The 72089-nt window shown below is 39.8% G+C and overlaps 1 protein-coding gene, 1 long non-coding RNA gene and 1 pseudogene across 2 annotated transcripts; 2 read left to right on the forward strand and 1 right to left on the reverse strand.

Moving 5' to 3' along the window:
- The first annotated feature begins 33322 nt into the window (after positions 1-33322).
- Positions 33323-34249, forward strand: LOC145059405 (polygalacturonase-like; annotated as a pseudogene).
- Positions 34250-42499: 8250 nt separating this feature from the next.
- Positions 42500-43989, forward strand: LOC145070224 (polygalacturonase-like). The gene is made up of 2 exons (XM_079017166.1): positions 42500-42974; positions 43069-43989. The coding sequence occupies exons 1-2, from the start codon at positions 42504-42506 to the stop codon at positions 43834-43836; spliced, it is 1239 nt and encodes a 412-aa protein (XP_078873292.1). The 5' UTR covers positions 42500-42503; the 3' UTR covers positions 43837-43989.
- Positions 43990-46097: 2108 nt separating this feature from the next.
- LOC145070235 (uncharacterized) lies at positions 46098-47918 on the reverse strand. The gene is made up of 3 exons (XR_013689869.1): positions 47591-47918; positions 46457-47173; positions 46098-46234 (listed from the first exon to the last, which is right to left on the reverse strand). It is a non-coding gene; the product is annotated as an uncharacterized LOC145070235 (long non-coding RNA).
- Between the last annotated feature and the right edge of the window lie 24171 nt (positions 47919-72089).

The raw sequence follows: 72089 nt of genomic DNA on the forward strand, positions 1-72089 counted from the left end.
GCTTTATCTTCCCATCCTTGATATCTTGCAGATACTTCAGGAAGCTACGTTTCCAATGCCCTTTGTCGTGGAAGTAGAAGCACTCTGCATCCTTCGGGTTGGAAAAGGAAGCAACATGACCAGCTTTGGTTCTACTTGAAGAGGTACCATCGTGAGACTTTCCCATGTGGCTCTTAGAAGGAGCCTTCCTCTTCTTTCCTTTTTCTTACCTAATAGCCAAAACAGTGGCAAAAGTAGTAGGAGTAGATGTAACAGATTTTCCTTTTAGACTACTATCAATAGTCCTTAGCAGGCCTTGAAGCTTGCTTAGAGTGACTTCTTCCTTGTTCATATGGTAGGTCATACGAAACTGGTCGTAGCAAGGAGGTAAGGAGTGTAGAATGATATCTATGGGCAGATCCTCATCGAAGTTGACATTCTACTTCAGCAAGCGGTCCATGTATCTCTACATGTTCTGCAAGTGGGCCGTAATGGAATCTTCATCCTTCATTTTAGTAGTGATCATCGCATCGATGATCTCATACCGTTCCTGCCTAGCACTTTGATGGTACCTTTCCATCAAATCTTGGTGCATCTCGTAGGGGTAGTAGTCCTCGTACGAATTTTAGAGTTCAACAGTTGTTATTGCAAGCATGATGCAATAAACCTTCGTAGCATCTTGCTCGTGGGTTTCGTAAGCAGCAATTGTTCGGGAGTAACAGTGTTGACATTGACTTCTTTCAGCTCCTTGTCAAGAACATACTCCTTGTCCTCATAACGGGTGACCATGCGGATGTTGCGGATCCAATCGTTGCAATTGGACCCATCAAATATCACTCTCTCAAACAAGTTCATCAGTGAGAATGAGCCGGAAGGGGTCAAGCCATAAGCATTGTTGTTGTTCGAAGTAGACATTTGAAATAGAAAACGAACAAAGTTTAGATTAGATAAGAATCCCCAATTAAACACCAAATGAGAAATCAGGGCTAGGACCCAACAAAATTATTTACAATTTAGAAGAGGAATGTCGTAATCCAAATTGCAAATAACTTGAAGGTAGGTAAATGACATTTTACTAATTTCCACCATGAAAAATGAAAAGGACGATTAAGTTTTAAATGTATTGAAACTTCTAGATCTTTTGAGATTCATTAAGCTTTTCAATGACATGTTTAAATCTCGATATGCCTTCAAGTTTGTGATTGGGATACCGAGGATCACAAATAAGGCGTGAATAACCATACAAATATACTTGGTACCCTCGATGTCATTTACCACTTAATCAATGTGCCGGTTAACCACACACGCTCCATTGATCTATGATAAACATTGAGTCACCCTTTGCCACCTTTGCTAGTCCCAAATTATGTGTCGGTAATCCACACACGCTCCACTAACGACTTGGCAAGGGTGAAAAGTGTAATTTCATGGAATAACATCATTTCACATTTTCCCTAAAGTAACTAAGATTGGGAATTTTATAAAAACATTTAGTTACTTTATTAAACATTATACTTTTAATGAGGAATTAGTTGCCCTATCCTACCTGTTCGGCTAACGACCCTCTACCAATCAAGGAAGAGGTGGGTGAGAGTGGACACCTATTGGTATTCTTTGTATCCCCTTCTTCTCCTTCTTTGGATTTATCACAAATACCAAGTATGATGTGCATCCTTTAGACAAACATTTTTTTGGCTTTCATCGGGGAAATGATTCCAAAATTCACTCTACGTTTGTCCCCATACACCATAAATGACTCTTTTCCAGGTGGGTTTACTCTCATCATCTTCTTTCTGCATAGTATCTCGACATCGTTTGCACTAAGTCAATCCATTCCCAGTACAATGTCGAAGTTGTGCAACTCAACGGGCAACAAATCCTTGTGAAATTTATTCTCATTCAAGTCGATGACAATGTTTTAAATGCAATCGCTAATAGTTATGAATTTGCCACTGGAAACTTCTACAACTAGAGCACTGTCAAGTTTATGTATAGGCAATGCTAGACTTCCACCAAATTTATGCAATATAAAGGAGAAATTTGCTCCAGAGTCAAAAAAATATATTGGCGGGCAATCCATTTACAAGAAAGGTACCTGAAGTGTCATCTGCTTCATCCCTTGCTGCTTCCAGGGTCATCTGGAATGCTCTCGCCTTTGGCCTCGGTGGAATGTTAGGCCTTGCCGCCTCTTTCTTCTTCGCACAATCCTTAGCAATGTGCCCTTCTTCATTGCACCCATAACATACCCTCTTAATGGTTGTACGCTCATTGGCATAATGCCTAGTCTTTCCGCACTTGTAGCAAGTGACCTCCTCGCTACATTTTCCAGAGTTCTTCTTCTTGCACTTATAACACCATTTTGCTTCACCTCCTCCTCTTCCAAACTTCTTGGAACCAGAATTTAAGAATTTCCTTTTCTTGTTGGACCTTGAAGATACTTCAATCTCTCTTTTCTCGCCCATTTCAACCTTCTTGGCGGTTGTTCCCTTGATCATCTCCTCAACAAACTTGACAGCCCAGATGGCCGCCTCAAAAGTAGGTGCATGGCGTACTGGCACGGCGTACTCCCATGGTAGTCCCTTCGTATAGTTATCGATTTTTGTTAGTTTTTCAGGTACAATGCGTAAAGAAAACTCCATTTTTTTGTGAAGACATTGGTATACTCGTCAATGGACATGTTGCCCTTTTTCAGTTCCAACACATTTTGGGCTGAGCAAAACTTGCGTCTAAAGTGTACTAAGAACTCTGCCCATGTCAGTTGTAGTGGCTCATTGGGGCTTATGGTCTTCCCCAAGGTGTTCCACCAGCGAACAGCGCCACCCCTAAACTGACGTACTGCAAAAATGGTTTGTAGCTTGCCCTTGCAACCACACGTTATGAAAGCTAGCTCCATTTCATAGATCTAGTCCATAACTCCAATTGGATCTTCTTTCCCAGTAAAAATTGATGGCTTGCAAGTCGTAAAGTCTTTGTACTTGCATCCGTTCCTTTCGATCCCTTCATCTTGGTTATTTCCTCTACCCACTGGCGGTTCAGCTTGACCAACGTTTCTACTATAGTTCCCTTCTTCTAACTGACCTTCATTCAGTTCAGGTTGTTCAATGGGTACAGTAGGTTCATCCCTATTCTATTGAAGTAGACACCTTGTCTCTTCCATTTGACGATCCAACATCATTTGAATCATTGCTTGGACTCCTGCCATTGTGATTGGTTCGGGTGTAGCCGCTACTTCTGGTGCATGCTCAATCACAGGCCGCAGATTAGCATTTCCATTAGTGTTTTCGAATCCGCTTCGGGTTCTTTCCATGTTGATCTATACACCAAAGTAGGTAAATTTAGATGTTTATTTACCATAGACGTTTAATTCCTCCTTGTCACTCCGAAAATTTACATGCTAGTTCTAATACCGTAATTTATACATTTAGAATCCTTAACATATAAAGCTTCCAAATCGTGACGGAAACAGACCATAGATCCACACAAATAATAGCATATAAGGAATCTTTATAGCTATAACATAAATAATTTAGCAACATGATAACAATTTGGGCATCTTCCCTAAAATAAGCTAGTGCTTGTGTCTAAAATATAGCATACACTCATCTCACAATCATCACTTAGCATTCTAAGTTTAAGTCTAGAAATCTTTCAAAATCCTAGTTTGCTTAAACTAATGCTCTGATACCAACTGTGACATCCCTATTTTCACGGCTAGAAAAGACCGATTTTGTTTATGATTTATTTAAAAATCAGAGTATACTTTGAAAGAAATACATTGCGGAATTTGTTCCCAAATATATGATAAAGAATTTATCAAAGCATTTCCAAAGAAATGTATTTTCATTATATTAAAAACCTCAGGATGTCATTGTCAATACATATTAAAACCATAAACAGAAACAACACAGGCCTTACAACATCTATTTATTCTAGTTGCCTATAATCCATTGATCTCTCATCAGATCATCACTCCCGTGCTCCCTTAACACTACCTGTAATGCAATTAAATGAGAGGGTTAGGCTTGGGAACCTGATGAGCACATAGGGTTTTTAACCCACAACAATTAAGTTTATTAATTTCATCAAATCATTCAACCCGATTACCCATTTCCGTTATCCTCACTTTACGTCCCTAAGGCATCTATTATAAAGGACCTAGCCTAAGGATTTGCATCGGGGTGGACAACATTGCTCAGGGGATTCCTCAGCAATTTATGAAAAATAACGCAACCATGAGGGGGATGGAGTACACCTGGTGAACACGTAGTTCAAATAAACAACTGCAGGTTGCGAGCCTGCTAGCGTTCTACTAGACTATTTAGAATAGTCTGTGGGTGTCATCTATACTCAGCTAGATGATTGGATCATCGTAAACATCGAGGCCTCTCATCATTTTATTTCATCACGCATCAAATATTTCATCTTCCCATGTTTTCCCCAACATTTTCGTAGATATAAAATATATATATACAGTTTAAATCATTTAAAACTTGTATAAATCGTTCATCCAGCATAAATATCAAGAACACAGATAATATGCACACATAGCACGTAATTTATATTAAGTACTTCATATCTATGTTTAAGATGAAAGTAACTGTGCACTCACTTGTTAAAGTGGTGATTCTAACTTGCACAACACTTCGCTTCTAACAATATAATTTCCTTCGACGAAACCTAGTATTATTACCACTAGGTTTTAGTCTAATATTTATCTCAACTAATTATGAATGATTTTTGTTTTATAAGCATTAAAAAATACTTTTCAACCACTCTATACAGATAGGGGTCAGGCATGAAACACCAAAGGGCAGGACCATTTTGGCATTATAGCACTTCTGAAATCCAACAACCCTATACGGCCCTTCAAACCAGATTTCCCGTACCACGAGTAGTTAAAAGATATTATAATAACACTTTATATATTATATTTTATAATATATATTGTTTATAAGTTCATAATAACGACAATAAAGTTAAACATAAGCTATACTTAAAGTAGGGTAAGCATAACTCACTTACCGGGAGGTTTGGGTAGGAACCAGGCTCTGCGGGGTCGAACTTCCGAGCCGATTGCTCTTCTTCTCGGAGCCTTCTAGCGCTCTGGGACTCACCTCTTAGCACTTGGGAAGTACTAGAGGTTGGGGGAGGTTTAGAGAGAAGTTAGAGAGAAAGAGAGAAAAAAAATGGTTAAGGTGTGAGGAAAATGAGTGAGCCTCGCATGGTATTTATAGCCTGATAATGGCTCAAATCGGTGAGTTCTGAGCCTTCAACTCGTTGAGCTGGGTGCCAGGTATCACCATCTGGTGGCAAGGCGTTGGGAGCAAGGAATGGCTCAGATCGTGCCATATCACCCACTTCACATCAGACATCCCGACTTCTAATTTTCGTAACTTTCTCATACGAGCTCTGTTTTTGAGGTTCTTTATATCCATGCGTAGGTATTGACAAGATATACAACTCTCCTTTTGACTCCATCGGCTAATTCTAGACCTATTTTATATTTAATTGTATGAGAAGATTACACTGTTTAACGACCGGTAAAATTCATAACTTCTACATACAGACTCCATTTCTGAATGTCTTTTTATCGTTGAGCTCCTATTAATGAGATCTTCAATTCTCATTTAGGTTGTGTCGGCTAAAAATTGATCGATCTAAGATTCGAATTCTAGGTTGTGCACTGTTATGCTAAATCTTAGAAAAATCATAACTTCCCCATACGAAGTCAGATTTGGACGTTCTCTTTATGCACGTTCTAGGTATAACGTATACTACGGCTTTCGTTTAGATCGCTAAGGCTAAAAAGTATTTTATCGCAAACTCACTTTTTACTTCACACAGCGTCGTGTCGTTTTGTCGTGAAACTCCGATATGTTATAACTTCTTTGTTATAAGTCGGATATCAGCGTTCCCTATATCCCTGAAATCCTTGTTACGATTACTTCAACTTTCTTCATAGATATTGGATCTGTCTACTATTTTATTTTTGACGCTTATTTTTATTATTATTTTATTATGTCGTTATAGGCGAGTATAATGCACATAAATCAAATAATACTCAAGTAATTCCTCTTCACTACTTCTAAATAAATTACAATTGTTGACCTTAACTATTACATCATACTACTAATGCTTAGCCAGAAACACGGGTGTTACACTAAGAGTCCAGATAAAGACTCTGTAAAGAAACGCTTGCAGCAGACAACCCGACATTCGGTTTGAATTATTTTTCTTCTCTTTTTATTTATCAATTTTTTTTTCTTTTTAGTAACTATATCCCCTTACTTTTATTTACTTAAAGAAACTGAATTTAAAAGTAATAAATTGAATTTGAAGTCATAGATGAGGTATATATCAATAAAATTACGAAGATAAAACTTTCCAGAAGCCATAATGCATCGAGAAAAGAAATTCACGACAAGAGTCAGTGAAACCATATTAAAACCCTAATGCACCTTAAATAGTGCATAAATTTTAATGTTGAGCCACAATTCGAGTCACGAATAATTTCTATAAATACTTGGATGTTTTATTCTAAAAAGTTCATAAACTAATCTATTTATCTCTGGAAATCTCTGAAACCCTAAATTAATTCTTTCCTATACACCAATGCAAAAGTATGAAACTTTTATCCTTGATTCTTTGATTAGTTACTTATTGCTATTCAAGCATTTTCACAACTAACGATCAAGTTGAATGTCAACTTTGACGAAGAGTTGGCTATAGATATAGTCCTACACTCTTTTCCTCCTTGCTATGATTAGTTCAAGATGAATTATCATATGAGCAATGAGGAAGTCACATTGAGGAAGCTCCAAGGTCTGCTAAGAACTGCTGAAAGTGGATTGAATGGGAAAGTGTCGAATCCACTCTTACTCCTATTACTGCTTCTTTCCTAACTATTAGACAAGGAAAAGGGAAGAAGAAGATTGCTCCCTCGAAGAACTGGAAGGGAAAGTCTCAAGATGGATCTTCTACTAGTGGATCCAAAGCAAAAACTGGTTCTACCACTCCCTCCTCCGATCCTAAAGAAGCAACGTGCTTCTACTGCCATGATAAGGGGCATTGGAAGAGAAGTTGCTTGAAATACTTGCAAGACATCAAGGATGGGATGATAAAACCTTCCTTCACAGGTATTTACACTATTCTATCTAATAACTCATGACATGCTAGTTCTTGGGTCCTTGATACAGGATGTGGTTTTCACATTTGTTCTGATTTACAGGGGCTAAGAAGACGTAGGGATGTGGAGCATGGGAAGATGAACGTGATTATGGGCAATAGGAAGTCGTCTCATGTTACCAAGATTGGAGTTTACTCTTTAGTGCTTAGTAGTGAGTTAGGGTTAGATTTGAATGATTGTTGCTACTCGTTAGAAATGACGAGGATTATTATTTCTTTTCATAGTTTCTACAGACAAAGATTTAGATATTCATTTAATAATGAAAATGGTTCTATAAATGCTTATTATAATGTTACTTTTTATTTTGAAGCATTTCCTTGTAATGGTGTATCTGAAACTATGATGGTTGTTGATAACTTAGGAAATAATGTGTTGTATATTGATTCGTCTAATGGTATTGACAAGGCATGCTTATGGCATTGTCGTCTTGGACATGTCAACAAGAAGCGCATAACCCAAATCCAAAAGGATGGAGTGTTGGAGTCATTTGACCTAAAGTCAGATGACATGTGCGAATCTTGTTTACTTGGAAAGATGACTAAATCACCTTTCACTGGTTCTTGTGAAAGAGGTAAGGGATTGTTTGATCTCATACACACAGATGTGTGTGGGCCCTTCAGATCCACCACAAGGGATGCTAACCACTTCTATGTGACTTTTACCGATGATTATAGCAGATATGGATATATTTACTTAATCAAGCATAAGTCAGAAACTTTTGAAAAGTTTAAAGAGTTTAAGCAAGAAGTGGAGAATCAATTGGGTGGAAAGATTAAGATGCTCAGATCCAATAGGGTGGTGAGTATCTTAGTATCGAGTTCCACGACTATCTTAAGGAATGTGGAATTGTTTCACAATTGACACCTCCTAGGACACCATAGCTGAATGGTGTGGCTGAGAGGCACAATCGAACATTGTTGGACATGGTTTGTTCCATGATGAGTCGAGCTTTGTTTCCGATATCGTTCTGGGGGTATCCCTTAGAGATTGCTGCTCATATCCTTAATCAAGTCCCAGCTAAGAAGTTTGCCAAAACACCTCACGATATGTGGATAGGAAAGGTTCCCTCGTTGGCACATATCAAGGTTTGGGGTTGTGACGCTTTCGAAAGACGAGAGACTCACGTTAAGCTTGAACCTCGTAGTGAGCGGTGTATTTTCATTGGCTATCCACAGAAATCCTTTGGATATCTTTTCTATAGACCTAGTGATAACATGGTCTTCGTAGCAAGAAGAGAAGTTTTACGCGAGAGGGAACTCATATGCCAAGAGGATAGTGGGATGACAATCGTTCTTGAAGAGATTCAAGAATCAAGCGGTGAAGGAACCTCTAACACTAGCGCTCAACCTGGGGAAGAGATTCCAGTTGAACCCATTGACAAGTCATTACCTCTTAGACATTCCACTCGGGTTAGAATGGCACTAGAGTTTTATGGTTTTCATATTACTACGGATGGTTATACATTTATCAGTGATAGTATGCTGGTAAATTTAGGTGATCCTTCTAACTACAAGGAAGCCATGGCGGGCCCTGACCCAGCCAAATGGAAAGAGACAATGAATAGCGAGGTCTAGTCCATGTATGACAATCAAGTTTGGAACTTGGTTGACAATGTACCTGGTCGAAAGACAGTTGGGTGCAAGTGGATCTTCAAGAAAAAGACCAACATGGATGAAAAGGTGCATACATTCAAGGCACGACTGGTTGCGAAGGGCTTTACTTAAACCCTAGGGGTTGACTATGATGAGACCTTCTCACCAGTGGCTAAGATCAAATCTATTAGGGTTATGTTAGCCATCGCTGCATTTCATGATTATGAAATCTGGCAGATGGATGTCAAAAGCGCTTTCATTAATGGGAAGCTGGTTGAAGATGTTTACATGTGTCAGCCAGAGGTTTTTTGTGGATGCTAAATACCCCAATAGAGTGTGCAAGCTTGAGAAATCCATTTACATATTGAAGCAAGCGTCTCGTAGATGTAATCTTTGCTTCAATGAGAAAGTCAAAGAGTTTGGATTCTCTAGGAGTGAGGATGAGTCATGTATTTATGTCAAAGCTACTGGGAGTGTAGTTAGCTTTCTAGTTTTGTATGTCGACAACATACTGCTCATAGGAAGCGACGTTCCAACCTTGCAGGAGGTTAAGTCCTGGCTTGGGAAGTGTTTCGCTATGAAGGACCTAGGGGAAGCTGTTTATAATATGGGGATAAGGATCTTGATAAATAGGAGTAAAAGAGTAATTGGACTTAGGCCCCGTTTGATACGCATCTTTTCAGGTCCAAACAGATCTTTATGGCTGAATGGACCGGAAAGACTGTTTGATTTGCATAAAAGAAGGGGTCTTTCCCGGTAAGATATGTCTTTCCCAGAAAGCCCGAAAATCATATCTTTCTGGCTGAATGGGCTGGAAAGACAATTATACACCAAACCCCGCCTCTTTCTTTCTTTATTGGATTATTAATTTTTTTAAATAACTTTTTACATTTATTTTTTATTGAATTATTACTATTTTCATGATTCAGCACAGTCAATCAGATGTACAATCAAACAGCATGGTTTCTTTCCCAGTCAGAAAACTTTCCCAGACAGCACTTTACCAGACAGCACTTTCCCAGACAGAAGCTATCAAACGGGACCTTAGTCAGAGTACTTACTTGGACAAGGTGCTGAAACGTTTTAGCATGGAGAATTCCAAGAAATAGGAGTTAGCTATCCAGAGCAATACCAAACTGAGTAAGACTCAGAGTCCGAGTACTAATGCCGAGATAGAGGAAATGATTTGAGTGTCATATGCTTCCGTCATTGTCTCGATCATGTACGCTATGACATGTACTCGCCCTGATGTGGCTTTTGCGTTAAGCATGGTAAGCCGATATCAAGGGAACCCGGATAGAGCTCACTGGATAGCAGTTAAGAACATTTTAAAGTATCTGTGTAGGACTAAGCATTAGGTCCTTATCCTTGGTGGAAATGACGACTTGAGAGTGACAGGGTATCGTGACGCCAGCTTTTAGACCGACAGAGATAACTTCCGATCTCAGTCGGGCTGGGTGTTTACCTTAAATGGAGGAGCAGTGACTTGGAAGAGTTCCAAGAAGGACACCATGGCTGATTCAACGTGCGAATCAGAGTACATAGCTGCGAGCAAAGCATCAAAGGAGGCAATATGGTTGAAGAAGTTCATTGGAGACCTTGGAGTTGTGCCAGCCATAACGGAACCCATGGAGATTTTCAACGATAATTAAGGAGCGGTTGCCTTAATCAAGGAACCAAGGGATCATGGCAGATCCAAACATATCGACAAAAAATTCCACTTCATCAGACATCGTGTAGAAGAAGGACTCCACGTGGTCAAGAGGGTATCTGTAACATCCTAAAAATACGAGCCAAAAATTTCGTTTTTAAAACATGTACTTAGCAAAACATTTAGGAATAAATCATTCAATGATCATTTCATTTCACAAAATATGTTGCACGACGGAAAACATTGTCATAATCATAAAGAGGTCAGAGTACAATTTCCCAAGAAAATATCAGAATGCGGAATACAAGCAGGTGTGTGATGTACCGCTACCGCGCCAGCTCCTTCCCCTTCAAAGAAGAGGTACCTGAAACCAAAACTGAAAACTGTAAGCACGAAGCTTAGTGAGTTCCCCCAATATACCACATATACAATCACATATCATACATACTGACGGCAATTCTGGGGTGCCCGACCTACCCGGTACGGCCATTCTAGGGTGCCGACCTACACGTGTCAAGCCATTCTAGGGTGCTGACCTACCCATGTCAAGCCATTCTGGGGTGCTGACCTACCCGTCGGTCCTAACAACCAACCCTCGGGGACTATTCCCCTCCTACTACCACTATCACATATAACATATCATACCAGCATATATCATATCATCACATACTGTCAGACATATATGGGGTGTCTGACCTACCCTTCGGTCCTAACAACAGAACTCTACTACTATCACATATAACATATCATGCTAGCATATAACGTATCAGGTAGTAGCAAACCTAGATGATATCACAAAGACAATCATCCATCATACAACTCCTACTGGTGGGCCGGCATTGTGGCCATAGACCCACCGCTACTGGAAGGTAACTCACCACGAAATAGCTGCTGATATGTGTGGGAATTGACTATCCGCTGTTGTTGCCCCTCCGGAAATCCTCCGACTATAATTCCCACAAAATACTCAGTCAAATACTGCTAACCGACTTCAGGGTAAATTGACCATTTACCCTTAACAAATCAAGAGTCAAGTCACAGTCAACTGCCAGTTGACCAGACTCGCCGAGTTGGCTTACCAACTCGCCGAGTCCCTATCCCTTTGTCTGACCATGAGCCCGTCTCTACTCGTTGAGTTAGGCATTGACTCGACGGGTTTTTCCTTCCAACCAAAGGCCAATAGTCCTTCATCCTACTCGCCGAGTTGTATGAACAACTCGCCGAGTTCATCTTCATCCGAAGAACACTCTAAGCAGTGACTCGCCGAGTTGTTCTTGAGACAAGAAAATTGCCTGGAACTCGCCGAGTCATGGCATTGACTCGCTGAGTGACTTCATGAGTGAGTCTGGCTTCCGACCCATTGAGTCACACCTAATGACTCACTACTCCCAACCCGCAAATGCGAAAAAGGGGAAACTCGGGGACTCGCGACTCGACTCGCCGAGTCGGCCACATGCAAAAACTATACACCCGATTCTGCTTGGATCCATCTCATGCCATTCATAGATCTGTGTTTCTAGGGCATGAATAACATGTAAAGTTTCCAAGTTTACGTGTAAATAATCACCAATAAATGTTTTAGGGCTTAAAATGCACCAAAAGAGTAGATCTAGGGCTTTCATGCAATATGGCTCCATAAAGACAGTAGATCTAAGCTCCTGGAGCTCAATCTCACCTAGATCTAGAGGCTAACCACTTATTACAACCCCCAAAGCTTAAAAAAGCTTGGGGAAAGGCTCAAGAAGGACTTCCATGGAGCTAAAAGGGACTATAAGCATGAAAACAGTGGGGGAAATCGAGTTATACCTTAAGGAAAACACTGAGATAGCTCAAAGATGCCTGGCCTCCTCCTCTTCTTCTTAATCTACTCTCCTTCCCACTCCAAATCTTCAAGAAAACACACCAAATGCTTCAAACTCAAAAGGAACAAGGCTTGAACGAGGTATAGAGCTCTGAGGGTGAATGGGGGCGAGCTTGGGGCGGAAAAAGGGGTTTAAATAGGGTGCAAACCCTTGAAATTTAGGGTTTCATCAGACAACGGTGACTCGCCGAGTCCAGAATATGGACTCGCCGAGTCGCCAACTTAAACGTGTTCCGGATCCCGTCCCTACTCGGTGAGTCGGACCTACGACTCGCCGAGTCCAAGGCTAAAAAGAAAAACACTAAGATAAATTTTACGTACCAGGAACCAGGTTCTACAGTATCATCAGAAGAGAATCCTATGGATCCCCTCACAAAGGGTCTAAGTAGGATCAAGCACGTTCAGCATGCGAGGAGAATTGGTCTGAAGGATGATATTAGTTTTAGTGATTAGATGGATGTTTAAAAACTTGTAATAGATAAATGTAATTGACATTTGATAATTAAGTAATGGAGATTTATTTATGAGTAATGTTTACTACCTTATGTCAATTATTTACTATTGTTTCACTTTTTCATGTTTTACTTCCAAAATAATGGGATTATTCAAAGTATCCATAGTCGATCATACTTTGGAGGTAAGTAATGAGGCAAGACTGTCATGAATTGGCTTGTAAATTGTCTAAGTGCTTAGACATTGCAAAGTTTTGCTGCAACGTTCATGAGTACTCCTGAAATAGGATTTGAGTATTGGATTAGACCCATGCTCATTTGAATCACTTCGGGGTAATGCTCCATCATTTCTTCCATCGGCTCCCAAGTCCACTCGGACCCTTTTCGGTGCTGCCACTGCACCTTCACTAACTCCAGCCTCTTGTTCCTTAGATCCTTCGACTTCCGGTCGAGGATCGCGACTGGGCGCTCAATGTAATTCAGGCTGTCATCAACCTGTATATCTTCTAACGGCACCACCGATGAATCATCCACAAGACACTTCCGCAGCTGGGAGACATGGAAGGTGTTGTGGATCTGGCTGAGCTCGGCTGGCAGATCCTGCCTATATGCCACCTTGCCCACCCGGGCTACAACCCTGAACGGACCAATGTATCTCGGGCCCAACTTGCCTCGCTTCCTGAATCAAATGATGCCTTTCCAAGGCGACACTTTCAGGAGAACCATATCCCCGACCTGGAACTCTAGGTCTGATCAACGCCTGTCGGCATAACTTTTCTGCCGACTCTGCACAGTCTGAAGCCTGCTCTGAACCTGCTGGATTTTCTCGGTCGTTTTGAGCACCACCTCGGTGCTCCCCATGACCCTCTGGCCAACTTCACCCCAACATATCGGGGTCCTGCACCTCCGTCCGTACAACATCTCGAATGGAGGGCGGTCAATACTCGCGTGGTAGCTGTTGTTGTACGAGAACTCCGCCAAGGGAAGATAGGTATCCCAGCTACCACCGAAGTCTAGCACGCATGCCCGCAACATATCCTCCAAAGTCTGGATGGTCCGCTCACTCTGACCATCCGTTTGTGAGTGAAAGGCGTTGCTAAAGTGTAGACAAGTGCCCAACTCATCATGAAACTTCTTTCAAAACCTGGAAGTGAACCGCACATCTCGATCCGATATCACTGACACTGGCACCCCGTGCCGCGCCACTATCTCCCTGATGTAAATATCGGCCAACTTTTCGGCCGAGATGCTTTCCTGAATCGGAATAAAATGGGCGCTCTTGGTCAATCGATCCACGATGACCCAAATCGAATCTACTCCTCGCGCCGTCCGGGGAAGCTTTGTGATAAAATCCATCGTAATATCCTCCCATTTCCACAACGGGATATCCAACGGCTGCATCTTTCCGTGCGGTCTCTGATGCTCGGCCTTGACCTTCCTGCAGGTCAAACACCGCTCGACGTACCACGCCACATCCTGCCTCATGCAGGGCCACCAATAGTTTTGGCGAAGATCCCTATACATCTTCGTTGCCCCTGGATGAATAGAGAATCGGGATTTGTGCGCTTCCTCCATCAAGATTTGGCGCACGCCTCCATGATACGGCACCCACACCCTACAGTGTAGTGTCAATAACCCCCGGCTATCATAATCGAAGGAGGTGACTTGACCCACTATTTGCTCACTCTTCCGATGTTCCTCCTTCATAGCCTCCTGTTGAGCCTCTCGAATCTACTCCGATAGGGGAGTCACCACAGTCATCCTCATGCAAATATCCCTGATCGGCGCCGCCTAGCGGCTAAGCGCATCGGCCACCACATTGGCCTTCCCTGGGTGGTAAAGGATCTCGCAATCATAATCCTTCACCACATCCAACCACCGACGTTGCCTCATGTTCAGATTCGGCTGATCCATGAGGTACCTCAAACTCTTGTGGTCTGTGTAAATGGTACATCGAACCCCGTAGAGGTAATGCCGCCAAATCTTGAGGGCGAAAACCACCGCCCCCAACTCTAAATCATGCGTCGGGTAGTTCGCCTCGTGAGGCTTTAGCTTCCTCGAGGCATAAGCAATGACATGCCCCCTCTGCATCAATACTGCGCCTAGGCCTGAGATCGACGCATCACAATATACCACAAAATCCTCTATGCCCTCGGGCAGGGCTAAGATCAACGCCTCGCACAATCTCTGCCTCATAATCTCGAACGCTGCCTGCTGCTCAGGCCCCCAACGAAAGACCACGGCTTTCCTAGTCAACCGTGTCAAGGGTACGGCTATCTTGGAGAAATCTTGAATGAACCTCCGATAGTAGCCTGCTAATCCTAGGAAACTCCGAATCTCAGATGGAGACTTCGGAACCTCCCACCTCATCATGGCCTCCACCTTGGCCGGGTCTACAGAAATCTCGTTCTGGTTGACGAGGTGCCCAAGAAACTGCACCTCGCGTAACCAAAACTCACATTTGGAGAACTTGGCGTACAAGCTCTCCCTCCTTAGGGTCTCCAAAACCTCTCTCAGATGCTCCTCAGGTTCCTCCTGTGTCTTGGAATAAACCAAGATGTCATCACTGAAAACTATCACAGACCGATCCAACATCGGTCTACACACGCGGTTCATGAGGTCCATGAACGCGGCAGGAGCATTGGTGAGCCCGAACGGCATCACCACGAACTCATAATGGCCGTAACGCATCCGAAACGCGGTCTTCTGCACATCCTCCTCTCTGACCCTCATCTGATGATAACCTGAACGCAAATCTATCTTGGAGAACCAAGATGCTCCCTGCAACTGATCAAAGAGGTCATCAATCCTCGGGAGTGGGTAACGGTTCTTCACTGTTACCTTATTCAGCTCCCGGTAATCTATACACATCCGGTGCGACCCGTCCTTCTTCTTTACAAACAGGATCGGGGCTCCCCAGGGTGAACTGCTCAGTCGAATAAACCCCTTGTCTAGCAGCTCCTGCAGCTGCGTAGACAACTCCTGCATCTCGGGAGGAGCCAACCGATAGGGTGCCTTGGCTATTGAAGCCGCACCAGGAACTAGATCGATCCTGAACTCCACCTGGCGCTCCGGAAGTATTCCAGGAAGCTCTTCCGGGAACACATCAGCGTAGTCTCGCACCACTGGAACCTCGCTCACCGTCGCCTTACACGTCTCCCGGGTATCCATAACATATGCGACATACCCCGTGCATCCCTGCTGAAGGTAGCGCCTCGCTCTCGCTACTAAACATACTACAGGCCCACGCTGTGGCCTCTCGCCGTGAATCACCAACTCTCCCCCACTCGGGGTCCTGATCCGCACTAGCTTCTGTGCGCAATCTATCACCGCCCCATTAGGGCTCAACCAATCCATGCCTATAATCACCTTGTTCCCCCGCAACGGGATGGGAACCAAATCCACCAAATAGCGCTCCTCAAATAACCTCAGAACACAATCCCTGAACACTGCTGATGCTCCCACCGATCGATCATCGACAATTTCTACCTCTAAAGGGCAATCCAACATACCTGAAGACTCAGTAAACCTTTTGCTAAGCACAAGGGAAACAAATGACCGGGTGGCCCCCGAGTCAAACAACACCTGGACAGGAATACCATTCACATGGAACGATCCTAATGCATATACACAGAGCACATATCAATATTATAACATCATAAAAAAAGGTAGAGGGAAAAAATCATACCTGTCACCACATTGGGTGTCGCGCGTGCCTCCTCTGCCGTCAGCTGGAACGCCCGGCTCCTCACCATTGGAGCCTCTGCCTTGCCCTGTCGACCATCAGTAATCCATAGGGTAGCTGGAGTCGGCGCCTTAACCGGCGCTGATGCTGTCAACTGGTGGCAATTGGCCTTCTTGTGGCCCCTCTGGTTGTAGTGAAAACACAGCAACTCCGATGTCTGAATCACAGGTGCAGGGGCGGTACAATCCCTGCTGATATGCCCCAACTTTCTGCACTTATAGCAGCCTAACGATCCCAGTCTACATGCCCCCTCATGAGGCCTACCGCATTTCCTATAGCGGCTCGGTCCCGACTGGCCTTTTGGCCTACCATCGGATCCCTTGGGATTCTTCCCCGAAGCCCCTCCTGTCTGTCCCTCCTCTGACTTCCTCTTTCGTATGTGCTCCAAATCTATCTCCCTCTCCCTCGCCCTGGGAATCATAGAGTCTAGGGTAGGGCAAGCCGAAAAGCTGACCTGCTCCCGAATATCAGCGCGTAGCATGTCGTGGTAGCGGGTCCTCCTCATGTCTTCATCACCCGCGTACTGCGGCACCAACAATGCCCTCTCTCGGAACTTGGCGGTAATCTCCGCCATAGTCTCCGTCATCTGCCTCATGTCCAAAAACTCCCTGGCTAGCTGCTGAAGCTCGACAGCCAGCGCAAACTCTGCCCTGAACCTGGTCGCGAAGTCCGACCAAGTCATAGCCTCGACAGCCGACGCTCCCAACGAGTCCCCCACGGACTCCCACCAATCCCTAGCTCGATCTCATAAACACCCTGCTGCGAACCTCACCTTCGACCCCTCAGGGCAGAAGCTAATCATCTGTGCAGACTCAATGTCTGCAATCCATCGTCTTGCAGCTATGGGGTCCTTCGTCCCATGAAAATCCGGCACACCACTGCCCCGAAAGTCCTTGAAGGACAGCGTGCGAGATCCCGACATGCCAGATGCCATGTCGCTCCTGAATGCCCGGAGGCAATCCTCCATCAACTCCAGTATCCCTTCCTTGATCAACCCGAAGATAATGGGGGTCGACTCAAGGATGCCTCTGGTGATCTCTGACGAGATGAACTCGCGTAGCCCCTCATCTACTGGCTCGGAACCTGATCCCGAACCCGATCCCTCTCCTGTACTGCCAACTGTTGGCCTCGAGCGTAGTACCACCATTCTAAAATACAAAAGAAATAACAATTGTTAGCGATATTGATACTTTTGGACGGATCACACCTACTACAAGTTCCTTGGTCTTATCTTGGCCTTCCTTGATTCGGGTACGGATCCTCTGCTTTCAGTAGTACGGGCCCATACTACCTTCCACATCTATCCGTACCTTCTCCAAGGACTGCCTTGACTCCACCAGGTCCCTTTCACTACCGCTGATCTCTGCTACTCCTATCCTAGGCTTACCCTAGGAAACCTCTGACTCCACCCAACCCAGTCCTCAGCTGCTGAAGGTCTTTTAGTGATGCCAATTAGCTATTACCTGAATACAATCACATGCGACGAGGCTCGGATAATCCTTCAAGTAAGGGACTCATTCTACAATGGTTAGGACTCAAACAAGAGCTACGCAATAGGGTCAAATCCAACACTCTGAGATTATTCAACCCTGATCACATGTGACCTTAACGTATTCACCTAACAGCTAACTCCCGTCACTCAAAGCCCACATAGCACAAAGCAAACAACATTTGGACAAAAGGAAACAATCTTAAGCAACTCTATCCTCATAGAGGAAAACTGAACTAGCATACAATGCTAAACTTGTACTATCAGGCATAACCTAAACAGGCTATCCTACTACTGTCTACTCAGTTCTAGCATGCAACTTTTCATACACTAAAGCACATAAGCAGGCACATAAGGCATCACTCCTATATCCTTAGTCCTATTCTAGCATGTTGTTCTACTGAAACTGATAAACATAACATAAGCTTGTATGGGTACTTTGGGGAATACTTACTCGAGCTCGGCTGGTCGCGCACATCACACACTTTGTTCTTTCTTAAAACCCTTTACTTAGCCTTTTAGAAAACATTTTCTTTTTCCATAATCTTTTAGTCCCTCGATTTAAGTTCAAACACCCCCGAAGGTGTGTCCGAATCCCTCAAACCAGGGCTATGATACCAACTTGTAACATCCGAAAAATACGAGCCAAAAATTTCGTTTTTAAAACATGTACTTAGCAAAAAATTTAGGAATAAATCATTCAATGATCATTTCATTTCACAAAAGATGTTGCACGACGGAAAACATTGGCATAATCATAAAAGTGTCAGAGTACACTATCCCAGGAAAATATCGGAATGCGGAATACAAGCAGGTGTGTGATGTACCGCTACTGCGCCAGCTCCTTCCCCTTCAAAGAAGAGGTACCTGAAACCAAAACTGAAAACTGTAAGCACGAAGCTTAGTGAGTTCCCCCAATATACCACTTACCATACAATCGCTTATCATACATACTGTCGGGCAATTCTGGGGTGCCCGACATACCGGTACGGCCATGCTGGGGTGCCGACCTACCCATGTCAAGCCATTCTGGGGTGCTGACCTACCCGTGTCAAGCCATTCTGGGGCGCTGACCTACCCATGTCAAGCCATTCTGGGGTGCTGACCTACCCGTCGGTCCTAACAACCAACCCTCGGGGACTATTCCCCTCCTACTACCACTATCACATATAAAATATCATACCAGCATATATCATATCATCACATACTGTCAGACATATCTGGGGTGTCTGACCTACCCTTCGGTCCTAACAACTGAACTCTACTACTATCACATATAACATATCATGCCATCATATAACGTATCAGGTAGTAGCAAACCTATATGATATCACAAACACAATCATCCATCATACAACTCCTACTGGTGGGCCGGCATTGTGGCCGTAGACCCACCACTACTGGAAGGTACCTAACCTCGAAATAGCTGTTGATCTGTGTGGGAATTGACTGTCCGCTGCTGCTGCCGCTCCAGAAATCCTCCGGCTATAATTCCCACAAAATACTCAGTCAAATACTGCTAACCGACTTCAGGGTAAATTGACCATTTACCCTTAACAAATCAAGAGTCAAGTCACAGTCAACTGCCAGTTGACCAGACTCGCCGAGTTGGCTTACCAACTCGCCGAGTCCCTATCCCTTTGTCTGACCATGAGCCCGTCTCTACTCGTCGAGTTAGGCATTGACTCGACGGGTTTTTCCTTCCAACCAAAGGCCAATAGTCCTTCATCTTACTCGCCGAGTTGTATGAACAACTCGTTGAGTTCATCTTCATCCAAAGAACACTCTAAGCTGTGACTCGCCGAGTTGTATGAACAACTCGCCGAGTTGTTCTTGAGACAAGAAGATTGCCTTGAACTTGCAGATTCATGGCATTGACTCGTCGAGCGACTTCATGAGTGAGTCTGGCTTCCGAACCACTGAGTCACACCCAATGACTCACTACTCCCAACCCGCAAATGCGAAAAAGGGGAAACTCGGGGACTCGTGACTCAACTCGTCGAGTTAGATGAACGACTCGCCAAGTCGGCCACATGAAAAAACTATACACGCGATTCTACTTGGATCCAGCTCATGTCGTTCATAGATCTGGGTTTCTAGGGCATGAATACACATAAAGTTTCCAACTTTACGTGTAAATAATCACCAATAAAGGTTTTAAGGTTCAAAATACACCAAAAGAGTAGATCTAGGGCTTTCATGCAATATGGCTCCATAAAGATAGTAGATCTAAGCTCCTGGAGCTCAATCTCACCTAGATCTAGAGGCTAACCACTTATTACAACCCACAAAGCACAAACAAGCTTGGGGAAAGGCTCAAGAAGGACTTCCATGGAGCTAAAAGGGACTATAAGCCTGAAAACAGAGGGGAAATCGAGTTATACCTTAAGGAAAGCATTGAGATAGCTCAAAGATGTCTGGCCTCCTCCTCTTCTTCTTGATCTACTCTCCTTCCCACTCCAAATCTTCAATAAAACACACCAAATGCTTCAAACTCACAAGGAACAAGGCTTGAACGAGGTATAGAGCTCTGAGGGTGAATGGGGGCGAGCTTGGGGCGGAAAAAGGGGTTTAAATAGGGTGAAAACCCTTGAAATTTAGGGTTTCATCAGACAACAGTGACTCGCCGAGTCGCCAACTTAAACGTGTTCCGGATTCCGTCCCTACTCGGTGAGTCGGACCTACGACTCGCCGAGTCCAAGGCTAAAAAGAAAAACACTAAGATAAATTTTACGTACCAGGAACCAGGTTCTACAGTATCATCAGAAGAGAATCATACGGATCCCCTCACAAAGGGTCTAAGTAGGATCAAGCACGTTCAGCATGCGAGGAGAATTGGTCTGAAGGATGATATTAGTTTTAGTGATTAGATGGATGTTTAGAAACTTGTAATATATAAATGTAATTGACATTTGATAATTAAGTAATGGAGATTTATGTATGAGTAATGTTTACTACCTTATGTCAATTATTTACTACTGTTTCACTTTTTCATGTTTTACTTCCAAAATAATGGGATTATTCAAAGTATCCACAATCGATCATACTTTGGAGGTAAGTAATGAGGCAAGACTGTCATGAATTGGCTTGTAAATTGTCTAAGTGCTTAGACATTGCAAAGTTTTGCTGCAACGTTCATGAGTACTCCTGAAATAGGATTTGAGTATTGGATTATGCCCATGCTCATTTGAATCACTTCATGGAATTTATCATGAATGATTGTGAGACGATAATATCGTATAATCTTGAAATCGAGATATATTAGTTGTTTTTTACAAGTTGGCTATGCATTGATAATGCGTAAACCCATCAGTAACTTGATGTTATAAGTAAATAGTACAAGAATATAAGTCAAAGTTTATTTGCTCCTTTTTCCCTAACAGGAAAAGCGATATATTGGGCCCCTCGATGATTTTGTGTTGACTTATGTGTCGGGCCCGGTCAGGACTGAATTGATGTGTTCAGTTAAGTTCCTTGTCAAACAAATCAGATATTGAGAAACAAACTGATGGACATTGAGAATGATTTTCATCCATGTCTTTGCCCGCACGATATCTTGTAGAACGGAGGATTATATGATCCCTTATCTAAAGGACGCGTCATTGACTAGGTCAGAGTTCGACACCGGCTTTTGAAATTATGATTGCTAATCAGATTCTGAAGTCATAATAGCAATTTTAGTTATTAGACTTATCCAAGTAGGAGTCTGTTGGATCAGGTGTCTAAGCCCATAACTATAATTGGTATGTAATTGATCTGATAGTGGCATGGTCCTTTTAGGTTGTCTTCACCATAACAACTTGACAGTATGACTTTTGGAGAGCGAGGTTAATAAATGATTTATTAATATATTATAAGAATAATATATTATTTAGAAATCATATTATTTAATTAGTATTTAATCAGAAATTAATTTGATATTAAATTTGGGATTAAAAGAACTGATTAAATGTAAAGGGACTAGTTATGCAAATCATTGATAGTTTCAAACTGGACTGGTGGACTACCTTGGAATGGGTTGGATAAAATATATAGGAGGCCATATATAAATTATCCAAGCCCTTCTAGAAGGAAGTTCATGGCCTGCTTAGAGCCTAAGTATGGAATTAGGATTTTCCCTGGAAACCCTAGCAGCCAAAAGTATATAAGGGGCCCTAGATCTCATGGAATCGGCCACTGCTTCACAATGAGAAACCCTAGCCGATTTATGCCCCTCTCTCACTCATCCTTTTCTCTTGGTGTTTGTGATTCCATTAGAGGTGCAACACGTGAGGCACTCAAGCTTTCAAGAGTCAAGATCATTCGTGGATTACTTGTTATTACGAGATAACAAGAAATGTAACAATCAAACCCTAGTTTGCTTATTGATTTCTGAAATTGTATGCTAGTATTAGGGTTATTGCTTTGGAACTTCTATTTTCATGTATAACTAGAGAAAAACTTATATCCAAAGCAATTAGGGTTGCATGAACACATAGGAATGTTGTTATGCTCAAAACCCATCAGGAATGACATGCGAGTGAGGAGGTAAAGGTGATGTTCGATGGAGTACCGATGAGTCTATAAGGTCGAGGCTGGTGTGTCTTTTTTTGGTGACGATGGGTGTTCCAACCGACCATTATGTTCCCGACGAGAGATCGAATTTGGCTTCCTCTCCTAGGTATTGTGAGTATCATCAAAGATGGATGCTCTTCTGATTTCCAATGAGACGTATATACTTCTTTTTGTTTATTCCAAACAATTCAAGAATGCTTTTTTCAATGACAGTCTCTTTCCCCCAGTTTGAGCTTCACTCTGTTCTGGGTCACATGTTGATTCCATCAAGATCATGTGGTTTTATAGATCCAATGAATCAATTCAAGGTTTTGTCGGTTATCATGAATCTTAAAGGCATTTCAATGAGCAAGTTGCAAGGTGAGTTGATGGGGTTTGAATAAAGTCAAGGGTTTGTTAGTTATCATGAGGTTGTTTTCCAGCAAGCAAGTGTACACCAGTCTAGTTTTCTACAAACTGTAAACATGATTTTAGGTGTAAGTATGATTTTGGATGTAAATGTGATCTTGGATGTATACGTGAGAGAGAGAGAGAGAGAGAGAGAGAATGGAGCATGGCTACCCAATCCAGGTACCTTCTTTTACTAAGATGTAAATAAAATCTCTTTTTGATTTTGAAGCGTACAAATCATATAATCAATTGAAAATTTTAATTGGGCTTGTAGTAACGTCCCAAAAATACTAAGTAAATTTTTTTTATTTTAAGTCAACTAAAACAACCCTTCATTCACTGCAAAAAAATGTCGTAAAATGCAGTACACTACTTGATGTGATGCAATCACGTCGAGTTCTTTCCCTTGGAACTGAAAGTACCGCAAACATAAACATAAACCGTAAGCACAAATATTAGCGAGTTCTCCAAAATACCACATACCATACATGTATCGGGCCACACCCGAGATTTCTCAGACCCTGCCCGACATCAGGTCTCGACCGGAATTATATATGGGCCCCACTCGGCATATATATATATATATATATATATATATATATATATATATATATATATATATATATATATATATATATATATATATATATATAAGCACATGAAAGAGTCACAAAGACAGCTAGCATCCTACAGACATAATCCATTTGGGCTGGCATTGGTGCCTTCGACCCACAAGTACAATGAACAGACGCACTTCTCATACAATGATCAACTTCTACTACTCTCACTATCGAAATACAGGTTCTATACCCTACCTAGACAATCATACAAGTTAAGCCCTTAGTCTGCCATCCAAAAAATTAAGAGTTTATCAAAAGTCAACTCAGGTTAAAGAGTTAATTGCCAAAGACAAAGTCAATTTTTGTTGATCTCCACGGCGTGGCCATCCTTGACCACGTTGTGGCCCACAGGTTGATACCTAATCTAGATCCAAGTTAATAAAGTCAAAATGGAAACATCACCCCCTCCATGTCGAGGCTTTCCTTTGGCCACGCCGTGGTCACAAAACGACAAAATAGTCAACTAATCTCTAGTCTCCATGCTGAGGCGGCCTAGTTTCATGTCGTGAGGACCAGTCTAAATGGCTTATTTGTGTTAAACTGCTTTTAACTAATTTTCAATGGCTCAAAAACCCAAATCTACTTTTTTCCAATGCCTTGATGGATAAAAGTTTCCAGCTTTATACATTAAGACACTCCATAAAGACAAGATCTTAAACCTAGGTTCTAAAGGTTATCAAGAAGTACAACTCAAACATTAAGTCCTTAATCACAAAAGACACAAGTGAAAACTTTCCAGAAGGGTTTTCCTTTACCCCGACAGCCATAAAGTTATCTGATTTATGGATATGCATGCACAATGCATGTCTCCTCCATTTTAGGTCAACAAGAGTGATAAAGAAGCTTCAAATTCATGCATAGGATAACATACACCAATAAACATTAGATCTGCAACATATAATCTCAAAGGGACCTCTAGGACCCATAAAGTTTCCAACTTAATGGAATCCTTCCATTCCAACTAGCCCATAATGTCACCCATTTGATCCTTGTATAATTTCCAAAAGATTTTACTACATGACTGCTATCCACAACGACAGAACTCCAAAATTCCGACTTGTGATTACAACCTATATCAATGAGAAAGCCAACCATAAACCTTCTCAACTCAAAACATTAACAAATGATACCAATTTAATGCCTTTAAGCAATCCCATCAGTTGAATTGATTAATGCAAATATGTATCATCCATACCCCCAAAGTTGATTGATCGCCACAGCCCTCACCCTACTAACGATAACGATCGAATCAACGAGCTAACCAAACCTACATCAAACATCTAACATGAGCATCACCATCACATATACCCTCAATCTTCATTGTCACAGAAGGGACAACCAGCTACTACGAGATCTTCACCTAACAGCTTCCAATGCAAGTATTACACGCACACCACTAAAAGCATGAATCCGATAGTAGCTCACCCTGAACACGCGTAAGGACTAATGCCTTATACTTCACAACCATGAAGGATCTTTTTAATCTTGAATACCAAAAGTCTAGTAGAGTTACATTGTAACTTCCTCGAACCATCAAAATCAATCTGATTGCTAATCCTTTCAAGAAAAACTCTCAGTTTTCCTCCACTTGGAGCTTACTCTACCATTAGCCAACATCTCCCACGTCGAAGTCTGAAACTGATTCATCCAAATACCCTCCAAACATGAACCTCAGTATGAAAAAGTGGCATATGATAATCCTTCAAATGATAATAACCAAACAATAATAAAGAAATCCTAGACCTTAGGTGGAGGCTTAATCACCATGAACATTACGCCTCTCACACATAATCGGATAATCATGAGTAATAAAAGGAAACTTCAGCGGGAGCTAGACCCAACCTCAACTGATGAGCCCCTCACAAAGAAAACAAAAACCAAGACTCTTTCACTCTCGTCCTCACCATGCTTCCATGCTTGACAAGCAGCTGAAGTGAAGCTCACAGTTAACCAAATGTCTACCATTTCCATCCATCGTTGTCAATCTCGCATAATTTTCATACTTTCTGTTTCGAAGCTGTTTCCGTCGGGAATATTACTCAAATGGGGTTAAAATAGTCTTTAAGGTTAATGAGGGAAGTAATTGGTGTTAGGAATCATTTGGCCTTACAAATGTATCAAGTTGCAGGTCCATCCATGGAAGAAATCTTCTTCTTGTCACTATGTATTATTTTGTTGTTGAAGAAGGCAAATTCGAAATTTAAGTTTTAGCAACTTTAACCCCTCCATTCTTGAATGCTAACAATTTACACCCTAAGTCCAACTTATCTTACATATTTGATTTCCAGAGATTACCATTTAAACCCTGGACTTATATAGTCAAATTATTATTTTTCATTATTATTATTATTATTATTATTATTATTATTATTATTATTATTATTATTATAACACCTTTACATCTATATATTGCCCTTTTATTTAATTAATTCACTTACCAATCCCACAAATATAGCTTTTATTTATATAATTGTTCGATTTATTGATTAACCCTATTTAGAAATCGATAACAGGAATGGACGTTACACATTTGGTGCCCTAAAATAACAAAACTACAAACAATGTTAGCCTTTCTTCATACAAAATTTCATACCCTAATTGCTTTCTAGATGTTAGTTCCATCCCCTGCCAACAGCTAGTCCTTCAATTTGTCGTCATTTTGAAGAAAACAGAATTTGGGAACAAGATATGGCAATTACCTTACTCCAAACACAGTTGGAGGTATCACTAATCTTTGAGGAAGTTGTTGCTAACCTGTTCAAATTTCATATCAGAGTGAAAAGAGAAACGGATGCTCTTTACCACGAGGTGGACGGTGTTAGGGCTATGCAAATCGACTTGTCCAACGTGCTTGTTGATCTTAAGAACCATTTCTACTCTATTCAGGCAGGTTATGTGAAGATGGAAGTCAGCAAGAAGGGCGTGAAGAACCTAAAATGTTTTTTTTGGGTTTTCTGGTTGTGGTTAGGGTGGGGTTGAAAGCTACAAGTTCTTCAACTGATGGAAGAACTTTAGATTACATGATTTCTTTCTTTAGTTTTTCATTTTGGTGTTGTGAAAGTTGACTATTTTGGTTCTCAGTTTGTGTTGATGTTTGTGGTAGTAATCGTTGCTATTAAGATGTAGGAATGATTAATTTTGCATATCCTATAATATATGTAATTTATTATTTAGATGTAGAAACAAACCTATGAAATGAAATCAGTAATTTTAAGTTATACCATTCTTGCTATAACTTTGTATGTGCATTATTTATACAAACACCCCCATATATTTGGAACTTCTTCGTGGGACCACATGCTAAATTTAAACTGGTTTTTAACTTAAAAAAGAGGGACCAAAAAGTGTTCACTTAAGAAAACAGACAAAAAGGACGATTCCAACACACAATGGGTAAAATGGGTCCACTGTAAATTCCTTTTGTCTTTAACTTAAAAAAGGTTTTTGTCGTGGGACCACTACAATTTGTTTTGTCTATTATGTTATAAAATAACAACGTACTATGATGTTTATACTCAATTCATGTTAACTGATACTGGTCTAATTTGTGTCCATTAATAGTAGCTTACTTTCATAAATATAATACCAAAATACCCTTAACTAGTAAAATGCCTCAAATTCCCTAATTGACAGACCACCTAAGGCCAATATGTACAGAATGCCTAAAATACCCCCACATGGCGAAAATGACTCAACTGTCTAATACCCTAATATGGCTAATAAGCAATAAGTGACTAAAATGCTCCAAACTGTTATTGGAACTAATGCCTAAATTGGTCAAAGGTCTTATAAGGCCACAATGACTAAAACACCCTAAAGGGTAAACTATCTAAAATGACTAAAACACCCCTTAAAGCTAAACTGACTAAAATAACTAAAATACCCCTAAAGGGTAAACTGCCTAAAATGACAAAAATAACCCTTAAGGCTTAACTTCCTAAAATGAAAAAAGAACCCTAAATGGTAAATTGTCTAAAATTACAAAAATACCCCTTAAGGATTAAATTCCTAAAATGAGAAAAATTACCCTAAAGGGTAAATTTCTTAAAATGACAAAAATACTCCTTAATGCTTTACTACCTAAATTTCTCTTTTATCCAGTGTTGTAAAACTCGCTGAGTTGGCCGGTTACTCCTCCGAGTACTCGCTACTCCCCCTTGCCGAGGCGAGTTACATAATCCCGAGTACTCCTCGATCGGCCCCTTACGAACTGAGTAGTGTTGTGAAATTTGGTCAACTTGGTGATTAATATGTATAATATACTTAATGATTTATTATTTAACACACACACATGTGATTATGACTACATATATATATATATATATATATATATATATATATATATATATATATATATATATATATATCTTAAATTTTCAGTAATTATTCACGAAGTGAGACCATTATGTGTTTTTCATTTTTTGTGTATTCACATGTATCCAATTTTGTTATATATTTCAATCAACTTATGATTTTATCTTATGATTTTGACATATATAATTTCCCTAAAAATATTTCTACACAAATTTCCAAATCCGAGTACTCCCCGAGTACTCGCTATTTGGTAGTCGGCCGAACAGGTACCGAGTAACGAGTAACGAGTTCTACAACCTTGCTTTTATCCACTTAAAACAGTGTACTATGTTGCTTACGCAAACAAATTTTAGTTTCACATAGGAATCCAAAATATCATATATAAACATTAGCATAACATAAATTAAATTTACAAACATCATTCCCATTGTTTACAATGCTCACATATGTGAAATACCATAAATACCCCTGTTCCCAAACATTGTTAAAACATTAATTAATCCAACCCCAATGTTGTGTCAACACTTTTACCTTCACCTTCAAATCTTTTAGCAAGCTTCATTTTTAAGGATTCTCTCATATTTTTTTCTCTTGCTTGGTTGACTTACACTAATAGTATGACCAACATCTTCGTTAACCCTGACTGCTTCCTCATCTTCATTAGCATGCACAACTTCTTGCTCACCTTCATCAACCATAACATCATCTTCTCTACCGCGTTACATATTTCCTCACTCTTGTCTTTGTCTAACCTTGTGTTTCTTTCTCATATATATTCTGGGTGGCCTTTCCACTTGAGTACAAGTTCTCTTATTGTGTTCTGTCTGTTTGTATATGCCACAAGAATCCTTTTTCTCTTCCTTTGAAACTTTGTGCTTTCTAGGCATTTCTGAAGCGTCCTTTCTTGTCTTCATGACTAGCCTGCATGGAATTCTTCATAAAAACGGAGGAAAATAGGGTATGTACTATGTAGCAGACCACATGTTGCTTTGATTCATCCCATGTATGGGGTTTTTGTAAGTATTATGGAAGAAGGCTACCAAGTACAATGGGTCTACATATGGTGCATCGGGTTTAACATTGAAAAATGATAATGTAGTAACTAAATGAACACACCATACCGATTAAGTTGTGAGAGCCAACAAGTGCATTCCTTTTTTGGCACATCAACAATATAAGCCTCATTCATTTCATTGTTTTAAAATTCATCACCCTATAAGATACAACCTGAAAAATACCTACATAATGTAATGCAAATAATTAGAGGTCAAATAGGTAAGTTATGTATAAGTATATATTTATACATACATCTAGTCAGTTTGTCGCTTATTCAACTTATCTCTGATTTTTTTCACAAAGTAAGTAACGATTCCATCCTTGTCCCTTAACTTGGATATTCACCATACTTTGCATGACATAAATACAAATATCCTCTCACATGATGATAACAGGTTTCTTCCTAGCAATCAATATGACACTATTAAAGCTCTCCGAATAGCCATTCTCTACAAATTCGCAAGAAGCATAGTGGACTCTGGAAAAAGCTAGAGATCATGTATTAGGATCCTTCTCCATAAAATGAACTAATGCCAACAAGGTTTAACAATTGAATCTCTTTCATAGCTATATTGAAATATGCTTCGGTTTTAACCTTACCAGCTCTCTAAAACATATTTTCAAATTTGGCTGCACTAAACCTCTTTCTAAAATTGGCATATATATATATATATATATATATATATATATATATATATATATATATATATGTATGTATGTATGTGTGTGTGTGTTCCACACTGCCTATGTATTGTTGTTGGTAAAACATCTTTCCCTGCCTTAATCAAACCCTACATATGTAATAAGGAGTAAGGAAGTTAGAATTTTCAATATTTATTGTAATACATTCACCAAAAGAGCCATACTTTGTGTTGATTAGAAAATAGAACTAAACAAAATGTCATTGTTTTCCACATATACAACTGCCCAAGGAAGTGGGAATATTCCATTGTTAGCATCCCTACCCACAACACAAACTAGCTTACCTAGCAAAAAAACTTTTCAAGAAACAACCATATAGGTTAATGATCCTTCTACATCCTCCTCTCCATCCATCTTTGACTCCAACAAAACATATATAAATCTTGCTCAAGTAATTCTACCATTAGACATTGCATCCATATAAATCTTATAGTAGATCCAGGATTTGATCTTTTAATATCCTCAACATATGACCATATTTTGGAATAATTTTATAGAATTGTGCCTTCAATTAGAGTGAAAGCATACTTCTTCAATTTCCTTAACTGACTCGTAGTCACATCAATGCCAAAAGTGTTTTTCACCTTATCTCTAAGCAATTTGATAGTTATCCTTTCATTGTTAACCAATTCTAGAATAAAATCAGTACCTATCCATTTATAAGTGATAATTGATCCTAATTTGAAATTCTTTGCAGGTTTATGGTAATTTATAAGAGAACTGATCTGGAGAGACTTATCGCCATACATCCATGAACCCCAAACACTAAAAGTACATTTTCCCTCATAACATTTGGCTAATAACTGTCTACTATCATTTTACATAAAGAATAATTGATAGCCATTCGCAACAACATAGTTACAAAGAATATGTTTCAATTTTTAGGATTCTCAAACCTCATACCTAACACAGGTTGCTTCTCCTCCTAGTGAAGCTTTTCATTAAAAATATTTGGTAAGCCAGGATCAACATCTTCATTGTCATCCATGGATTCATCAATAGGTTCACCTTCACCTAAATTGTCATATATATGAAATTTAGCCCAGTATCCTTTTTGAAAAATAAGGTATTCCATCCTCATCCCCACGACATGTCTCAACTGGGTCAACTTAATTTCTCTGCTTCATCAACCACTTCTTCCTATATATTATCAACAACTTCCTATTTTTCTTCATCTAACCATTATTTCATGTTTGTATTACCAAAATGGTCTACACACATAGTGAGTTCAACATATTCATAAGCAATTGCTATAAATGCGGCATAATCAAGCTCATTCCAAATTAACCTCAATCCTTTCGGAAAATTAATATCAGGAAGACAACAATAGAGCTTCTCACATTTTTCTCGAGTGAACCTTTTTCCGAATGCATAGCACTCGTCGTTATCCATGGCTGAGAAATCGATGTTCACCAGCCTTTGATTAATCTCGTCGATGTATCGTATGGGGTGCTTGGTGAAGGTTCCTTGGAAGTCCAAATCGAAAACGATGATTACAGCAACCGCGTTAGTGGTTTAAATAGAATAAATAAGTAAAGGTTAACACGAATAGAAGTAAGTGGTACAATTCTATTCGATAATTCTCATCTTAAAAGCATAAAGGACACACTAGCAAACGTATACAACATTAATACATGAGGTGGCAAGCGATAAACGACAAAGTCAGCAACTTATGTGATATTAGTAAAGAAAGTTGTGAAAATATTCCCGACTTACCCTTTCAAAAATGAGAAAAAGACTTCATCGACCCGCAAATACTAGTTCGTTCCCTCATAAAGCCAAAAAAATAGTTTAGGTATTAAAAGGGCCAACCCTAGAAAGTTCATATGGCATCTGTGTCATTTCCTCAATTAAAATTATATGAAACGATGAGTTTGATTTATTGGATATAAGCTCAATCTAGTAATGAGAAGTTATAAATATATGCAAAAATAACATAAGAGGGGCTTAACTTAATAACTTTACTTTCCAAACCAATATTATTAAAAGTCAAAATACCATAACTATGTATTATGTGTGAAAGTATGTAAAAGTGTACTTAACACTTAACTAAGTAGATACATGGTTAAATAAATAAGTTAAAAGATGGAAATATGTAATAAAGCGAAAAGTTGTGAGCTCCAAACAGACAAAAGTCATATAAACCTTTATATGTAAACAATGGTGTTTAATCTTGAAGGTGAAAGAAAAGTGATACAAATGAATAATATGGTGTGGTATAAGTGGAATGTACACTTACTAAAAACAAACAAATAGTACAAGTATTTGAGATTAAGAATATATAAAGTAATAAATTAATTCTTAAATAATCATATATGAAAAGGTGTGTGTATAACATGATAATACAAGAAGGTTTCTAAGTGTATTATCAAGAAATTATCTAAGTAGAGTTACAATCTAGATAATCATTACAGACCAGGAAGGAAAGTGATTTGGCCCAATTTGGATTATCATAAGAGACCCTTCAGGGGAAGTCATCAGTCCTAGTTGGCAATGTTTGAGACAGCCCTTCGGGTGAATAAGTCTACTGGTATAGGTTTGGCACTAACAATATGTGTTTGGAATATAACTAATATATGTTTGTTACTTGATGTATATGTATATGTCATGAAGATGCTTATGTTATGAATAATGGATGAGTGTTGTGATTACTCACTAAGCCTTATGCTTACCGTTTCTACTTTATGTTTTAGTTGCAGGTCCTTCTGGTTTTGACGCTATGGAACTAGCATGATTGGGGTATTTGTACATTCTTGTAGGGGCATCACATCTAGTTTATCAATTCCATGTTCCGTTATAGTTTCCAAAATAAGAGTTAGTTTCCGCATTTTTACTACGAATGTCTTAATGTGACATGAAAAGATGATTTTATGATTTATTAATGGATATGAATGAAACCCTTTTAGTAGAAGTACACTCTAATTTCGAAAAATTTTAAGCTTGGAATTTTGGGATGTTACATAAACTGTACCATTGAGTGGTTCAGATTAGCCCGTCCTAATTTCCACGTGAGAGATCAATCGTGGAACACTAGTAATATCTTGAGCATTTCAGGTTTTGAACTTAAGACCTCATCTGTGGACCCCCACATCTCAACCACTAGTCTCCTATCGTGGAGGTATTATACTAGACTAATTTGGTTAATTAAGTAGTAGATGTCGAAATTTGAATATATTTTGTTGTACTAATTGATATGTCCAAATGATGTTACATACGTTATCTAATTGTTTCTGTAGCTAGTCGTAAGCTAGTAAGCCAGCCTTATTTTGTTATAAAGCTTGTTAGTAGAAAAATACATTTGATCGTTGGTATTATCAAAAATTTTGCCTTATAATCAAACATTTTCCGAATCATTTACATTGAACATATATGTATATGAATCATGGATTCATTACACTATATAACAAAATTTGAAATTTAAAAAAATGAAGATAGAATGTATTATATACAATAAAATGTTAAAAGATGAACTTTTGAAAGGTTAGAAGTGTGAATACACTAATGGATGGTTTGTGATCTTGTGGGCCACTCGGCACCTGCTATGACCCTATTTTTGCAAAGAAAAATAGAAAATGCCTGCAAAACTAGAAAATGCCCTTTATTTGTAGATGATTTTATAAAATAATTATTTATGCCAACTACCTTATTTTATTCAAAATTCTCTTATAAATTCTACTCAAAACATTTCTGATCCTTGCACCATCTCGATTCTTATCGAGAATTTTATGACAATGGCTATCAAGGTTGATTACAACATCATCATCACTTCCGCCATTATCGTCGCTGCTATCTCTCTTATCAGTTCAAAAATGATAGCAGCAACAGTTCCAGGCCTCATAAATATCGTGAATTTGGGAGCCATAGCCGACGGAAAAACAGACTCAACCCTACCATTTCAATCTGCATGGGCTTATGCATGTTCATCATCTAAACCAGTCCCCTCCAACAAGTTTTTCATCCGATCAACTTATTTCTAGGGAGAACGTTGTAGTAACAAAGTAATCAACTTCCGTATTGATGGCACCCTTCTTGCTCCGACAGACTATGAGAAATCCTCTATTGATGTTCGGATTAAGTTTGAAAAGGCCACCAAAGTTTCTATCTCTGGTGGAACTTTAGATGGTCGGGGAACCAATCTCTGGGCTTGCAAAGCCTCTTCTAGTTCTTGTCCAACTAGTGCAGCCGTAAGTTTAATGCTTTTCCGAGTTTATTAGTTTATGTTTCGACTTTCTACTAAATATTTATTAATCAATGGGTGCATATTGTAGACGTTAGGGTTCTACAATTCAAGAGACATTATGGTTAGTGGATTGAGCTCTATAAATAGTTAAAAGTTCCACATCGTGATGGACGGGTGCCAAAATATTAATCTTCAAGGAATCACGATATCTGCTCCAGGAAACAGTCCCAACACCGACAACATACACATCGAATTCTCCACAGGCGTCACTGTTCTCAACTCCCGAATTGCCACCGAAGACAATTGTATATCCATTAGACCAGGTTCATCTAACCTCTGGATACAAAGCATCACTTGTGGCCCTGGCCATGGTGTCAGCATCGGCAGTTTAGGGTGGGCTGCACAGGAGGCCGAAGTCCAGAACGTCACGTTGAAGATGATGACATTTAAGTCGACGCAAAATGGGGTGTGTGTTTGATGATGAATTAGTATTTGAGTATGCTCAAGACGAACGTTTGGCAGTTTGTGTCTACCCAACGATACAATACCCTCTCTAGGCATCATGATGCTGCTAGGAGACAAGAGATTGAGATAGAGACTCAGACAAAGGAGCAATGTTAGGCTCCGGTTCTATCACAGCCCATAACGAAGCAGTTCAATTCCATCGATCGGGGTTTAGGATCAGTATAGGGGAGGTGTAGATCTTTTGGATGTCACAGGTGTGGCAGGAAGGGCCATTTTGGTAGAGATTGCAGGCGGAGTGCGAGAGTTTGTTTACGTTGCAGCCAGGAAGGCCACATCAAAGCTCATTAACCTTTTCTCGTTTTCGATGAGGTGTTGGATCATATACCCTTCACTTGGTAGTTACCCGACGACTGTCATGAGATGACCGGAGTCCCAATGATTGAGAGCTGAGAATTGGGTTGGCTGATCTTCTATTCAGCAATTGTGGTGGTATTGGTATTCATCTGTAATTTCTATTTGTGTTTCAAATTTCGGTTGTTATCATGGATGATCAGTTAAATGGAATCATCTTATTTAGCTTAGTTAAATTGATTTCTAGTTATGAATGGATTAATAATCTTTTCCTCAGTTGTATGTGTATTGGAATTTATGAATGTTGTATGGGTTAAGATTCTCCTATGTATATGGATATCAGTAGTTAGGATCAAGTGGTAAAGTTCAAGTTAGTCTGGGTATCGAAGGATTGTGAAGTTGCCAGACTCTAGCATATCTCAAGTGGGGGAGAGTAGAACCTCGTAGCAGGAAGACCTTGTCTCAAGTTTTGGTTCTCAGTTGAATTTCTCTGAGTTCAAGACATCCACGTAACTGCTAAATCTTTCAATTTTGCATTAAGATGATCATCAGTTATTGGATTTCTCATCAAGTCATATTAGTTTTAGTGGTGGCATCATATGTAGGGTATGTTTGTGCTTTAGACTCTAAGGTGTTAGGATCCCAGCTTGAGGGATGTGATGAGGGATTCCTTGTATGTTCTTGTTTAATTGGGGCTTAGAGGTCTGAGTCACGACCTGAAGACCTAGTAGGATCAATTAAGTCTTTTTGAGTACAGTGTTGTTTTTGGTTAGTAGATCGGGGGTAGGCCGAAGTGTTGTTGTTGCCTAGTGGATCGGGGGTAAGCCCAAGTGCTGTTATCGATTAGTAGATCAGGGGTGAACCTGAGTATTATCAGTAGATAGCTAAGCAGGGCTGTCAGAACCAAGTAGGAGCGTGGTCTAGTTGTATATGTAATCGTTAAGATTCCTTATGTTGGTGCATTTTCATGTGGGGTTAGTATAGCAGGAATTGGGCGAATAGATTCAGGACTGATCAAATATATGGATTTCGATCAGTATAATTGATATAAAGGATGGTTTAGCCTTATCTGCTGGGTTTTGTAAGGATTTCTCACTGATGCATCAGTGTATGAGGTAGGTAGCTTTGATGTGGGATGAACTTTCTATTTCGGGTATTGATGAACGAAGCATGGTCGGGAGACCTTGGTCGAGTTAGGTTGGAAGTCTTAGGTAGCATGAGTGTCAATGGGGCGAATCAGTTTCCTGATGGTGGTTCACGATTTTAGGACATGAAGGTCCTTGACTGAAAGGTTAATTCTTCTATTGAGGAGTTATGGGAAATTGCTTTTCGTTAGTCTATTTCTTTTAAGTTATGTAGAGGTGTCAGGTGGTAACCGATCATAATAAGGTGTTGCAGTAGTGTGCCTCAGACTGCTGGAGTCTCTACTAAAAATTAATTTATGAGTCTGGTTTTGGGTCTTGGATGTTATTGATGCGGGTCTTGGCTTTCAAGCGATCCCAAACTATGTTAGAGGAGTCGGATCAGAAGGACCCTCAAAGGGTAAATTGTACAATACGAGTGAGAGGTGATTTCGAGGAAGAAATCGAATTTAAGTGAGGGAGAATTATAACACCCGGTTTCCGGATTGGGCCGATTTAGGGATTCTGGGAGTCAAATACATTGCTTTTAGGTAAAACCAAGGCTCGCGACGTGAACTGTAACACCCGTTTATTTATTAAGTTAAATAAATTAATTAATGAACGATTAGTAGACCTAAAATAAATAATTATATATCAAAGGATGGTCTCAAAGGGCTAATTATCATAATTTTAGAAGTTGGGGGTTAAAAGTGTAAGTTCTGGATTTAATTTGAGAAGGAATTCAGAAGTTAGGGTGCGTTGGGTAATTAATGGACTTAAATTGAAAAGATTTGAGGGCTTAGGGGCTGGTTGGTAATTTCAAGACTTATTGTGAAAGGAAATTATGGGATCAAGGGCTAAAGGGTAAATATTGGATTAAGATTGAAAGAAAAAGGGAAGGAAGGGGCCAAACTTGTCATTATGGAGGTAAGTTTGGGGGATCGGGGTATATAACCCGTCACCCCTCCCGCTTCAAACCCTAAACCTAATCATTTCTTCACCAGCCGCCATCCTTATGACCCCTTAGCCAGCACCGCCACACCTCCCGTCGACCGAGTGGTGTGCCACCAGAGATGTTTCCCCCTGACGAGTGCCGACGAACCTGAAGCATGCCAAAGACCGATCGACTGCCTCGTAGCCATGGTCGGAGTCGCGAGCCAACTGCCAAGCAACCTCAATTGTCACCGCCGGTGGGTGTAATGATCGATGAAGTCTCAATCTCGCTTTCCTCCGGTGTCACCATTGTTGATGAGGTTACAAATCAACCACCACAGCTGTTGTAACTGCTCCAAATCGCTGCTATCGTTCTTCTTCTTCTTCTATTCATCTTGTCTCCTGCCACCTTGTGGGTGGAGGAACTCATGGCGTTTCCTGTTATCACCGGTGAGTGATGGTTTGGTTCAAGGCTCGTGTGCGACGTGGGTGCGCTGTGGGGGAAGTCCTGTCGAGTAGGGTCATGGAGAACCACCATGGTAGCCGGCCATAGTGGTTGTCATCGCAATATGCCGCCTACTGTTGCCGCCGTACGCCGCTAGATCGATGGAAGGATCCGTTTTCAAGAATGTTTGTGTGTGTGGGTGTTTATTTGGTCTGAAAACGCATCACCACCACCGTAAGGTGGTGGCTACCACCATGCACCACTGCCGGCTACTTCAAGGTAGTTTGTGTGTGTATGTTTAGCTTAGTTAGTGTGTGTGTGTGTGTGTGTGTGTGTTGTTTTGGTATTTTTGTTGTAATTGTAACTCAAAAGCGAAATAATGGAAAGAAATTAGAAACCACCACCCTAGGGTGGTGGCTGCCGCCACCGGCCGCCGTGTCGGGTGGCGGTGTGCTTAGATGTGTTGGGATTGGTAGTTTGGGGATGTTTGGTCTAGGGACTAAACCCTAATTGGCCTTGAAACCTTAATGGCCCCAATGAGGCTTAAAGGACATAAAAGCCCAATCATGTGTCTATGGGCTTAATGGACCCTAATGGATCCAAGGACTTAGCTAATGGGCCTATTGGGCTAAGATGGGGTTGGAAACCCTAATTAGGGTTTAGAAAACCCTAATATTGGATTTATGGGCTTGGACTTATTGGGACCCACTTTTGGGCCATTGGAATGAAATTGTGTGATTAAGCCCAATCACACCATATGACTTATTTAGAAGAATGATTAAGCCTAATCGTCATTTTTTGTGAAACCCTAATTTCACATTGGTGTCTTTTTGGGCCTTCTATTGGGCCTTGATGATTGGGTTGTTAATGTGCCATCCAAAGTCAAGCAATTGGACTAGAATAATTTAATGATCCTAGGGAAAGGCCCATGTAAGGGGTATGGGCGCAATTTGGAAAATTGGGCCATAGATGGGCCATAGTTTGGGCCTTAATGATTATATATTGTTGGGCCTTAGAATGAGACCATGTATAGGCCTAGGCCCAATTTAGAAAATTAGGCCATGTGTTGGGCTTTGATTCCTAATTGAATTTGGGCCTACGGATTGGACCTTGGGCTTGAATAAGACATGCTAGGGGTAATGTAGTAATTACCCAAATATTGTACTTATGGTTATGTAGTAGGAACCAATTATTAATTGGGTGTTGTTTTGGTGTTGACAGTTCGGGAATCTGTCATCCAGCAGCTGGGGTTTAGCCTGCGGGACTTCAGCAGTGTGGGATTGTGTCTACGAGACTTCAGCAGTGTGAGGTGAGTTACCTTCCAGTAGCGGTGGGTCTACGGCCACAATGTCGGCCCACCAGTAGGAGTTGTATGTTAGATGATTGTCTTTGTGATATCATCTAGGTTTGCTACTACCTGATATGTTATATGTTGGCATGATATGTTATATGTGATAGTAGTAGAGTTCGGTTGTTAGGACTGAAGGGTAGGTCAGACACCCCAGATATGTCTGACCGTATGTGATGATATGTTTATATGCTGGCATGATATGTTATATGTGATAGTGGTAGTAGAAGGGGAATAGTCCCCAAGTTCGGTTGTTAGGACCGAAGGGTAGTTCGGACACCCCATATATGTTTGATAGTATGTTTATGTTATGAAATATGTGATAGTAGCAGTATGGGTGGAATAGTCCCCGAGCGTCGGTTGTTAGGACCGACGGGTAGGTCAGCACCCCAGAATGGCTTGACACGGGTAGGTCGGCACCCCAGAATGGCCGTACCGGGTAGGTCGGCACCCCAAAATGGCCGTATCGGGTAGGTCGGGCACCCCAGAATTGCCCGGTAGTATGTATTCTATGTGATTGTATGGTACGTGGTATGATGGGGGAACTCACTAAGCTTTGTGCTTACAGTTTTCAGTTTTGGTTTCAGGAACTTCGTTTTTGAAGGAAAGGAGTCGGCTTGATCGCAGCGCATCACACTATGGTTTTCCGCACACGAGATCTTTGGGATTACACTCTGATATTGTTTTGTGATAACATGTTTTGATTATTTCTACTTGGGTTTTGACATGACATGATATTATGGATGTTTTCTTATACTGTTGGTTTTATAATAATGTATTTAAAAATGAAATTTTTGGCCTTAAATTTTGGGAAGTTACATTAACCATAGAAGGGTCACGATGTGAGGAGTAATTAAATGAAGAAGTTGAATTATGTTGAGCTCACAATGTGAACAGTAAGAAGCTCATGACGTGAGCTGCACTACAGCCCAAACCCATGATCTTTTAGGGCTTCCTTCGTATTTAAATCCCATAAACCTCATTTTAGGGCTCCTAAGTAGCCCCATTTGTCCCTAAACTCTGAAAAACCCTAATCCTATCCTCTTATTGTGATTATTGAGCTTTTAGTGGAGTTTTGGTGGTTTAAAGAAGAAGAGAACTCCATTGAAGCATAGTTTGAGCTTGGAAGTTACATTTGCAACCATTAGCTACACTTCTGGACCATTATGAGTAACCAAGATCCAAACTTTATGTTTCCTTGTTGCTAGATCTAAGGTTTTATGCATGTTTAGCCATGGTTTAAGAGTTAGCGTGTTGGGACTCCATAAAGTTGGCAACTTTATGGGTCCAAGGTGTCCCTTGGTACATATATGCCATGGATCTGAAGTTTGGAGGATGTTTAAGTCCCTGTTAGAGAAATTATCTCCATTTTTATTCATAAATGACCTAGTTTGAGCTCAAGTCTTCTATTGGACATACAATACCTTAAAGCATCGATTTTTATGATCATATAAATGTTAGGAAGTCTCATTGAAAAGATGGATTAGTGGCTTAACGAATTAAGAGGATTTGGATCAAAATGGCACTCAGACGGATCTCACGACAAGAAAGAGATGCATGTCACATCGTGAGGATTGAGAGACCCGACTATTTTGTCCTGTAGTGGCTCACGACGTGAAGCCATAGAAGGTCACATTGTGAGGGCCTGTCTATTGACTTTCATTGACCGTTAACTTTTTGCCCAAGTTTGACTTTGGGATAACTAGAGGATTTTGGGCTATTGATTGAGATTCTATTTGGCTCTGGTGTTAGTGGATTCACGAGAGCAAGCAGTACCGAAAAAGGGATTACATCGCAGTGTTTAGAGTCTTTCGATGCAGGTGAGTTTCACCTCACTATGCTCATGGGTCGAAGGCACCAATGTCGGCCCATTAGTTTTGGTTATCTTTAGTAGAAGGATTCCATAATGACTTTATATATTCATGTAGGATAGACTGATGACTCTTGATCTAGACTCTTTTACCTATTCCTTGTTTGGTTGTGGTTCCTGAGTAGGATCTCCTATTCGGGTGTCTACCTTACCTCTGAGTATATACGGTTATATGTTCCTTGGATTGTTGGTATTTAGTATGTTGTCATGCTATAGGGATTTGTTAGATATGTATCATAGTATATAGGATATTGCTATGCGGTAGTGATATGTAGATCTGTATGTCTACCTATATTTGATGGTTATCATCTAGTGGAGTGCCCTAGGGACTGTGTGTGGTCATGTAGGATAGCCTAAGAACTCTTGATCTAGGCTTTCTTACGTGTTCCTTATTTGGTTGTGGCTCTAGAGTAGGATCATCTGTTCGGGTGGCTATCTCACCTCTAGTTACTTATGGTTACGCACTTCATAGAGTTTAGTTGGTAGTAGGACAGTGTATGATGCGAGGACTAGTAGGAAGTAGTGATTTGTATGATTGATGTTTTCCTGTATTATGTGTTTGCTTGATACTTGATTGTTTATATGTCGACATATAGTAGTATTGGGTTGAGGCGGTCCTGCCTTTTGCTGTATGCTAAGGTACCCGGTGCAGGCCGACTGTAAGCCAAAGACACGAAGGCTCGGAACGAGCGGTTGGGTTGAGGCGGTAGGCCAACAAACCCTGGGCATTCCAGCCCATGGCTGATTTGACCCGTTGTGTGTTGTCATTCCAGTCCAAGGATTGATTGAGCCCGTGTATTCCAACCAGGAGGTTATGGGCCGTTATTCATGCTTGTATGTTTATCGTATGAGGTATTTTGGGAGAAAATCACTAAGTTTTATGCTTATCCAGTTGTTTATTGTTTCAGGTATCATTGGTTGCTATGGGAAGACGAAGGCAGGACTGTACACACTCATCAACAACATTGAGGATTTCACGTTCATTATAATACTCTTATGTTTTTTTTAAATAATTTTAGTTGGGAACATTTAGTTTTTCTTAAAATGGTTTTATAATTAGGAAGTTTTACTTTAAATAAATAAAATGAAAAAAAATTGGCTGTAAAAATGGAACGTTATATATAAAGTGCATCTTTAAGAAATATGGATCAATTGGATTCTAATATGGATCCAATTGTTTTATTAATATGAATTTTAAGAACGTGTACAACAACGAAATGTAAATGCTTTTGTGCAAAAAATTTATACATATTTTCTAATGCCGCGTTCAGAAAAAGTAGTTTGTGACGGATAATGAGTAGCGTTTTGTTTAAACTAAATGCTAAAAGTTTATAGTGTCAAACGAGACTTTGTGTTCAAAATGTAGGGTTTTGTCAAACGTTAGAAGATAGAAGCTCTCATACACTCCGTGCCGAACACGTCCTGAAAAAAAAATAAAGAAAACAATGGTTACTTGCTAAACTTGATCAGTAAGTAACACATGTTTACATTTTAGTCAAAAATACACACATACTCACATGGAGATTACCGACAACAAATTCAAAACTGAATACGGTTTGTTGATTGTTTTTTCTAATATATATTTGAAAATAGAACTTCTTAATGCAAGAGAAACGTTTTTCAAAATCATAAAATAGCTAACACGTTGATTTTATATAAAAACTTCTATAAACCAAAATATATAAAAATATTTTAAAAGATAACTTCTTTACCATCTTATAGAACTTTTAAAACAGAACACAAGTTTTATGATAGTGTAATTTTATATACTAATACTTCATTTAAATATTTCAATCAAAGTTGAATAACTATTATCATTCAAGATTATTATGATAACAAATTTAGATTCCACTATAATCAAACATTTTCGACTCATTTACATTCAACACATATGAGTTGTGAATAATGGACTCATTGCAATATATAACAAAAATTGAAAATTGAAATATTATATACGGTACAATGCTTCAAAATGAAATTTTGAAAGGTTATAAATGTAAATACACCAATGGTTTTGTTTGTGATGTGGCCCACCACCGTATTTTTGCAAAGAAAAACAGAAAATACCCTATTTTTGTAGATGATTTTGTAAAAAAATTCTTTATTCCAACTACCTTATTTTATTCAAAATTCTCCTATAAATTCTACTCGAATTACATTTCCGATCCATGCTCCATTTCCATTCTTACCGAGAATTTTATGATAATGGCGATGAGGGTTGATTACAACATCATCATCACTTCCGCCATTATTGTAGCTGCTGCTTCTATCATCAGTTCAACAACCGCAGCAACAACAGTTCCAGGACTCATAAACATCGTCAATTTGGGAGCCATAGCCGACGGAAAAACAGACTCAACCCTACCATTTCAATCTGCATGGGCTTCTGCATGTTCGTCATCTAAACCAGTCACTATCTACGTCCCCTCCGGCAGGTTTTTCATCCGATCTGCTTATTTCCAAGGCGAACGCTGTAGTAACAAAGCAATCAACTTCCGTATTGATGGCACCCTTCTTGCTCCGACAGACTACGGGAAATCCTCTAGTGATGTCTGGATTAAGTTTGAAAAGGCCACCGGAGTTTCGATCTCCGGTGGAACTTTAGATGGTCGGGGAACCAATCTCTGGGCTTGCAAAGCCTCTTCCAGTTCTTGTCCCACCGGAGCAAACGTAAGTTTCATGCATTTCCGAGTTTATTAATTTAAATTCAACTTTCTGCTACTAAATAAGTAAATAATCATTAATATATGTGTGGATGTTGCAGACGTTAGGGTTCTATAATTCAAGAGACATCATAATCAATGGATTGAGCTCCATAAACAGCCAAAAGTTCCACATCGTGATGAACGGATGCCAAAACGTTAAACTTCAAGGAATCACGATATCTGCTCCGGGAAACAGTCCCAACACCGACGGCATACACATTGAATTCTCCACCGGAGTCACTGTTCTCAGCTCCCGAATTGCCACCGGAGACGATTGTGTATCCATCGGACCAGGTTCATCTAACCTCTGGATACAAAGCATCACCTGTGGCCCTGGCCATGGTGTCAGCATCGGCAGTTTAGGGTGGAGTGCACAGGAGGCCGGAGTCCAGAACGTGACGTTGAAGACGGCGACATTTAAGTCAACGCAGAATGGGGTTAGGATCAAGACATGGGCTAGGGAAAGTAATGGGTTCGTAAAGGGGGTTGTGTTTCAAGATTTAACGATGGTGCAGGTTCAAAATCCGGTGATAATCGATCAGAACTATTGTCCAGGTGAGCACAATTGTCCTCATCAGTTGTCCGGCGTCGCCATTTCGGATGTTATATACGAAGATATTCGTGGCACATCAGCGACAGATGTTGGGGTGAAACTGGATTGCAGCAAGGAGCATCCATGCAGTGGGATAAAAATGGAGGATGTGAACTTGAGTTATGATAACCGACCTGCTCAAGTTTCATGCACCAATGCTCTTGGAACCACCGGTGGTGGTGGTGGCGCTGCCGCAGTAATCCACGATACAACCTCTAGTTCCTGTTTAATGTAAGACTAATGATCCATGCATGAATATAGAGGGGAATTTAGATATATTTATAATTGTGAGAATTTTGATAACATTTAATATGCTTAATTTGTAACTTATATTGGATTGCGATAATACGTTAAAATTTCTTTGTAACATGGGTCATAAATTAATAAAGAGACATAAATTAATAAATTGGTGTTTATGTGTTGCACTTGTATATATATTTAAAGGAAATATTGACTTTGTTCATATATGTCGTCGCAAAAATGAGCGTGATTTCCTATCTAAAATTACATCAGTTCTTTGTAAATCGAAACCCAGCTTTCATTATTTTTTGTAGCAATTTGTTACAAAAGTTTTTGCTATCTCAGCATGATGGACCATTTTCCGGTCTTGCGTTAAGTCAATGGTTTCGTCGTTATACAACTTAATATATATATATATATATATATATATATATATATATATATATATATATATATATATATATATATATATATATATATATATATATTAGTTTACCTGCGCAAAACAGCTGATCACGAATAGTTTGTATAAGCAAATAGTTTTATTGTTTCGATAAATTTTATTCAGGCTTGATGAGTTAGTTCATTGCAGCCTTTTGAAAACTGTTTTGTGTTTGATAGTTCATTTCAACCAATAGTTTCTAGCTAAGTGCATAGTCGCACAACAAAACGGAAGTTGAATATACATTTGAAAGTTAATTTGAAAGTTAATAGTTGATTTTACAATATATAAATTACAACAATCAATCTGAAATATATATATATAAAGCATATTCAATATTTTTTGAATTTTAAAAGGTAGTAATATCCCTATATTAATAAAAGAGTAGTTGTTTTGCCATGTGTCACCATATTAGATATCCTAATTAATATGATGTCACTTGTCAATCAATTAATCCTTCATTTCAAATTTATTAGACATCCTAATTAATATGTTGTTACTTGTCAATCTATTTATTTTCTATTTTCCATTTTAAATTTTATATTATTGTTTACATTAATTCACAAATAAAAGTTATCCGATATAAATTAAAAATTAATTTCACATATTTATTTGAATTAACGAATATAATTTACATAGAGAAATTAAATTGTCTCCTACCTTTTATACCTACAATTATTCCTACCCACTAAAATTATGACAAATCACCATTCAATTTAATTGTAATTAATATATTCCTAATATAACCTTAATGAGTTAGTTAAAAAAATATGGAATGGTGACACTTGTCATAATTTTATTGGGTAGGAATATTTGTAGGCATAAAAATTAGGAAACAATTTAATTTCTCTTTTACATAACTAATAAATACTAGTTGTGAAACCCGTATATTATACGGGTTGATTAAAGCAAAATGTTAAATAGAAACGATTAAATAAGAAGTTTATTTGAATTCAAAATTTGAAATAAATAAAAATTATGAAAAAAAAACATGTAAAAAATAAATAAATTAAAATTATTGTTTAGTTATCAGCCCGTATATTAAACAGGTTAATTATAACAAAATGTTAAACACAAAGGTTTAAATTGTAAATTTATTTGAAATTGAAATTGAAATTTAAAATTTAAAATTTGAAATTAATTTCATTATGGTAAGTTTAATTTATGGAAACTAATTAATAATATATTAGAAATGGAAAATGAAATAAATGACAAGTGGAAAATAAATATATCTCTAAATTATGACAAAATGACATGTGGCAAATTGAATGAGAGAATGACATGTGGCAAAAAAACCTTCATTTATTATAGTAGATATCTCTTAATTAATAATTTATTTAAAACTAGGTGTGAGACCCATGTATTACATGGGTGTATTTAAAACAATTAAATATATATAAACATTTGAAAATTTTGAATTTATAAGAAATATAAAATTATAAGGAAAGTCTATTAATAGAATTGATATGCATTTATTATTAAATTTAAATACCATATGGAATTAATAAAATAAGAAAACCACAAAATTACATGTGGAATAAAAATTAATTCAAAATAACCACAAAATGACATGTGGCAAAATGAATGTGAGTATGACAAGTGGCAAAAAAAACCTTTATTTATTAGAGAAGATAATTGATTAACAATTTTGAATTTTTACAATGAAATTTTAATTAATTTTGTAACCGTGGTTCTTACGGGTTATAAACTAGTATAATATACAATCTTATGCATATTATCCGATACATATATAGCTAACATATATATATATATATATATATATATATATATATATATATATATATATATCCCCTAATCTAATAAATAAGTACCTTAGATGCCACGTGGCATTCTCTAAGGATCCCCAAATCGAATTTTCCCCCTTTTTTTCATTCAAGTGAAACACCAAAAATGCCCTTCACTTCCGTTCTATCTCATCTCTTCAATCTTCCTGCATTAATTTCAAAATTTCCTATTATATCGTTTGACTGAAACAAAAAAATCCCTTTAAATAAGGTAAACATATCCTATTTTAATATTCAAAATGTTTTATACTAAAAAAATCCCTTTAAATAAGGTGAGCATATCCCATTTTAAAATTCACAGCCTTATTTAACGTAATATTAAGAAGTTTATATATCTTTGATCGGTTTTCTTGGATAAATATTCTTACCTTTCTCCATATCATCTTCACACTTCCATTCTTTCACAGACCCATTGCAGGAGCAGAGAAAAAAAAAAGTTCTATTAGTAATCCCTTTAATACCTGTAAGTTAAAAAGCTTTCAATAAACAATCATTAAAAATATCAAAATCATCATCTTAATATAGTAACATCCTACTTTTCGTGTATCTGATACTTATTAGTTCATATATGTGTTTCAAAAATTTATGTGTTGTGTATTTGTTTTTTTACTCTATTCTTCTTTGTTTACAAGTTATTTCTTTATCTCATCAAAGGTAAGAAGTTTTATTAAACATATTAAAGGATTTGAAAAAAGTTTTGTATTTGGATGAAAATGCTTTTTTCGGAGACTTTCTAAAGTACAACCGAATATGAGCTAAATAATGTAACACAATTAAAATTGAAACATATATTGTTTATCTCATACTTATTTAACTTTATGTGCATGTGTATGTGCTTTTTTTATTTTATTCTTCTTTGTTTACAGGTTCTTTCTTTATATTGTTTAAAGTACCAATAATATCAATAAAATACATAACTTTTCTGTATACAAAAACTGTTTTTATTTTTCTGCTTATTCTGTTACACTGTTTTCGTTTTTTGATTATTTTGTTACACAAAGTTCATGATATCAATAAGCAACATGTATGGTCCACATGTCGATCTTCTGGTCGCCAAAATAACTAATCAGCATCACCACCACCCTCTGTATATATTAAAATAACACAAAATGTCATATTTTAAAAAAGATGGATTAAATTTACACACAAATATAAATCCAAATTTAAATTTGTTTTCCTGTTTTAATGGTCCCTGATATTATATAATTTAACCAAACGGTTTCAATACCCATCAACATTATATTTTAATCAAAGCCAAGTTATGAGGTGAAATACCCTTTTAAATACCCTTTACAGAAATTCTTGGTGTTTATTTAAAAAAAAAAACGAAATTTTAATTAATAGAACAAAAATTCGTTATCAAATTATCATCACTGTACAATAGGTAACTAAATCCCAATAAATTAAAATGATTCTTCAACTGGACGTCGAAATAATTTTCAAAAATAAAAAAATAAATAATTCACATTTTTAAATAGATTCAATCATATATCAGAAATTACCTCAAAATCTAATTATCTGTTACTTGACTTCATCCGAGAGGTAGTAAGCGCTCCAATTGCTTCGTATTCAAACACCTACTAACATCTCTTCTGATTAATCACTCTGACTTTCGTCGATATATTTCCCATATATATCGCACTACTTTTCAATTCTATCGATAACGATTTCTCCACTGAATCGCTAAAGCCAACATGAAAAACCTCCACTTATTCTTTAACTCTCTGATGCAATTCTTGATTCTTCGATTTTTCTGTTTCTGCTGAAGTCGGCTCTTAGGTTTAGGGTTAGGGTTTGAGTCGTTCCATTCTTTCCTCTTTCATTTTAGGACATCTTTAGAAATGAAGAAAAGTAGATAGTATCATGCATACTTCTAATATCTAATACAAAGTGATAGATTACTAAGTATTAGATTTATTATTTATTTTTTACTAAGTATTAGATTTATTATTTATTTCTTTTGTCATAGTTATACAATATAAAAAAAATATAACTTTTTTAACGTTACGTTTTTTAAAAATGTCAGATACTTAATAATTTACTTTTTTGATAAAAAAATATATGTATAAACAAAATTTTATTTTATATGTATATTTTAATACAAAGTTTCATAACCAAAAATGTTATTACTATTATGTTAATCTTTGACAAACATATTTAAAAAAGTAGATATATTTTTTAAATAATAATAAATAAAACAAAATTGTTTAATCCTTGAATGATTTTTTTTATACGACACTTTATTCATCTTTACTTCCATGCCAAGTTGCAATTGTATAATTTGATCCGTGGGTTAAGATTACCCGTACGGAAATTGTATAATTTCAATTTAGAAACCAAAGTAAAATAAAACATAATAGTAAATTATAATATAAATATATATTCTCAATGCGGAAATTGTATAATTTCAATTTAGAAACCAAAGTAAAATAAAACATAATAGTAAATTATAATATAAATATATATTCTCAATGTACGATACAATTCATTTGTAGAACAAAATTGGAATGCATTAATATGAGTATAGGTTATTTTGTCTAATGCTTTTTTTTTCGAAAATTTTACCACATTAAATTATTTATTTTTTAATATATAATACATAAACTTATTAATTTTATTATCATCGAAATTATCATGTATCCTTAAAATATAAATACAATTGATATATTCTTGAAAACATTCGGAAATAACAATTGTAGTTTAAAATTATAGTACAACACATGTCTTCAAAATACAAAGATTATGAATTTATTATTTTTATCTTTTATGCCGCTTAGTTTATAAACTAATTAGTGTTATACATTTACCTTGCACACATATAATGCATTCATTTAAGTCTAAAAATAATACAAAATTAAATAGTTTCTATTTAATACAAGTAACATTAATTTGCATACTACATCAAACCATCAATCTTCATCCATTATAACTGTTAAAATTTCTGCTTACAAAGGTATTTTCTTTTTAAAGGTTATCTTTTAAATGATATTACAATTTATTATAAATTTTCTAAATTAATGATATATTATTTTATTACATAATTAATTAATTTTTTTTAATTCTATTTAATATTAACACCCGTGGGTTCCACGGGTTTTCACCTAGTATATATATATATATATATATATATATATATATATATATATATATATATATATATATATATATATATATATATATATATAATGCATCCATTTTATTAAATTAAATTAAAAAACACGTAGCCTTTTTCATACGTATAATTAAAATATATTCAAACATTCCCATATTTACAAATTAGTTTTATTCACTTACTTTATTTGTTATAGACATGCAAATAAAAAATTATTATAATTTAAATAAACTATATTATTAAAACAATCGTGGAGTTATATTAATATTAAATAAAGTTATTCACTCAAATATTATATTTACGTGTCAAATATAATAACGTGAGTATGTATAGTTTTTTTAGTAACATCGCAGTTATCTTCGTTTTGTAACCAATTTACTATTCATCATATAGATATATAGATGACGGAACCGATGTTTACCACTACCATTATGTAACTACACTTGACTAAGACTTCACTTTAATAATCGAATATGTTTCTAATGTATAATATTTTTAGTAAAAAACACATAATATCGTTTAGACTTTCGTTTAAAACAAATAATTAGGTTTGCAGTGAAATAACTTTATCTATAAACAAAATGAGGTTAAATATGAAAAAACAAGCAAAAATAATACACTGGTTCGAACTTACAACGTGTAACTAATAGATTTAGGATAACACACGAACATCGCAGGAGGATAAAGAGATAGTGGAAGTGGTATTTTTAAAAACCGGTGATTTTTATGGAGATTTAGGAATAATATTGTGTTCAATTCTTGCATAATGCGATAAGACACTCTGTTTAATAATGCAGTTCTTGTCTATTCTTCTTGGCTTAAGATTAGACGTTCCAAAGTAATTGTTTAGAACGATTGGTTAAAAACTCCTGTATAACTGCTTTCTTTTCCTTCTACCATGTAGAAAAATGTTTATATATAGTTTTGTGTTGTTCAAAACAAACTTGTAACTAACAGATGTTCATCTAAAAGAGTTGGATATACATTTGAAAGCTCATTGTTGATTTTACAATATATAAATTATAACAATCTACAAATATATATATATATATATATATATATATATATATATATATATATATATATATATATATATATATATATATGGACCAATCAGAATTTAACATACAAATTAAATTCAAATGTTTTCAACAAATATTGTATGTATATATGGACCAATCAGAATTTAACATACAAATTAAATTTTTAAATATATCAATAAGGGTAAATTAGTAATATTGTATGTATCTTAAATAAACTCCAAAATTGAAATCAAATCAAATCCCTATAAAACTGCAATTAGTTTTTTAAACCCTACAAAACCACTGTCGACGTCCTCCTCCTTTCTCATTGCTACTGTTGTCGACGTGTCATTTCCTCACAACATCCGTCAAACACCACATCACAACCACCGATTTTTGGTGCCTAATCAAGATGAGTGCAACCAGCTTTCACTGTTATTAGCAAACTGTGTGGAACGACCCAGTTTTCAAAGTAAAATTTTCATTTTTAAAGTAGTCCAACATATTTCCATACATTAAGAAACCTAGTTATACTTGTTTCCATACATGGTGGTGATCTCCACCACAGTCTCGGTGGTCTACTGTAAGTCGTGAAACTCCCTCACCAGTCGTTGCACCTCAATAGCTGGTGCAAACTCCAAGTCAAATCACCAAACAAACTCGGCCCGGGTCATTTTAGCCACACCGGCTGCTCCCACCTGAATCCTAACCTCGCCCCACCAATTCCGGGCCTTGTCTCTCACCATACAAGAAGCAAATCCCACCTTTGACGCATCCTGGCAAGAACTCGTGCACTGGGCGTTCTCGATATCCGCCACCCAGCATCGGCTAACAATGGGGTCACTGGCCCCAAAAAACTCTAGCGCCCCACACGCCTTGAACTCCCGGAACGAGGGAGTTCGGGCCCCAACCAGAACCGCGACAATCTCAACCCTAAATGCCCTGAATGTTTCCACCATAATCTCCAGCATGCCCTCCTTGACCGTCCCAAAAATGACTGGGTTAGCGTCAAGGATGCCCTTGGTAACCTCAGCTGCAATAAGCTCGCGCAACCTCTCATAAATCATATTGGTAGTGTTGCCCGACCCTGCCCCGGATCCAGATCCCGATCCTGATCGCCCTGCTCCAAATCGTGTCATCATCATGTTGAACTGAAATGTCATAAATCACAGCGATCAGGATTTCCATATAAGGTATCTTCCCACACCGGTCCTCCTTGAAGTTGTCAGATCTAACACTGGTTCAGATACAGGTCCTGTGCTTCCAGAAGTACGGGACCAATACTACCTTCCACACCTACCTGTACCCTTCCCCACTGCTCTACCTGATAACTCCAATTCGTCCCACAACCAAACCATATCCCACGACTACCGCGTACATCAATCCCAGGTTGTCCTAAGATGTTCTCTACTCATATCAATTAGACTAATCATAACAGGTTGCATTTATGCATGCAAATTATACACAGAAAAGGATCAAATAGACTTTCGAATAAAAGATTCTACCCTAGGACCACAACCAGACAAGGAACGGGAAATAAGGCCAAATCAATCATTTTAAGGCTATAAGTTCGTGACCGTATATAATTTTAAAAGCATACACATAGCAAGTTCCATATGATCATCAAAGCTCGAATATCAATATAACATAACTAGCACATTGGGGAACTACTTACTTAGCTCGACTGATCGCGCGTGTTGCACTCTCTTCTTTTCATTTCCTATTGAAAAAACCTTTTATGTTACTTTTGAAAACAATTTTACCATTCGTTTAGTTTGAGTCCTGACACACTCGAAAGTGTGCCCGAATCCCTCAAACCAAGGCTCTAATACCAACTTGTAACAACTCAATTTTCAAAGTAAAATTTTCATTTTTAAAGTAGTCAAACATATTTGCATACATTAAGAAACCTAGTTATACTTGTTTTCAAAACATAAGTCAAATACAATTTTTATTCCAAATATCAGAGTGTCCAATAAAATACCTGTGAGAGAGTGCTCGCCGCGCCATCACGCCACGCCCTAGCCTTTGGGATTTGAAGTACCTGAAACCATAAACAAACATGTAAGCACGAAGCTTAGTGAGTTCCCCAGAGCATACCCCACACACAAGCCACTTAACATGCTAGCTATAAAAGCTACCTCTACTATATAACACATATCACTTAGCTATAAAGCTACCTCTACCACATATTGCATATCAGTTACCTATAAAGCTACCTCTACCACATGACACATATCAATTAGCTATAAAGCTACCTCTACCACATGACACATATCAATTAGCTATAAAGCTATCTCTGCCATTAGCTATAAAGGTTATCTCTACCCTTAGCCATAAAGGCTATCTCTACCATTAGCCATGAATGTTATCTCTACCGCTAGCCCTGAAGGCTATCTCTACCACTAGCTGTAAAAGCTATCTCTACCTAATATCAAAGCATAACAGTGCCACACACCTCTACACAGTAAGTACACCAACTATCATAAAATGGGCCGGCCTTGGTGCCTTAGACCCATTAGTATGGTGAGAAAACTCACCTCAAATGCAGAAGCTCCCTGAAGAAATCCTTAGCTGCTGTCTTGTCCACTTACTGAACCATTAATACCGATCAACATACCCAATTAGCAAATGGGGTCCCATACCATGATCCTTAATCCATGCATGGGGGTAAAATGACTATTCTACCCTTGGCCCAGTATGATCAAAACTAAGGCCCGAACCTCAAAACAAAACCCACACTAAGTAGGTTTTCCAAGCCCACTAGCGGTCTATCAATGGCCCAATTTGCTCAATTGGGCCCAATCCCTCTAATGGGCCTTGCCCTAAGTCAAAACATTTTCTTGGCCCAAAACATTTGGCTCCTGATGGCCCACTAAGGCCCAAAGACCTAAACTTCACTAGTTGGCCCAACCCGAGGCCCAAAACACTACGGGCCCAAACTGATGAGTACGTGGGGTGTACTCCTGTGTACGCTAAGTGTACTGACTGAAGGTGGTGTATGTTGCGCACACCTGCATGTACGCCCAACGTACTTCCTCTGTTAAGCTACTTTTTCATTAAGTTCTTAATACTCGGGATTCCAATATCAAACTTCAGATCTAAGTCCATTAAGACGTCTTAAGGCATAAAGTTGGAAACTTTATGCCTTTGCATGCTTCATATGCTCCCAACAACCCATTAAGACCTGTCCAAGAGTCTTGATTCAAGCATGAGGTTAGAATACTTCATCAAGATTGCATTTTTATGAAGTATATGGACCAAAGGACCTCAGATATACTCTTCCTAAGCTCTAGAGTTGCTCAACTCCCAAGAGATAGCCCATAAGCTCATAAGAAACACCAAACAAGCCCTCACCTGGATCTCAAGCTATAAGATAACAAGGTAGAAACTTTATACATTCTTAGACTAGCAAATGAGCTGGAGAGCCTAGATCCAAAGGCTCTTCCCTGTTTAATGAGGCTCCAAAATGATCTCTCTTCTTCAAGAACACGAAAATGCACTCCAAGATGGCCATTCAAGCTCACACTCTCACAATTAGGGTTAGCGTTTCGAGGAGGGGTTCAAGGATGAGAAGGAGGTTGACCCTAGAGGGTGTAATATTCTTTATATAGTGTCACACTCTAAAAATTAGGGTTTAGTAACTCTGGGTGTATGTTGGGCGTATGTCACCAATCACCTACGATCATTTGATCCATCTACGTTGGGTGTACTATTGTGTTGGCCACCTTGCATGCATGGGATCCTTTTGTTACGAATTTCCATTAGGGGCTAAAATTGACAATAACTTCGAAGTGTCATAACTCCTTCATTCTATGTCCGTTTCTGATGAGCTTTATATCCACGAAAAGGTGGCGGGAAGCCCTACACTCTCATTGACACCTACGAGCCTAAAACCTTCCGGATAAAACCCGAGACCTTTAGAAGACCAAATCACCCCTACCTTTTGGCTTTTAAGACCCAACCGAGTACTTTCAAACAGGGTGTTACAACTCTCCCCCACTTAAACTAGACTTCGTCCTCGAAGTCATGTATTACCATCCCCGACACACCAGACTACTTAAGCACCATGGCCATAATCCGGAAAATACCCCAGTCTGCCCAAAACAATCAAAACCAACCCTTGCAGGGTTTTAAAATCTGAAGATGAACAATTTCCTTGCAACCTGATCATATCTGCTCCATCTGAAACCTAAAGCCTCGAGATGGTCTGTCTCCCTCACAGACTGCCCACATCGAATCATCCTTGAACTGAGTCCACAAGGGACCTGCCTAGATAGAATTCTCCCCACTCATAGTACCTTGAGGCTTCTTAAAGAACAGAAGTCAATGACCAACTGCGACTACCGAATAACCCGCAATTCCATACACAGACTCCAAATCACTGAAGTCGCTCCTATTCCTCTTGCTGCCATGTGGTTGCTTTCCTGAAGAACGGTCAAGACCTTCCTGGTCCAGACTCGCCTGCCAACTACCTGAAACATCGGACACCTTCCCGAATGTTGAGCCAGATACACACGCTCAGCAATCCAACATGACCTTCGAAGGACACCTCGTCTGACAACAATTGCCCTGGATACCTCTTCTCTCGACTCCTTCAATCCTTGATCCATCTAATCATGACAGGATGACAACTCGTGTCCCCTATTCCTGACGCAAAGATGAATGCTACCAGAACAACTATAGTCGTACATCATACCCGACCTCCTTTGACCCGCCTTTTCCTGGTTTCAACACATTGTGGTCCCATCACTGATAGGACCATTCGAGGTACATCGCAATAGCTTGAGCTACTATCAAACGCAACCCATTCATTACCCTGGTATACTGCCTTTAACGCACATGGCATCCTTATGCTCCCGTATCCCACGTCACAGAATCAAAATCCTGAACTAATTCTGCGTGAACCCCGATTCGGAGTCCTCTCTGAAACGGGTCGATACTCCACCACTACCTCGAGATCTATTATGCATCATAGCATTCGATTACTCTTACTTGACCGGTAAATAGACACCCTTAGCCGATCCCCGAGATTACCAATCTTGCACTCGGTCCCACCATTAGGTTCTCAAGAGATCAAATATCAGGACCACCCGGCCATAGCTCCTCTGCGTCATGTATCGTTTATCCACAAGATCCTGCAACTCAAGTTCTCAACCCTTGCCTAAACAACCTCTACCAATTCCATTCTAAATTCTCATAACCACCCGGCTCGCCTACCGGTACCCGATAGAATAATCATCTCCAGTCCTGATTCCGCCCAAGATGTAGATTCCCCATGACATTACGAACTGGTCTAAGCCATCTGAACGAGTCTGCGAAAGCTACAGCTACACCCGTAGACTTATAACACTCCCTGCACAAACATGATCCATGACCATAGCCTTATCCCCCATCTATCAATCTGAACGCATCTCGGCATTGAGCGCCCACGCAGTCTATCCTCCCAGCTAAAATCAAACACTGACTAGAACTCTACCTGGTTCCCTCCTTTAGATTCTGCTATATAGAGTTAAGAAGACACGATCTAAACATTGGCGAGTTTCCCAAACTCCCATCCCTTGTTATCTTGTGCTTAGTCGGCACCTAAGGCCGCCTTCCCTCCCTCAATGGGGATGTGAAACACATCCTCGTCTCACACTCGCTTCCATCCTGGATATCTGAAAGATTCTCCCCCACTTAGATTCATCTAGGTCTGCTCGATACACAAGAAATGAAGGACTCTCTAAACCCTCTTCCGAACAACATGACTCCTGAAAAAAAGCTAGCACTTCTTGAATCCCAACAATGCCAATGACTCTAGCTGCTCCAACTAATATCACTCTCGCGGCACTCACCGTGTGGTCATCTACAATCTCTACCTCGAGCGGGAAACCAAGGTTCCCGGAGCATTCTAAAACTTCTTGCTAAGTACAAGAGACACGAACGATCAGATAGCACTCGAATCATAACAAAACGTGTACCGACATACCATTGACCGTAAAGGTCCTCATACAAGCATAATGTTCACACAAGTCATATGAATAATAAAGAGTAGGGAATAATAGAAACGTACGAGCCATAATGTCTGGCTTTACCTGAGCCTCCTCAGTGGTCAACTGAAATGCGCGGCTCTTCACCGTTGGAGTGTCTGCCTTGGCAGGGCGTCCATTGGTAATCCTCATCGTGGCGGGTGCGGGCGCCGCCACCGCCCCTCCTCCTCCTTGCAACCTCGGACAGTTGACCCGCTTATGGCCGGTCTGGTTGCAGTGAAAACAAATCAAGCCCTTTGTAGGGCAGTCCCTACTCAAGTGACCCTACTGGCCACATGCATAGCATCCCATGCCTGAGATACGACAAGCTCCACCGTGCACCCTACTACACTTGGCACACCGGCCTTGACCGTGCTGGAAGCGTCTGAGGTCTTAGGCTTCTTAGCCTGCCCCCCCCCTCCCCCGGCTACATGCGTCTACTCCGGCTTCCGCTTAGTGTGGAAGTCCAACTCCATCTCCCATTCCCGAGCCTTCTCTACCATCTCATTCAGGGTTTTGCACCTTGTAAAGCTCACAAACTCCTGAATATCATCCCTCAGCATGGAATGATATTTCGTCCTCCACATCTCCTCATTGATGGCATATTGCAGAATCCAAAACCCTCGCTCTTGAAACATGGTGGTGATCTCCATCACAGTCTCGGTGGTCTGCTGTAAGTCGTGAAATTCCCTCACAAGTCGTTGCACCTCAATAGCTGGTGCAAACTCCAAGTCAAATCACCGAACAAACTCGGACCGGGTCATTTTAGCCGCACCGGCTGCTCCGACCTGACTCATAACCTCGCCCCACCAATCCCGGGCCCTGTCTCTCACCATACAAGAAGCAAATCCCACCTTTGACACATCCGGGCAAGAACTCATGCGCTGGGCGTTCTCGATATCCGCCACCCAGCATCAGCTAACAATGGGGTCACTGGCCCCAAAAAACTCTAGCGCCCCACACGCCTTGAACTCCCGGAACGATCTCAACCCTAAATGCCCTGAATCTTTCCTCCATAATCTCCAACATAACCTCCTTGACCATCCCAAAAATGACTGGGTTAGCGTCAACAATGCCCTTGGTAACCTCAGCTGCAATAAGCTCGCACAACCTCTCATCAATCATATCGGCAGTGTTGCCCGACCCTGCCCCGGATCCTGATCCCCCTGCTCCAAATCGTGTCATCATCATGTTGAACTGAAATGTCATAAATCACAACAATCAGGATTTCCATATAAGGGATCTTCCCACACCGGTCCTCCTTGAAGTTGTCAGATCTAACACTGGTTCAGGTACAGGTCCTGTGCTTCTAGAAGTACGGGCCCAATACTACCTTCCACATCTACCTATACCCTTCCCCACTGCTCTACCTGACAACTCCAATTCATCCCACAACCAAACCATATCCCACGACTACCGCGTACATCAATCTCAGGTTGTCCTAAGATTTTCTCTACTCATATCAATTAGACTAATCATAACAGGTTGCCTTTATGCATGCAAATTATACACAGAAAAGGATCAAATAGACTTTCGAATAAAAGATTCTACCCTAGGACCACAACCAAACAAGGAACAGGAAATAAGGCCAAATCAATCATTCTAAGGCTATAAGCTCGTGACCGTATATAATTTTAAAAGCATACACATAGCAAGTTCCATATGATCATCAAAGCTCGAATATCAATATAACATGACTAGCACATTGGGGAACTACTTACTTGGCTCGACTGATCGCGCGTGTTGCACTCTCTTCTTTTCATTTCCTATTGAAAAATCCTTTTATGTTACTTTTGAAAACAATTTTACCATTCGTTTAGTTTGAGTCCTGACACACTCGAGAGTGTGCTCGAATCCCTCAAACCAAGGCTCTGATACCAACTTGTAACAACTCAATTTTCAAAGTAAAATTATCATTTTTACAGTAGTCAAACATATTTCCATACATTAAGAAACCTAGTTATACTTGTTTTCAAAACATAAGTCAAATACAATTTTTATTCCAAATATCAGAGTGTCCAATAAAATACCTGTGAGAGAGTGCACGCCGCGCCATCACGCCTCGCCCTAGCCTTTGTGATCTGAAGTACCTGAAACCATAAACAAACATGTAAGCACGAAGCTTAGTGAGATCCCTAGAGCATACCCCACACACAAGCCACTTAGCATGCTAGCTATAAAAGCTACCTCTACTATATAACACATATCAATTAGCTATAAAGCTACCTCTACCACATATTGCATATCAGTTACCTATAAAGCTACCTCTACCACATGACACATATCAATTAGCTATAAAGCTACCTCTACCACATGACACATATCAATTAGCTATAAAGCTATCTCTACCATTAGCCACAAAGGTTATCTCTACCCTTAGCCATAAAGGCTATCTCTACCATTAGCCCTGAATGCTATCTCTACCGCTAGCCCTGAAGGCTATCTCTACCACTAGCTGTAAAAGCTATCTCTACCTAATATCAAAGCATAACAGTGCCACACACCTCTACACAGTAAGTACACCAACTATCATAAAATGGGCCGGCCTTGGTGCCTTAGACCCATTGGTATGGTGAGAAAACTCACCTCAAATGCAGAAGCTCCCTGAAGAAATCCTTAGTTGCTGCCTTGTCCACTTCCTGAACCATCAATACCGATCAGCATACCCAATTAGCAAATGGGGTCCCATACCATGATCCTTAATCCATGCATGGGGGTAAAATGACTATTCTACCCCTGGCCCAGTATGATCAAAACAAAGGCCCGAACCCCAAAATAAAACCCACACTAAGTAGGCTTTCCAAGCCCACTAGCGGTCTATCAATGGCTTAATTTTCTCAATTGGGCCCAATCCCTCTAATGGGCCTTACCCTAAGTCCAAACACTTTCCAGGCCCAAAACATTTGGCTCCTGATGGCCCATTAAGGCCCAAAGACCCAAAATTCACTGCTTGGCCTAACCCGAGGCCCAAAACACTACGATCCCAAACTGATGAGTACGCTCCTGATGGCATACTCCTATGTACGCTAAGCGTACTGAATGAAGGTGGTGTATGTTGCGTGTACCTGGATGTACGCCTAACGTACTTCCTCTGTTATGCTACTTTTTCATTAAGTGCTTAATACTCGGGATTTCAATATCAAACTTCATATCTAAGTCCATTAAGATGTCTTAAGGCATAAAGTTTTTAACTTTATGCCTTTGCATGCTTCATATGCTCCTAACAACCCATTAAGACCTTTCCAAGGGTCTAGATTCATGCATGAGGTTAGAATACTTCATCAAGATTGCACTTTTATGAAGTAGATGGACCAGAGGACCTCAGATCTACTCTTCCTAAGCTCTAGAGTTGCTCAACTCCCAAGAGATAGCCCATAAGCTCATAAGAAACACAAAACAAGCCATCACCTGGATCTCAAGCTATAAGATAACAAGGTATAAACTTTGTACATTCTTAGACTTGCAAATGAGCTGGAGAGTCTGGATCCAAAAGCTCTTCCCTGTTTAATGAGGCTCCAACACGATCTCTCTTCTTCAAGAACACTAAAATGCACTCCAAGATGGCGTTTCAAGCTCACACTCTCACAATTTGGTTTAGGGTTTCGAGGATGGGTTCAAGGATGAGAGGGAGGCTGGCCCTAGAGGGTGTACTGTTCTTTATATAGTATCACACTCTAAATATTAGGGTTTAGTGACTCTGGGTGTACGTTGGGCATACGTCTCCAATCACCCACGATCATTTTATCCATCTACGTTGGGCGTACCCCAGCTTATGTTAGGCGTACTATTGTGCTGGCCACCTTTCATGCATGGGATCCTTTTGTTACGAATTTCCATTAGGGGCTAAAATCGACAATAACTTCGAAGTTTCATAACTCCTTCATTCTAAGTCCGTTTCCGACGAACTTTATATCCACGAAAAGGTGGAGAGAAGACCTACACTCCCATCGATAACTCCCAGCCTAAAACCTTCCGGATAAACCCGAGACCCATAAAAGACCGATTCGCCCCTACCCTTTGTTTTCCAAGACCCCAACCGAGTACTTTCAAATAGAGTGTTACACTGTGAACTTGCAAAACCATGGAAAATGTTTTCTCTTTATACAATCCTTTATGTGATTGGGTTTAGAGCACCTGGTATCAGGCCTTGTGTCTCTTCTTTTGGAGCATATCAGTTTGCCAAGAGGAGCAGAGATTATAATACCAATCTTAACAAGTTCTTCAACTTGTTCTACCTCTCTGTGATAAATGTGAGTCCTTGGTACCTTCATCGACATCAATCACAACTAGGTTTTTTCCTACTTTTTTTTACAGAAATTGTGTTTTGTTTTTCTTTATTTCCCATGATTTCATGAATCTTTCTCATGCTTTCGGTGCAATTTCTAGTGTTGTGAAGGTGTGTGGTGTTTAATACAACTTGTTCAAAGTGGTTGAAATTATGTTTCAAGGTAAAGCTATGACAATTGGATAATGCACAGAAGATGTTCGATAGAATGCATAAGAGATGTTTCAAGCCAAATTCTCAGTAATTGACTAATTCTCAGTAGGAAGATCAAGTTCTAATTCTGTCAGAATGGAATCTCGATTTTATGGCATGGAATCTCAAATTACTCGTTAGTATTTGAAGGTATACACTCATTTATTGTAAATTTAGTCACATTCATGTATTTATTAATTACATACATTGTATGTTTCTTCAAATGTGTATAAAGATTTGAGCATCCGATTTCACCAGCCAATTGTTTGCTAAAATTCTTGAATCAAATATTTCAGGCAATTTTTTTTGTAATCTTTGAACTATCATATCTCTCTCATACTAGATTGGAATGATTTGAAATTTTCTTATGCATGTTCTCCTTTGTGTTAGCTACAAGTTAGGTTCTGAAGTCATTTTAATTGGATTAATATTAGCTGAGTTATAGTCCTTCGAACATTGGATGTTACAACTATATTTTTAGCACTTCTACTTTGTTCAGAAAATTTTTGTGATCATTGAACTGTCATATTCCCCACATTCTTGCTTGTAATAATATGACATTTTTCCAACGTATTGTCCTCCGTGTTAGCTACAATGTAGGCTCTAGAATCATTGTAATTAGATTAAGTCGATTATTTGGATCAAGTGACTCGGGGAATACTTGATCACGTGACTCGAATATTACATTATGTTAGAATAAATTAAAAGTTTTTAATGTCTAACACATTCTATTAGAATTTACAGTTTTATTCTTTTAGAATATACTAAAAGTTTTAATATTTTAAAGTTGATTATATTTTCTTTGTGGATATAGATTTTGAAGAGGCTGTCATTAATGTGGAAAAAGAAGAAAACATGATGCCAGAATGTATAAAGTGTTTTTTAACAATAATATTCTTTCAGAATGGATTAGTGTTTTTGTTAGATTTTGATGTTTTTATTATTATTTTGTTAACCATTCTTAGTTTTAATCTTTAAGAATAAATGTAATTTTAAACCATTATTAATCAGTTTTTGTTTTTTCAGAATGAATGTAATAATTGTTTAGTCTTATTCATTACTAATTAATGTAATTAGTGATTCTTAAAAAATAAAATCTGTATTCTTTAGAAAATGTTATTCTTGATAATATGTTGTATAATTCTTTAAGCATGTTAATTATAAAAAATATATTGAATGAACCATATTCTGCAAGAATAAAATCGAAAATATATTTACCAATTTATCTTTGATTCTCTATCATTCTGACAGAATAAAATCGGTTAGTATTTGAAATTATAATAGAATTAAATTTGAATTAATTTAAAAAATTCAACTTTAAAAAAGAGAAATTAGTTATCCCTTAAAATCTGAAAATTTCCTTTTTAATATAGGCTTATTGACAAATACACCCTTCTGTTGAAATTTGTGTGATTATATGGTACATTTTACCCTACTGTAATATTGTAGACCCTCAAATCATGACCATTGATTTTATTCATCCATTGGTCCAGAATTGTGCTTACGTGTATACAATAGATGTAAGAAACGAAATAACCTAGCCCTATACACACACACACACACACACACATATATATATATATATATATATATATATATATAAACCCTATTTATTGTGTAAATGTATGGCTAAATCTAAACCAATCATTTGAAAAATATAATTTTGTAATTTTATTAATTAAATCAATTATTATCTAATATTAATTTACTACGGTTATGGTAACTGATTAGTGATCGTTGATAATTAAGGTTTCTAGACTACAATAATCTACACGCCGGCAAAGCCTTTCTCGTCGCCAATCACCATACCACAGTCACATACGATCATCGCTCTTTCCTATCGGCTAACGCCGACCAGGAGTGTGGCCGGTCTCATCTTCTTCGCTGGAATCTACGCCTCCACACAAAAGTGACCTCCCACTGGTTTGTTCCTCGACCTGCGTGGCAAGTATAGATCTCGATTTCAAGACCTGCAACTTGATTTCAAGATGGAGAATCCATACCTAACCTTGTCGCTGCATAAGCCCTCTTTATACCATTCCTAGTTGCTTCCCGCTCTTTCACTACTCGATTCTAGTGAGTCCTCTTTTTATCAATCTAATTTTTGCATCTCTTACCATCAGTTTTTTGTAAAAATTTCAGAAACTCCTCAATTCATATCAAACCTGCACACAATGTCTTTGTAACTTCAAACGATGAAATCGTATTTTTAGGGAATCAATAACTTCAAATGATCAAATCGAGTTGCCAATTGGTGATAACGGAGATGAAAACCCAGTTCAATTTGATAATACTAAAATGTAGGTAATCAATTAACTTTGATAACTAGTGTGTGTCTTTTCAGAAAATTTTGAATTAGCAGTCGTTCTTTAAGAATATCTATATATACGGTACTAACAAAGTTGAATACAATATGATGGTTCTTTTGTTTGTTTTTAAGTGCTTTTCTGAATTGATTGCTATTCCTGAAGCAGTCTCATAGTCTGTGATAAATAAATGTAATAATGAGAATTGACGATTTCAAATATTTTGACATTTAATCTTATGGCTAGCCAATGAGAATGGGCTATTTCAAGCAACAATTGATTTTGTAAGCATTATAATGGCTGAAGAAAGTTAGTTCTTAACCATTTTCTTGATCAGATCTAAATATTCACTGTTAAAAAAATTATTATTAACAATCTTAATGTTATATAAAAGTTTTAATTTTATAAAATTTAAACACAACATTTCATTCTTAACCATTCTCATGGAAATAAAAGAATTGTAATGATTAGCCACAACTGTTTGTTCTTAATCATTCTCATGATCCAAACACAAGCTTTTGAGTTCGAAAAAGTTGATTCTTAACCATTCTCAAATTTTGTTGTTTAATGGTAATAATATATGTAACGCCCCGTTTCTGGTATGTTATTTAATATTATTATTTATTCAAGTTTCAAGAGGAACTCGATGAGTCAGTAGCCTGACTCGTCGGGTAGAGACGGGATTTCGAGCACGTTTAAGTTTGCGACTCGGCGAGTCCATATCCTGGACTCGGCGAGTCCATCAGTATGAATGAAACCCTAAATCCCCGGGTTTGTATCCTATTTAAACGACCTTTTGGGCATTCAGTAGCCTCCCTCACCCACAGAAGAGCCTCACACGAAAACCCTAGCCACCCTTATCATTTTGGTGTGTTTTTCTCACTTGGTGAAGGTGTGGTCCATTTGTGGAATAGAGGAAGAGGAGAGAAGAGGAGGAATCAAGGGAGAAGCAATTAGATCCGAGTTTCTGGTGGTATCACAGTCTTCTTTGAGGTATCAAGCTCAAACCTTTGTCATTCCTCGATTAGATCTCTCGTTTGGCTTGTTTTTATCATTTTTGGCTTGGTAGTAACATTGAAAGCATGTGTTGTCTAGTAGCCTTCAGATCTACATATGTTTGAGCTACAGAAGCTCAGATCTTCTGCCTTTATGGAACCCTTTTCGCATGAACACCCTAGATCTATCCTTTTAGTGCATTTTGAGCCTTTAAACCCGTATTGATGCATTCTACACGTAAAGTTGGAAACTTTACGTGCTAATCAAGCTTTAGGAACCCAGATCTGTAAGTTGCATGCAACCGACTCGGCGAGTTGCTCTTCAGACTCGGCGAGTCGAGTCGTGAGTCCCCGATTTCTTTCCCTTTTATGTGTCATGTCGAACGGAACCAGTGATCTTTAGGTGGACTCAGTGAGTCGGAGGTCGGACTCATTCATGAAGGGACTCGGCGAGTCAATGCCCTAACTCGGCGAGTCCAAGGCAATCTTCATACCTCAAGAACAGACTCGACAAGTTGTTCATATAACTCGGCGAGTCACAGTCAGAGTGTTCATGTGTTGAAGGAGGACTCGACGAGTTGTTCATACAACTCGGCGAGTCGGATGCATATTGACTGAGTGTTAGTATCAAAGAGGAACTCGTCGAGTCGATGCCAAACTCGACGAGTAGTAGCGAGCAGAAGCAAGAAAGTGAGAATAAGGACTCGACGAGTTGGTGACCCAACTCGACGAGTCAGGTCAACTGAATGTTGACGTTAACCAATAGGATGACTTTGACCAGGGGTAAAATAGTCATTTTACCCTCAGTATGATTATCAGTATTTGTTGAGGGTACTTATGGAAATTGTAGCCGGGGTGAAATCGGAGCCGCAGCAGACAGATTCCGGAGCAGTTCTTTCAGTAGCTAGACTACGAGGTGAGTTTCCTTCCAGTAGGAACGAGTCTACAACCACAATGCCGACCCGATTAGCTGGCAGTAGTTTCCGGACTTCGGTCAGACGTAGCAGATAGTGTGTTTTATGCCTTTGTGGCTCAGGCAGGAGTTATGTGTTATGTGTTCTGGGCTACGGCCTGATGCAATACGCAGTATATGTGTTTATGATGACATGTGTTATGCTAGTTGATATGTGTTTATGCTATGCTATGATCAGTTAGTTCCGGACTTCGGCTCGATGCAGTCAATTCCAGACTTTGGTCCGATGCAGCTAGTTCCGGACACCGGTCCGATGCAGGGGACATGGTCCCAGTCAGTTCCGGACTTCGGTCTGATGCAGTTTCCGGACTTCGGTTCGATGTAGTGGGCAAGGCCCAATACGTGCTTATATGTTATTATATGGTATATGGTAGTTTGAGGGAGCTCACTAAGCTTCGTGCTTACAGTTTCCATTTTGGTTTCAGGTACTTCCACAAGTAAAGGGAAGAGCTTGGGATGATGGCATCGCACACACCACAACTTCAGTCTTTATCCTGGGAGTTTGTTTTGATTCATAGTTTGATTTGATATAGTTGTTTCATGACATTTTATTATGAGTTGAGATATTTGACGTATGTTTTTTATGATATGACGATCAGTATATGATTTTTATTATTACTAAAACAAAAATTTTTGGGTCGTATTTTTGGATGTTACAAGTTGGTATCAGAGCCTTGGTTTGAGGGATTCAGATACACTCTTTGGTGCGTCTGAACTCAAACTAAGGAAATGGTAAAAGGTTTTAAAAGAAAAACATTTTTTTTGAAAAGAACTTAGAAAGAAAAGAGTTTTGATAAAGAGAAAAGGGTGTGGTGCATGCGATCAGCCGAGCTCAAGTAAGTACTCCCAAATTATCCATACAAGTTTAAGATTATCATTTTCAGTTTCAGTTTTAGTAGAACAACATGCTAGTATATGTCTAAGGATCTAGGAGGATGCCTTATGTGCCTGCTTTATGTGTTTCAGCCTTCTGAGAATTACATGCTAGAAATTGAGTACACAGTAGTAGGATAGCCTTTTTAGGTTATGCCTGATAGCATGAGCTTAGCATCGTATGCTAGTACAGTTTCTCATTATGAAAATAGAATTGTTTGAGTAGTTTTCCGTGTCCGAATTTTGTTTGCTTCGTGCTTTGTAGGACTCTGAGTGATGGGAGTTAGCCATTAGGTGAATATGCCACATCACATGTGAACAGGGTTGAATAATCTCAGAGTGTTGGATTTGTCCTTGCTGCACAGCTCTTGTCTGAGTCTAACTGTTGTGGGGACGAGTCTTTTACTCGAAGGATTATCTGAGCCTCGCCACATGTGATGGTATTCAGGTAATGGTTAATTGGCATTACAAGGAGGCATTCAGCAGCTGAGGATTGGTTGGGTTGAGTCCGAGATTTCCCTAGGGCAAGCCTAGGATGAGAGCAGTAGAGATCATCAGCGGTAGTAGTGGCTAGGTGGAGTCAAGGCAGTTCTTGAGGAAAGTACGGATAGATGTGGAAGATAGTAGGGGCCCATACTACTGGAAGCAGAGGATCCGTAATTGAATCGAGTAAGGGTGAGATGAGACCGAAAAGCCGGTAGTAGTAATGGTCCCTCGAGTCATATCAGTGTTCTGACGTTTATTGTGACATGTTTTCAGAATGGTGGTTTTACGTCCTAGACCAGCAGGCGGCAGTTCAGGTGCCGGAGAGGGATCGGGATCAGGCTCGGGAGCCGAGCAGTTAGATGAGCAGACTAGAGAGTTCTTCACTTCAGAGGTTACTCGTATCATTCTTGAGCAGACTCCAATGATCTTTGGTTCGATCAAGGAGGGTATATTAGAGTTGATGGAGGAGAAGCTAGGCACATTTCGTGCTGAGGTGGCGGCCATGATGGGGTCGCGCACGCTTACTTTCAGGGAGTTCTGGGCATGTGGAGCTCCAGATTACCATGGGGCGCGGGACCCTATAGCGAGTACCAGATGGTTGGAGGACGTGGCCAATGCTTTCCGCACGAGCAGGTGTCCCGAGGGGGGAAAGGTCAGGTTGGCGTCTTGTCTTCTGAAGGACAGGGCACGGGATTGGTGGGAGGAGGTTGGTCACGCCATCGGGAGTGACGCAGCTTTGGATGCCATGACCTGGGTGGACTTTACCACCAGGTTCAGAGCCGAGTTCACACCCATCATTGAGGTGCAGTAGTTAGAACGAGAGTTCTAGGATTTGACCCAGACTACCGAGACAGTGGCGGAGATTACCACCAAGTTCAGAGAGAGGGCACTTCTCGTTCCTCAGTATGCAGTTGATGAGGAAATGAAGAAGGTCCGCTATCATGAGATGCTGCGGAGTGATATCCGCCAGTTAGTGAGCCGGTCCAGTTGTAAAATGCTGGATGACATGATTGCCAGGGCAAGAGAGAGAGAGAGAGAGAGAGAGAGAGAGAGAGACTGACCTAGAGATGGAGAGGAAGAGGAAGCCGGAGGCGGCTTCGGGTATAGGGGGTTTGGGCAAAAAGCCCAAGGCTTAAGAGCACAGATCCAGGAGTCAGCAGAGCCACAATTGATGTGGTAAGTGTGGGAGATTGCACGAGGGAGTGTGCAAGGCAGGGAGCTCCGGCTGCTACAAGTGCGGCCGGACTGGGCATATGAGCAAGGACTGTACAGCCACTACCACCGCCATTGCGGTGTCAGATCTGATTTGCTTTCAGTGCAATCATAGGGGACATAAAAAGTCCCAGTGTCCGAGTTTAGCAGCTGCAAGGAAGGTGTCAGCACCTGCCCCTGCTACTTTGAGGATTACAGATGGCCGTTAGGGCCGAGCTGAGATGCCGGTAGCGAAGAGTAGGGGTTTCCAGTTGACAGCAGAGGAGGCGCGAGCGACTCCTGACGTGGTGGCGGGTATGTATTTCTCCCTTATCCCTGCATTTATTATTGATTGTTTCTGATGGTTATATGCTTTGTATAGGGTCGTTCTCAGTGAACGGCATCTCAGCTACAGTATTGTTTGATTCGGGGGCTACCCGATCATTCGTCTCTCTTGCGCTTAGCAAGAGGTTTAGCAGAGCTCCAGGGGAGCTAGATTGTCCACTTGAGGTTGAGATAGCAGCTGATAGGACAGTTAGGGTTGCAAGGGTACACAGAGGATGTTCTCTACAGTTATTCGATGAGCAGTTTCCGATGGACTTAGTCCCTATTCCCCTGCGAGGGAATAAGGTTATAGTAGGCATGGATTGGCTGAGCCCCAATGGGGCGGTGATAGATTGTGAGCTATAGTTAGTGAGGGTTCGCACTCCCAGTGGGGGAGAGTTAGTGATTCAGGTCAAGAGGCCACATCGTGGACCAGTTCTGTGTTCAGCGGCGAGAGCGAGGCGCTATTTTCAGCAGGGTTGCGTCGGTTATGTTTCCTATGTTTTAGATGCCCGAGAGAAGGGCAAGACGACAGTTGATGATGTTCCGGTAGTGCGAGACTACCCGGATATGTTTCTAGAGGATTTGCCTGGAATACCTCTCGAAAGGCAGGTCGAGTTCGGGATTGACCTAATCCCTGGTGCGGCTCCGAAAACCAAGGCACCGTATTGATTGGCTCCTCCGGAGATGCAGGAGTTATCTACGTAGCTGCAAGAGCTGCTAGACAAGGGTTTTATCAGGCCGAGCAGTTCACCCTGGGTGCACCGATTTTTTTTGTAAAGATAAAGGACGGGTCGCACCATATGTGTATAGATTACCAGGAGCTGAATAAGGTAACGGTGAAGAACCGTTACCCACTTCCAAGGATAGATGATTTGTTTGATCAGCTTCAGGGAGTGTCTTGGTTTTCCAAGATTGATTTACGCTCCGGGTATCATCAGATGCGAGTCATAGGCGAGGATGTGCAGAAGACTGCTTTCAGGACCAGGTATGGTCATTATGAGTTCGTGGTGATGCCATTTGGGCTCACCAACGCCCCAGCCGCGTTCATGGATCTCATGAATCGCGTGTGCATGCCAATGCTGGATCGGTCTGTGATAGTATTTATCGATGACTTCTTGGTTTATTCCAAGACTCCGGAGCAGCACGAGGAGCACTTGAGGGAGATGCTGGAGATGTTGAGGAGGGAGAAACTTTTCGCGAAGTTCTCCAAGTGCGAGTTCTGGTTACGCGAGGTGCAGTTCCTCGGACACCTCGTCAATCAGAAGGGTATTTTGGTGGATCCGACCAAGATAGAGGCCGTGATGCAGTGGGAGGTCCCGAAGTCTCCATCCGAGATTCGGAGCTTCCTAAGTTTGGCAGGGTATTACAGGAGATTCATCCAGGACTTCTCCAAGATAGCAGTATCGCTCACCCGACTGACCAAGAAGTCGGTGGCGTTTCGATGGGGGCCTGAGCAGCAGGCGGCATTTGATACCCTAAGACAGAGACTGTGCGAAGCACCGATACTTATCCTGCCGCAGGGAATAGAAGATTTTGTAGTCTACTATGATGCCTCGATCACAGGTATGGGAGCAGTGCTGATGCAGCGAGGCCGTGTGATAGCTTACGCCTCGAGACAGTTGAAGCCTCACAAGGCTAAATATCCTACGCATGACTTAGAGCTGGGTGGCAGTGGTGTTTGCCCTCAAGATTTGGAGACATTAACTCTATGGGGTCCGTTGTACCATTTAGACGGATCACAAGAGCTTGAGGTACCTCATGGATCAGCCGAATCTGAACATGAGGCAGAAGCGATGGTTAGATGTGTTGAAGGATTACGACTGTGAGATCCTTTATCACCCAGGGAAGGCCAACGTAGTGGCCGACGCCCTGAGCCGCAAGGCAGCAGCAGCCCCGATCCGAGTTATTAACTTGAGGATGACAGTGATTACTCCATTGTTGGAGCTTCTTTTGACTACGAAAGCCGAGGATTGTTGACCCTTCATGGGAGAGTATGGCTACCGTACTGGGGTGGAGTACGGCAGGTGTTGATGGACAAGGCCCATAAGTCTCGATTTTCCATCCATCCAGGGGCAACGAAGATGTATAGGGATCTTCGACCCGACTTTTGGTGGCCCTGCATGAAGCGGGATGTCGCCTGGTATGTGGAAAGATGCCTGACCTGCAGGAAGGTTAAGGCGGAGCACCAGAGGCCTCATGGAGAGATGCAGTCGTTGGACATTCCAGTGTGGAAATGGGAGGATATCACTATGGATTTTATCATTAAGCTTCCCAGAACCACACGTGGAGTGGATTTGATTTGGGTTATAGTGGATCGGTTGACGAAGAGTGCTCATTTTATACCGATCCAGGAGAGCATGTCGGCTGAGAAGCTAGCCGATATATATGTGCGAGAGGTTGTGGCACGGCACGGAGTGCCGGTATCAGTGGTGTCAGACAGAGATGTCCGTTTTACTTCCAGATTCTGGAAGCGATTTCACGACGAGATGGGTACTCGTCTCTATTTCAACACCGCTTTCCACCCTCAGACGAACGGGCAGAGCGAGAGGATGATTTGGACTCTTGAGGACATGCTTCAGGCATGCATCCTAGATTTCGGTGGCAGTTGGGCTACGTATCTTCCATTTGCGGAATTTTCGTATAACAACAGTTATCATGTGAGTATTGACCGCCCTCCTTTCGACAAGCTTTATGGAAGGAAGTGCAGGACCCCGATTTGTTGGGGCGAGGTCGGTCGACGCGTCATTGGGAGCACCGAGGTGGTTCTCAAGACGACAAAGTTGATCCAGCAGGTTCGTAGTAGACTGTAGACTGCGCAGAGTCGGCAGAAGAGTTATGCCGACAGGAGGCGTTCAGACTTGGAGTTTCAGGTGGGCGACATGGTCCTCCTGAAGGTATCACCCTGGAAGGGTGTCATCAGGTTTCGGAAGAGGGGCAAGCTGGGCCCCAGGTTCATCGGTCCTTTTAGGGTTTTGGCCCGGGTGGGTCGGTTCGCTTACCGATTGGATCTTCTGGTAGAGCTTAGCCAGATCCACAACACTTTCCATATTTCCTGGTTGCAGAAATGTTTAGTGGATGAGTCAGCAGTCGTACCCTTAGAGGACATTCAGGTTTATGGCAGCTTGAATTATATTGAGAGACCAGTTGCGATCTTGGATCGAAAGACGAAGACCTTTAGGAACAAGGTGGTTCAGTTGGTAAAGGTGCAGTGGCAACACCGGAAGGGATCTGAATGGACGTGGGAGGCAGAGGAAAAGATGAGGGAGCACTACCCAGAGTTGTTCCCAGGTACCGTAGCAGCAGACTCCGAGGACAAATTCTGAGACAAGTGGGGGAGAGTTTTAACGTCCCGTTTCTGGTATGTTATTTAATATTATTATTTATTCAAGTTTCAAGAGGAACTCGATGAGTAGTAGCCCGACTCGTCGGGTAGAGACGGGATTTCGAGCACGTTTAAGTTGGCGACTCGGCGAGTCCATTAGTCTGAATGAAACCGTAAATCCCCGGGTTTGTATCCTATTTAAACGACCTTTTAGGCATTTAGTAGCCTCCCTCACCCACAGAAGAGCCTCACACGAAAACCCTAGCCACCCTTATCATTTTGGTGTGTTTTTCTCACTCGGTGAAGGTGTGGTCCATTTGTGGAATAGAGGAGAGAAGAGGAGGAATCAAGGGAGAAGCAGTTAGATCCAAGTTTCTGGTGGTATCACAGTCTTCTTTGAGGTATCAAGCTCAAACCTTTGTCATTCCTCGATTAGATCTCTCGTTTGGCTTGTTTTTATCATTTTTGGCTTGGTAGTAACATTGAAAGCATGTGTTGTCTAGTAGCCTTCAGATCTACCTATGTTTGAGCTTTAGAAGCTCAGACCTTCTACCTTTATGGAACCCTTTTCGCATGAACACCCTAGATCTATCCTTTTAGTGCATTTTGAGCCATTAAACCCATATTGATGCATATCTACATGTAAAGTTGGAAACTTTACGTGCTAATCAAGCTTTAGGAACCCAGATCTGTAAGTTGCATGCTACCGACTCGGCGAGTCAATGCCCTGACTCGGCGAGTCCAAGGCAATCTTCATACCTCAAGAAAGACTCGACAAGTTGTTCATACAACTCGGTGAGTCACAGTCAGAGTGTTCATGTGTTGAAGGAGGACTCGACGAGTTGTTCATACAACTCGGCGAGTCGGATGCAGATTGACTGAGTGTTAGTATCGAAGAGGAACTCG

The sequence above is a fragment of the Lactuca serriola genome, chromosome 1 (genome assembly GCF_051521515.1).
Source record: "Lactuca serriola cultivar US96UC23 chromosome 1, Lser_US96UC23_V15, whole genome shotgun sequence".
NCBI lineage: Eukaryota > Viridiplantae > Streptophyta > Magnoliopsida > Asterales > Asteraceae > Lactuca > Lactuca serriola.

Excerpts from the sequence above, each read along its gene's own strand:
- LOC145070224 (XM_079017166.1), top strand. The coding sequence starts at position 42,504 with ATGATAATGGCGATGAGGGTTGATTACAACATCATCATCACTTCCGCC. Across the intron at positions 42,975-43,068 it reads CTTGTCCCACCGGAGCAAAC|ACGTTAGGGTTCTATAATTC; the intron begins GTAAGTTTCATG and ends TGGATGTTGCAG.